We start from the raw sequence: 72089 nt of genomic DNA on the forward strand, positions 1-72089 counted from the left end.
CTGTTCACCTTCACACTTCTGGGCCAGACTACACTCAATCATAGGACCTACTGAAGAGATGAGTCTTCAGTAAAGACTCAAAGGTTGAGACCGAGTCTCACGTGGATAGGCAGACCATTCCATAAAAATGGAGCTCTATAGGAGAAAGCCCCTTACAAATTCTAGGCACAATAAGGACTCCTGCGTCTTGTGACCGTAGTGTAGGTATGTACGGCAGGACCAAATCGGAGAGATGGGTAGGAGCAAGTCCATGTAATGCTTTGTAGGTTAGCAGTTAAACTAGCCTTAACAGGAAGCCAGTGTAGAGGCTAGCACTGGAGTAATATGATAAAAATGTTGGGTTCTAGTCAAAATTCTAGCAGCTGTATTTAGCACTGGCTGAAGTTTTATTTAGTGCTATCTTCGGGTAGCCGGAGAGTAGAGCATTGCAGTAGTCTAATCTAGAAGTGACAAAAGCATAGGTTAGCGTTTCTGCATAATTTTTGAACAAAAGGTTTCTGTTTTTTGCAATCTAATGAAGATGGAAAAAAGCTGCCCTTGAAATATTATTGATATGTTCGTCAAAAGAGAGATCAGGGTCCAGAGTAACGCCGAGGTCCTTCACAGTTTTATTTGAGGAGACTGTACAACCATCAAGATTAATTGTCATATCAAACATCAGATCTCTTTGTTTCTTGGGATCTAGAACTAGCATCTCTGTGTTGTCCGAGTTTAAAAGTAAAATATTTGCCGCCATCCACTTCCTTATGTCTGAAACACAGGCTTCCAGGGTAGGACATTTTGGGGCTTCACCATGTTTCATCGAAATGTACAACTGTGTGTCGTCCGCATAGAAGTGAAAGTTGACATTGTGTTTCCGAATGACATCACCAAGAGGTAGAATATATAGTGAAAACAATAGTGGTCCTAAAACGGAACCTTGAGGAACACCGAAACTTACTATTGATTTATCAGAGGACAAACCATCCACAGAGACGAACTGATATCTTACCCACAGATAACATCTAAACCAGGCAAGAACATGTCTGTGTAGACCAATTAGGGTTTCCAATCTCTCCAAAAGAATGTGGTGATCGATGGTGTCAAAAGTGGCAATAAGGTCTATGAGCACAAGGACAGATGCAAAACCTTGGTCTGACGCCATTAAATGGTCATTTACCACCTTCACAAGTGCAGTCTCAGTGCTATGATGGGGTCTAAAACCAGACTGAAGCGTTTCGTATACATTTATTTGTCTTCAGGAAGGCAGTGAGATGCTGCGCAACAGCTTTTTCAAAACATTTTTGAGAGGAATGTGAGATTCGATATAAGGTCAAGGTTTGGCTTTTTCAGGAAAGGCTTTATTACTGACACTTTTATTGAGGTTGGTACAGATCCGGAGGATTGGGAGCTGTTCATTATGTTCAACATAGGAGGGACAAGCACAGGAAGTAGCTCTTTCAGTAGTTTAGTTAGAATAGGAGAATGCTCCTTTTTACTTCACTTTGCAACAGTATCAAAAATAGATTTTGGATTGTTTTTATTCTCCTCGATTAGGTTGGAAAAGTAGGCTGATCGAGCAGCAGTGAGGGCTCTTCGATATTGCACGGTACTTTCCAAGCTAGCCATTTCCGTTCCAATTTTCTGGAAGCTTGCCTCAGGTCTCTGGTATTTTCTGTATACCAGTGAGCTAATTTCTTGTGACCAATGTTTTTCTTTTTAGAGGTGTGACTGCATCTAGGGTATTACACAAGGTTACATTTAGATCCTCAGTTAGGTGGTTAACTGATTTTTGTACTCCAATGTCCTTGGTAAGGGGGATGGAGTCTGGTAAGGCATCTACGAATCTTTGCGTTGTCCAATCATTTATAGCGCGGCTTTTGATAATCCTTGGTTGGGATCTGAGCAGATTATTTGTTGTGATTGCAAACGTAATAAAATGGTGGTCCCATAGTCCAGGATTATCAGGAAAAACATTTGTATCTACAATATTTATTCCACGGGACACAACTAGATCAAGGGTAAAACTGTGGCAATGCGTAGGTCCGGAGACATGTTGGACAAAACCCACTGAGTCAATGATGGCTCCGAAAGCCTTTTGGAGTGGGTCTGTGGACTTTTCCATGTGAAATATTGAAGTCACCAAAAATGTGAATATTATCTGCCATGACTACATGATACGATTTAGGAATTCAGCGAACTCAGTGAGGAACTCTGTACACTGCCCAGGAAGCCTGTAAACAATAGCTATAAAAAGTGATTGAGTAGGCTGCATAGATTTCATGACTAGAATCTCAATAGATTAAAGAACTTTTTTTTGTCATAAATTGAGAAAAAAGAAGAAACCCGCACACTGCTCTTTATTAAGCATCACGTATCCACCTCAAGGCCTTCCTCAGAGCATTTGTGAGTGTTTTTCATTTTCACCCTTCACCCACATCTGTTCAATGCATCGACTAGGGTTGGAGTCGACAGAAAATAAACATGTTACCAAATATAACAATGTGCATTTCATAAATATTCTAATAAAGTGTGTACATAAAACTTATTAAACACGTCTGTAAAACCACAATGAGGACATGACCTATCAAGTAAGTTTTCATAAATCGTTGGGTACAGTGCAAGAAAAAACGGCAGAGTAGTTTGAAGTGATGGCATGAGTTCAGGTTCACGTTTACAACATAACATGCATAGGCATTTCATCATTAAGACCTTTTGAGAATAATGTCTGGAGGGTGAAAATCCCAAAACATTTTACTCAGAGTATTATTAGTATCACCTCCCCTGTCTGATATATTGACTTTCTCTATGCCACACAATCTAAAGGTGGAAATGTCATGTTTTTGGTCATTAAAATGTACTGCGACTGGATAATCCTTGTCGTTTCTCCTGATTGGACTTTTATGTTCACTAATTCTCTGTTTGAGAGAACGAGAGGTTTTACCGACATAACACAGCCCACGTGGGCATTTAATCATGTAGATAATATGGGTGGAGGTGCACGTAATGTAATTTATTTTGGAACCGTTTTCCTGTATGTGGGTGGCAGAAATATTCACACTTTATCATATTGTTGCACTGTGCGCAGACTGCATTTACAGCTACCATTCAGAAGAGGCCGTTAACGAGCCTGGCTCATTTCCTTTTGTGTCTGACAGTTGAGATGGACCAATTTGTCACGTAAATTGCGATATCTCCTACCTGGTGGGTTCATAAATTCAGCTGGCCAAACTGGGTCGGATGATTTTTTTTTTAAATGCCAGTGTTTCTTGACATCATCTCCCACTTTGCGCGGGTTCAAAGTATTTTTTTGGGTGGTGAACATGTTGTGTGTTCTTTAACTGTCGTGTTTTTCCCTAGTGCCGAATGAATAGCTTCATCCACATATTGCGGAGAGGAGCCTCTTGGAAATCTATTGCGCATCTCTGCTGCTTTTTCTAGTCCTATGTGGAGTGGTATATACGGCGCAGTCTGGAAAAACTGGCTTCTTGGAAGTCCTCTTTTTAATGTCTCAGAGTATTTCTGTCCCTTTATTTTGTATACAGAGTTGTAAACAGGGTTTGCATTTGATTTCTCGGTTTACATATCGAGATAATGAAAACGTTTCGTGTCACATTCCCCATAGTGAATTTGAGATTAAGGGTTAATGTCATTGAGTAATGTTATAAAATCGTCAATATATCAGTTCAGGATTTTATTCAAGAATGGATTTTCATTGTTAACAAAAACGTTCTTCAAATTGACCCATATTAAGGTCAGCATAGCTTGGAGCGATGGGGAACCCATCGATGTTCCAATACGTTAAAACATATTCAGCCAGATCTAGAGTAGAGTTCGTTGGTGGGTATTTGTTACTACTTGAGAGACCGAGATACTATCTCCATCCATGGAACATTTAGGAAAGGGCCAATTTTAGCTAGTTAGACAACAACATGCAACAATTCATTCATCAATTTTGGTTTCCCCACTTGTCTTTGGTGCGCCAAGACAATTCACAGTTGAGCTCTTGTCAATTACCTTGTACCACTGCACGCACATCGGCTCGATACTGCATGTGTGTATATATATATATATACACATTTATTTAAAAAAAAACATTAGCATAATGAATATATTCACAATGATAGCTTGGATATATATATATAGCCAAGCTATCATTGCTCATTGTGAATATATTCATTATGCTAATGTTTTTTTTATTTGTATTATTTTTTCATTGTATTCTGCATTGTTGGGAAAGGCCCGTAAATAAGCGTTTCACTGTTAATCTACACCTGTTGTTAATGAAGCGTGTGACAATTAAAATGTGATTTGATTGGTCATTATGTGTTTTATTCAGTTCAGTGTTGATATTGGTATCTTACAAATTAATATCCAAAGGTACCACAAGACTTTCCCACAAGACGGTCTTTGCGGGACAGGGTGTATCAATAGTCCTAAAGTGCTCTCTTTCCTTGTCTTCTGCACTAAGGTGAACGGAAAAACTACATAGGATATATCAACTCCCAAGCAGCAAATACTCCCAACGCGTTGTTATTTTCACCTATCCTGTGTTTTCACATCAGTACAGATGAAGGTGAGGAGACGAGGACAAGAAACTAGTGTAGAGTTGAGACTATTGAGACGTACTCCGCCACAGTCACAAGTTCAGGGAGCTGGCGGCAGGTTCTGCGTTTGATTCAGTTCGGTTTTTCTACGGTTAGGTGTTTTTAAGTTATTTCGCCATGGACGAGGAAATAGCGATTATTTTGATATCCGTTGTGATGTTTTTGGGATGTTTTCTATTAGGTTTAATTCCACTTTTGATCAAACTTTCTGAGGTAAGTCATTTAATTCTCAACATTATATCCCCTCCGTTTCTCACCCTTCTGTAACTTTCACTGTACTTCCTCCTACGGTCTCTTCCCTATGCCAATCCATCCCCCATTCAACATTAATATATATATGTATGTATGTATGTATGTATGTATGTATGTATGTATGTATGTATGTATGTATATGTATGTATATATATATATATGTGTGTGTGTGTGTGTGTGTGTGTGTGTATATATATATATATATGTGTGTGTGTATATATATATATATGTGTGTGTGTATATATATATATATATATGTGTGTGTATATATATGTGTGTGTGTATATATATATATATGTGTGTGTGTATATATGTATGTGTATATATATATATGTGTATGTATATATGTATCAGTATCTTCAAAAGAATGTGATTGCTACATTTTGTTATCTTAACTATTAAATAAGTCATAAATAGGCTGCCGACTGGATTCTCTAACCAGTTTGAATGTATGACTTTCTAAAGTTATATTGACGCGTAATGTAACAGTCTGTTATTATATTGACACATTCATTCTCACTCTCCCTCCTAGAACAAACAACAGTTGGTCAGTGTGTTTGTAAAATAATGCCTGTGTGTGTGTGTGTGTGTGTGTGTGTGTGTGTCCTTCTCTCCCAACAGAAAAGGCTGCAGTTTGTCAGTATATTCGGGGCAGGCCTGCTCTGTGGTACTGCTCTAGCCATCATCCTCCCAGAGGGGGTGGAACTACTGGAAGAGTCATGGAGAGGTGAGGGGTACCACACATAATGGGCTTTGGGGAGTAACAGCCCAGGGTCCTAACTATCAAGACATCAGCGACAGCTGGAGCAACAACTCACTGTAGGCTAGATTCCTGTTGTTGAGTTTGTGTGGGCACATAGTCCTTCGATTGCAGCTATATTGCTGCTAAGGGTTATCTTGCCAACGGTTCATTATGTATGCAACTGTATGCATTATGGACCTTTTGGGGCGGCAGGTAGCCTAGTGGTTAGAGCATTGGACTAGTAACCGAAAGGTTGCTAGATCGAATCCCCGAGCTGACAAGGTAAAAATCTGTCGTTCTGCCCCTGAACAAGGCAGTTAACCCACTGTTCCTAGGCTGTCATTGAAAATAAGAATTTGTTCTTAACTGACTTGCCTAGTTAAATAAAGATTAAATAAAAATAAAATAAAATAAATGTAAAGGAAGCATTCAGTAGTCCATCAGCCGACCCTGCTCTATAATTTATGTCTGTTTACAAGCAACCTCACTGTCAAACGAAGCCCTACAAAGCAACGGCAGGGCTTGACGCGTGAGTCAGAGGCTGTATCTGTGGTGTTAGGTTGGCTGTGGTGTGAAACCAGATACTTTTTATTTCTTTATAAAATAATTCCCTCCAGGGCTCGAAATTAAGGGCGTCCCGTCATCCCTCGGATGATATAAAATATGGCTACGGTTCAAAACAGACTGTGGGGAAAGTTCTGGTATGACAGTCAAAATTCATACAACCATTTATTTATTTTTGAAATGTAAAAAAGCTATGAGGCTGATGCAACATATTTAGCTTAAAATGTTGATGGTTATATTTCTTCATATTATAAACTCAACAATACGCACATGGCTGAAGGCTATTTACAGGCGTACATGCGAATGTTCCAAAATGCAGTTAGCGGGAAACCACTGTTCTCAAATTTCACCACACACACGACAGCGGTTTCGTGTGCCAGATACACTGCATAGAAACAACTAGGATGGTCCTTACAGAAAAAAACATGAATTTCACATGTGAAGTGTTCCTAAAGCACATGTTTTTATGTGATCTTATGCGAAGTTTATGTGATAACATGTAAAGCAACATGTGAAGTGTTCCAAAAACAAATCATATGGCTTTTCTGTTTGGGGGGGGGGGGCTGCTAATCTTAATATTATGAGTAGGATGAGGCCTTTGGCTGCTGGACAATAAAATAGTTGATTTGAAAACCAATAGAACATATTTAAAATGCTGGTTTCAACGTCATTAAGTGGTTAAAAGATAATTCCCTCAACATTTCTATGGTTATATTTTCGCTAGGCTAGGCTTCACTTGGCTAGGTTTCGCTAGGCTAGGCTAGGTTAGGCTTCACTTGGCTAGGTTAGGCTTGACTAGGCTTCACTTGGCTAGGTTAGGCTTCACTTGGCTAGGCTAGGCTTCACTTGGCTAGGTTAGGCTTCACTTGGCTAGGTTAGGCTTCGCTAGGCTAGGCTTCACTTGGCTAGGTTAGGCTTCGCTAGGCTAGGCTTCACTTGGCTAGGTTTTGCTAGGCTAGGCTTCACTTGGTTAGGCTTCGCTAGGGTTCGCTAGGCTAGGCTTCACTTGGCTATGCTAGGCTTCGCTTGGCTAGGCTTCGCTTGACTAGGCTTGGCTAGGCTACTTTGAAACAAGGTAAGACATGCTTCATAAAATGACAAAATGGTTTTAAACAATAAAGTTGATGGTTAAATAGTTTCAAAATGCTGACCGCCTCCACTCAGATTCAAGGTGGGTGATGTGCGGTGCGCAACAGGCACTGTCCTTCACTCTCTGGTCTTGTGACCATTTGATCTGAATGAACCGTGCCTCCAGTATGTCGACAGAATCACGCCTTTAGACGTTAATGTCGATCATCCTTCATTATATTTGTAAAAACATAACTGGTATTTAGTCTATATTTATGTAATTAAAAGTCTCGTTAAAGTTTGGCAATATTTTTCTGGAGCCCTCCTTATGTTGGTTTGGACATGAGGCTGTATCCGATATGCATATCACCTACCCTTTCACAACTGAAATCTACACTGAGCGTATAAAACATTAGCAACACCTTCCTAATATTGAGTTGCCCCTTCCTTCTTTAACCTGTCTCCAACCCTTCATCTACACTGATTTGAAGTCGATTTAATAAGTGACATCAATAAGGGATCATAGCTTTTGTCTGGATTTACCTGGTCAATATGTCATGGAAAGAGCAGGTGTTCCTAATGTTTTGTATTTGTTCCTAATGTTGTTTTTTTTTTACTTGTCCTGCACAAGAGAACAAGCGTTAATGTCGAGCCCTGAAAGGGCCTCGAATGAAGGCCATTTCAGGGTAAATCGGGCATTGAAATGAAAATCACCTTGGTGACCTAATTTATGCCTCTATTTAGCCAAGCATGTGTAGCAGATGTGAAATCCCTACATAGAGTCCTTGGTTATAGCTCAGCTTGGGCAGTCAGGGAAAGAAGCTATACTGTAGCAACAACAACATTTCCAAGCTTTCACACAATTCATCTATGGATTGGTACTGTAGAATCTAGATACACAGCGTAAAAGCTTTTGGTTTGAGGATGAGTGCACCTGTTGATAAAAGTCAGTGTTTTAAGAAAACATTCCTCTCCGTATTCTCTCTCTAGTCTCCTCCTGCTCTGTGGCCCCAGTAGCAGCCAATAAGAATGCCAGTGACGGTGGGGTTGGAGGTCAGTTCCAGGAGATGGGCCCCTCCTCTAAAGGTCTCCCAGCAAGGTTCTTCATCGGGGTCTCCCTGGTTCTAGGGTTCATCCTCATGTTCCTGGTGGACCAGATCAGTAGCTACTGCTCCATACATGGTCAGTTATGCTCCAGGGTGAAGACCTAGGCCCTCCCTCTATTAGCATTAGCCTGTCCTATTGAAAACACACTGTGAAGATGCTAACTTCCCTAGCGTTAATTGGGCTAGTGTCATTAGACTCATTGAAAACCTGCTCAGGGGGTGACGTTTCCCATATGTACAGATCTAGGTACAGCTTCTTCTCCCCAATAATATCTTAACCATTAGTGGGAAAATGCTAAACTGATCCAAAATCAGTGTCTGGGGGGGCAACTTCACCTTACTCCAATGAGTTACTACTTCATATACTGTAGCATCATATCTCCAGCTTGTTCCATACATGGTCAGTTAGATCATATGAAAAGGAAAACCCTGCGACCATGAAATTATAGACATTCTTAGGTTTGTGGTGCGTTATGGTGACCTAAAGTAATCCTTTATATAGAAAATAAGGAAGGTCTGCACTCAGGAATTGTTTTAAAAAATAGGAAAATGTACTCCATTTTTTCAGGACAAGTTACTTCATATAACATAATTCTCTAGCCTGGTCCCAGATCTGTTTGTGCTGTGTTGCATGGTAATTGTTTCGCATGATAATGACCATACATGTTGGCAAGACTGATTTGGAAGCACCAGGTCATATGTTCTCCACATTTCTCCTTGTTTCACTCATCTCCAAACCTCCTACGACTCCAAACATCTTCAAACCTCTCCATCAAAACCTCTCTAAACCTCTTCAGACCTCACCAAACCTTATCAAATCTCTCCAAACTTCCTCTCCAAACCATCTCTTCAAACCACCTCTTCAAACCATCTCTCCAAATTCTCCTCTCCAAACTTCCTCTTCAAACCTCTCCACCAAACTTCTCCAAAGCTCTTCAGACCTCACCAAACCTCCTTATCAAACCTCTCCAAACTTCCTCTTCAAACCATCTCTCCAAATTCTCCTCTCCAAACCTCTTCAGAGCTCCTATCCTAACCTCCCATTCAAACCTCCCCTTCAAACCTCCTCTCCAAACTTCCTATCCTAACCATCTCTCCAAATCCCCTCTCAAACCTCCTCTCCACAAACCTTTTTCATTGTGCTAGCATTCGGCATGTCCACAAAACTGTTGCTAACAGTTGGTTGATTGTGTTGTCATTCTAGATCCACGTACTGGAACGTCCAACAGGAACAGCATCACAGCTACACTAGGACTGGTCATCCATGCTGCTGGTAGGGAACACACACACACACACACACACACACACACACACACACACACACACACACACACACACACACACACACACACACACACACACACACGCTGAGTTTTCATACGCGACTGATGTTTCTTAAATCAGTTTTGAGGTTGTTGTTGGGTCCAAAAGAGATGAATTGCTTCATTGTCTCTGGGTTGTGCTGTTGACTAATCTGTATCATTTTACAAGCCAGGGAAATCCACAACCCAGAAGTCTTTGAGCCGATCTTAACTTCCTCTTGTGAAGCATACTGTGATCTTGTAACGGTCGTCGTGAATACAGGACCAAAACGCAGCGGGAATATGAATGCTCATCTTTTTAATATTAAGAAAAGTGAACACTTACAAAATAAACAAAACAACGACTACACAGTTCCATAAGGCAAAGTAGCTATACAGAAAACATCTACCCACAAAACCCAAAGGAAAAACAGGCTGCCTAAGTATGACTCCCAATCAGCAACAACGATATACAGCTGTTCCTGATTGAGAGCCATACCCGGCCGAAACAAAGAAATCCCAAACATAGAAACACGGACATAGAATGCCCCCCCCCCAAAGGTGCGGACTCCGGCCGCAAAACCTGAACCTATAGGGGAGGGTCTGGGTGGGCATTTCTCCGCGGTGGAGGCTCTGGAGCGGGATGCAGACCCCGCTCCACCACTGGCTCACCCCACTTCAATGGCTCGCAGCGGGCCCCGGACTGGAGGGCGACCCTGGCAGCGCCGGAGGACTGGCGGGCAACTCTGGCTTCGCCCGGCTGGCGGGCAACTCTGGCTGCACCCGGCTGGCGGGCGACTCTGGCGGCTCCGGACAGGCGGGCGACTCTGGCGGCTCCGGACAGGCGGGCGGCTCTGGCGGCTCCGGACAGGCGGGCGGCTCTGGCGGCTCCGGACTGGCTCTGGGCGCAGGCACAGGATTCACCAGGCTGGGGAGACATGCAGGAGGCCTGGCTCTGGGCGCAGGCACAGGACTCACCAGGCTAGGGAGACATGCAGGAAGCAGGAAGCCTGATGCGTGGGGCTGGTAATGGAGGTACCAGACTGGATACACGCACCTCAGGTCTAGTGCGAGGAGCAGGAACAGGGCGTACTGGACTGTGACTTTCGCACTGGAGATCTGGTGCGTAGGCTTGTTACCCATCTTCCAGGCTGAATAACCAACCTATCCCGGCGCGGATGGAGCGCAGGCACAGGACGAACTGATTCCTCCCAGCGCTCCGGAGACATAGTACGCAGCGCCGGCGCAGGATAACCTGGACCGAGACAGCGCACCGGAGACCAGATGCGCTGAGCTGGAACACTCCGCCCCGGCTCAATGCCCACTCTCGCCCGGCAGATGTTAGGAGCTGGGATGTAGCGCACCGGGCGCTCAACGCGTACTGGGGACATCGTGCGCTCTGCCGCATAACACGGTGCCTGACCAATACTACGCTGCCTCCTGTAAGCACGGGAAGTTGGCTCAGAATTCCTTCCTGCCTCAGGCCAACTTCTCGTGTGCCCCCCCCCCCAGTTCCTCTTTCGGGCGGCGATATTCCCCAGCTTGTCTCCATGGTCCCTTTCCGTCCAGATTTTCCTCCCAAGTCCACGAATCCTGAACCCTCTGCTCCTTGTTCCCACGCTGCTTGGTCCTCTTATGGTGGGTAGATCTGTAACGGTCGTCGTGAACACAGGACCAAAACGCAGCGGGAATATGAATGCTCATCTTTTTGATATTAAGAAAAGTGAACACTTACAAAATAAACAAAACAACGACTACACAGTTCCATAAGGCAAAGTAGCTATACAGAAAATATGACTCCCAATCAGCAACAACGATATACAGCTGTTCCTGATTGAGAGCCATACCCGGCCGAAACAAAGAAATCCCAAACATAGAAAAACGGACATAGAATGCCCACCCAAATCACACCCTTACCAAACCTAAATAGAGACATAAAAAGGCTCTCTCAGGTCAGGGCGTGACAGATCTCTTAATGCTCAGAGACTTTGACATCTTCAAAATGGCTTACATAGTGTCTTTCTAATGGACTGTAGGTCTACTCATAGTGTCTAATGGACTGTAAGTCTACTCATAGTGTCTAATAGACTGTAGGTCTACTCATAGTGTCTAATAGACTGTAGGTCTACTCATAGTGTCTGTCTAATAGACTGTAGGTCTACTCATAGTGTCTGTCTAATAGACTGTAGGTCTACTCATAGTGTCTAATGGACTGTAGGTCTACTCATAGTGTCTAATGGACTGTAGGTCTACTCATAGTGTCTAATAGACTGTAGGTCTACTCATAGTGTCTAATAGACTGTAGGTCTACTCATAGTGTCTAATGGACTGTAGGTCTACTCATAGTGTCTAATGGACTGTAGGTCTACTCATAGTGTCTAATGGACTGTAGGTCTGTGGAATAGAGATTGACTTCATCACTACTTGTTTTTGTAAGAAGTGTTGACAAGCTGAATGTACCGAGCTGTCTGTTTAAACTACTAGCACACATCTCAGACACCCATGCATACCCTACAAGACATGCCACCAGAGGTCTCTTCACAGTCTCCAAGTCCACAACAGACTATGGGAGGCGCACAGTACTACATAGAGCCATGACTACATGGAACTCTATTCCACATCAGGTAACTGATGCAAACAGTAGAATCAGATTTTAAAAAACTGGAACAACGGGGACTGTGAAGGGAAACACACAAAGGTACAGACACATACATTGTAATATTGTTGTATGTTGGTATTATACATTTTGTATTGTAGATATGTAGTGGTGTAATAATGTTATATGATGTAGTGTTTTATCTTTTGTTTGATATGTAATGTAAGTGCCTTAATGTGTTTGGACTCCAGGAAGAGTAGGCAGCAGCTAATGGGGATCCCTAATCAATACAAATATCAATCACAAAGGAAGTCATTAGTATCTCATAGTGTTGTGTGTGTGTGTGTGTACAGTGTGTAGTGTTTGTGTGTGTTTTATAGTGATCATATTGACTGCTTATAACTGACGGTGTACCTTCAGGTGTGGTGTAGTGTGTGTGTGTGTTGTAGTAATATTGTTCTTCTCCTCTCTCCCCAGCTGACGGTGTAGTTTTAGGTGTTGCCGTGGTTTCCTCCAAGGTCACAGTTCAACTGGTGGTCTTTCTAGCTGTCATTCTGCACAAGGTGAGACTCCACTGGATTAACCAGCCTCTAACAGGAAGTTACATCACAATATTGGACAACAGGACAGCTTCTACAAGGAAGTGACATAACAATATTGTACAGCTTCTAACAGGAAGTTACATCACAATAAGACATCTTGATTGTTTTGACTCCTCAAGCCCTCTCTCAGTTCAATGTACTCTCTCCTTCCCACCTCCTTCCTCTCCATATTTGATCTAACATTCACTCTCCCTCCCTCCCTCCCTCCCTCCCTCCTCCCTCCTCCCTCCCTCCCTCCCTCCCTCCCTCCCTCCCTCCCTCCCTCCCTCCCTCCCTCCATCTATCCATCCATCCATCCATCCATCTCACCCACCCTCCCTCCATCTCTCCTTCCCACCCTCGCACACTCCCTCAGGCTCCTGCAGCGTTTGGCCTGGTCACCTTTCTGTTGCACGCAGGTTTAGAGAAGAGGCAAATTCAGAAGCATCTATTGGTCTTCTCTGCTGCAGCACCTGTTCTCTCCATCATTACATACTTTATCCTGAACGCGGTGAGAAGAAGCAACAAACTACTTTTTAGTGACTTAGAACAATGTGCTATCATAATGGGAAGAAATGGGCTTTATCTAATGGAAACCCTTTATAGTCATTGAAGTAGGAAATTATTGAAGATTGTTGGAGTGGTGAACTTAGCCTGGTTCTGAGAATCGATTTGTGCAGTCTTGCCAATAGCTGATAATAGGAGTTGACAAGACAGAAAAAAAATATCTATGGGATCAGGCTATGGGGGAACTGGTTCATCACTGAAAGTTATTTGATAACCAACAGTAAAAGTTATCTGAAGGTTATTTTGTAATGTTGATATTATGTCTCAGTGTGTTGTGTTTTTCTTCCTCCTACTGCAGAGTGGAGGTTCAGCTCAGCACCGTCTGAGCGCTACAGGTGTTGGGATGCTCTTCTCAGCCGGAACATTCCTCTATGTTGCTACGGTCCATGTACTACCAGAGGTCAGCTCCAGGGGCCAGCAGCAGAGCTTTGTAAATGTAATCTCTGGGACCGGGTACCTCCACGGGACTGGGACTGGGCAGCAGCAGCAGAGCTCTCCCCACCTCCACGGGACTGGGCAGCAGCAGCAGAGCTCTCACCACCTCCACGGGACTGGGACTGGGCAGCAGGGGGACCTGGGGGTCCTGGAGAGCCTCACACTGATACTGGGAACAGGACTACCTGTGTTACTGGCCCTGGGACTACATGATGACTAGTCTTGTGAATCGATGCTATCCTACCAAGTCTCCTTCGTCACTCAAAGGAACATTGGGAATGAATGTGAAGGAAGTCTGAAAATCGAGACTACACTACGACTGACAAGTTAACACAAAGAAAGACACCACATGATACCAAGCACACATTCTTACATAGAGATCATTATAGGGTGTTTCTGTGCCAGATGCAATGTGTATCAGTGTCTTTCTCTGAGAGGTCAAGGAGTTACTGTTACTGACATGGGTTTGAACATACAAAAAGTAGGAACACAGAGTGTGTGTGTGTGTGTGTGTGTGTGTGTGTGTGTGTCATGCAAAATAGTGTGGGATCAGAGCGAGAGACAGAGTGATGTGTGTGTCAGAGACTTGTGTATTTGTGTAGAGCTTTTGTAATTGTTTCTCTTGCCTAGTTCAATCTCAATGGGGACATTCTGTTGAGATTGTCGAAAGAACATTTCCTGTAAGTGGATAACTGTTTCCTCATATTTTGCTTTTGTGCCTCCACTGAACATTTTTTTTTTTTAAATGTTAGACGAAATCCAAACTAGATCAGATTTTAATCAAATTGATAATATTTCATCTTTTGTCATTTCTAAGAAAGGTTTTTGGCTGGGGTATGTTATGTACTAAAATATTCAGGCCAGGTTGTGAAAAGCCATCTTTATAAGCATTGGATGGTTGCCATAACACTGACGGTGCCTAAATGAACCACAGTGATGATAATTGATTTCTTATTTTGTATTGGATGTGATACTTTTTAGATTTGCTAATAATGGTTTACATGAAATATTCAGTAAAACACTCCGCTGACAAACCACAGCTCAGTGGACCTTCCAAACGGACCAATGACCATACCGAAAAGAGACTAATACATTTCTACATTGTTTACTATAGCCAGGACAATGTTGTCTGGGTACCAGTCTGTTTAGATAACATTCCTCTAGCCTGGGTACCAGTCTGTTTAGGTAACATTCCTCTAGCATGGGTACCAGTCTGTTTAGATAATGTTACCTAAACAGACTGGTAGCCAGACTAGAGGAATGTTATCTAAACAGACTGGTAGCCAGACTAGAGGGATGTTATCTAAACAGACTGGTACCCAGACTAGAGGAATGTTACCTAAACAGACTGGTAGCCAGACTAGAGGAATGTTAGCTAAACAGACTGGTACCCGGACTAGAGGAATGTTACCTAAACAGACTGGTACCCGGACTAGAGGAATGTTACCTAAACAGACTGGTAGCCAGAATAGAGGAATGTTATCTAAACAGCTTTATTAAAGATGTAACAAAAAAATACATTTTCATGATCTAGATGTTACAACAAAACAAATCACTAGAGAAATACTGGAATAAAGTGTATACAAACTTCCTGAGCAACTATACAATAGCAAAACAATGTGTCTGTTTTGTCACTTTAATAAATACAAAAGCTATATAATCTGAAAAAATGATCTTGAAAAACATCTCATTTAAACTACAGTATAACTACAGTATAAATGTCAAACTGCAGTATAACTGCAGTATAACTACAGTATATATTTACTCTACCATAACTATTTCCAGAGACAGTATATTTTATGTGTGTAGTTAAATCTAGTTCCAGCCTACATTCAAGACCAGGATTGTCTTCAAGTCAAATTGATATTAATAGTTACTCAAACTTGTCTAAGCTAAATATTCCCTTACACAGCAAATCCAAAAACACTTTGTTTGATGAAGAATACCTCAATAGATCTATTGTTTCAGAAGTATCACCTCGTATTTACTTGCCACTGGAAGAATGAGAAGAATTACAGGTATTAACATAACAAATATGAATGCAGCAAAACAGCCCAGGCCATTTACAAGCTTTGTTGTAGCTCATGTCAGGACTGGGCCCTATTACTTTGTACTCGTCTCTTAGTATTTGTGTGTAGTGGTTTGTACTATGTCTCTTTAGTATTTGTGTATAGTGGTTTGTACTACGTCTCTTTAGTATTTGTGTGTAGTGGTTTATACTACGTCTCTTTAGTATTTGTGTGTAGTGGTTTGTAATACTGTATGACTCTTAGTATTTGGGTGTAGTGGTTTGTACTACGTCTCTTTAGTATTTGTGTGTAGTGGTTTGTAATACTGTACGACTCTTAGTATTTGTGTGTAGTGGTTTGTAATACTGTATGACTCTTAGTATTTGTGTGTAGTGGTTTGTAATACTGTATGACTCTTAGTATTTGTGTGTAGTGGTTTGTACGACGTTTCTCAGTATTTGTGTGTAGTAGTGGTTTGTAATACTGTACGACTCTTAGTATGTGTGTGTAGTGGTTTGTAATACTGTACGAGTTAGTATTTGTGTGTAGTGGTTTGTAATACTGTACGACTAAGTATTTGTGTGTAGTGGTTTGTAATACTGTACGACTTAGTATTTGTGTGTAGTGCTGAATGTATAAGGGCAGATGTTCATATTTTTCCACGGTCCAGCAGGGAGGCAGCTAGCTGAGCCTGCAGAGCCATCTGGTGGAAAGTCCTGCCGTCCGTCGCCTCCCTCACCTTCTCCCTCATATGGCAGGAGGCGCGAGCCACTCTACGAGCCTCCTCCTGCACCACCTTTCTCTGCCTCTGCAGACGCTCCCTCCGACGCTCCTTCAAATCAAAATCAAACTTTTTTAATGTACATTTAAAAATCACTGAGACACACTTTACAGTAAAATAATAGAATGTCTGTCCCAAATTAACCCTTTTCCCTCCAAATGGAACCCTATTCCCTCCTAAATGGCACCCTATTCCCTCCTAAATGGCACCCTATTCCCTCCTAAATGGAACCCTATTCCCTCCTAAATGGAACCCTATTCCCTCCTAAATGGAACCCTATTCCCTCCTAAATGGAACACTATTCCCTCCAAATGTAACCCTATTCCCTCCAAAATGGACCCTATTCCCTCCAAAATGGACCCTATTCCCTCCAAAATGGACCCTATTCCCTCCAAATGAAATAAAAACACCCCCTCCCCAACACCACACACACACACACACACCTTCTCCTCCAACACCACACACACACACCTTCTCCTCCAACACCACACACATACCCTACCACATGCACACAGGTCCTAACCCCCCCCCCCCTTAACACCACACCTTCAGGGAGAGGCAGCATTCTCTCAGCTGCCTCTCTGTCTCCTCCTCTCTCTGTATCCTGTCTAGGAGGCGCTGGTGGCAGAGGAGTCTCTCCATGTTTTCCTGCTGTGCCCGCTGTGCCCTGCTCCTCCTCTGGGTGTGAGCGTTCTGGCTTGCCTGCTCCATACGACGCTGACTCACTTGGGCCAGTACCTGGACCAATACAATAGAACGTTATTGTCCAATGTGAGTTGGTTAGGGTTTAAGTGCATTGCTCAAGAGCACAACGGCATCAGGTGGCACCTGAGATTTTAATGCCAGCAACCATCCAGTTGCAGGCTCATTCCTGTCAGATTTTCTCCGTATCACTGTGATTCTAACCCTATATAACCCCCCCAGGCCTAATATTTAAGTTGAGGAAATGTGATCATAATTATTATTTTTGCGATCCATGCTGGACAGGCTAGTAAAGGTTAGATGTCCCTCCTAATGAAAAGGCCCCATCCTGCTGAGGTGAGCTGCTGGTCAGGCTAGTAAAGGTGAGCCGCTGGACAGGCTAGTAAAGGTTAGCTGCTGGACAGGCTAGTAAAGGTGAGCTGTTGGACAGGCTAGTAAAGGTGAGCTGCTGGACAGGCTAATAAAGGTGAGCTGTTGGACAGGCTAGTAAAGGTTAGCTGCTGGACAGGCTAGTAAAGGTGAGCTGTTGGACAGGCTAGTAAAGGTTAGCTGCTGGACAGGCTAGTAAAGGTGAGCTGCTGGACAGGCTAGTAAAGGTGAGCTGCTGGACAGGCTAGTAAAGGTGAGCTGTTGGACAGGCTAGTAAAGGTTAGCTGCTGGACAGGCTAGTAAAAGTTAGCTGCTGGACAGGCTAGTAAAGGTTAGCTGCTGGACAGGCTAGTAAAGGTTAGCTGCTGGACAGACTAGTAAAGGTTAGCTGCTGGACAGGCTAGTAAAGGTTAGCTGCTGGACAGGCTAGTAAAGGTTAGATGCTGGACAGGCTAGTAAAGGTTAGATGCTGGACAGGCTAGTAAAGGTTAGCTGCTGGTCAGGCTAGTAAAGGTTAGCTGCTGGTCAGGGTAATAAAGGTGAGCTGCTGGTCAGGGTAATAAATGTCAGCTGCTGGACAGGCTAGTAAAGGTTAGACGCTGGACAGGCTAGTAAAGGTTAGATGCTGGACAGGCTAGTAAAGGTTAGATGCTGGACAGCGCACTTACACTTGATAGGCATTTATGGATGAGAAAGTGAACTTGCTATTTCCAAAACAGAGCTGAAGGAGGAATCAGAGATTCCCCGTTTTGCTATCTGTTGCATCGTCAACAGCCAGGGTTTCATTCAATATTCCTAGGCACTATATATTTATTATTGCACATTTAATTAAAACAAATGTATTGTGCGATGTTCAACTTCAATTAATTGGCACAAAACATGCGTCAGACAAAAACTTTTGGCACAGGTGGTCACCTAAATTCATTATAGTAGACTGGGCCTAATATAGGCTAGCATACCAATGGTGGATTATTAGCCCAGCCTATGAATTAACTTTTTTACACATCTGTCTTAACGGTTCCATGTAGCCTGAACCCAATGTGTGTCCCAGAAGAAGCTATATAGTTGTCCCTTTATTTTTTACCCAAATTTTGTGATATCCAAATTGGTAGTTAGTCTTGTCCCATCGCTGCGACTCCCGTATGGACTCGGGAGAGGCGAAGGTCAAGAGCCATTTGTCCTCCGAAACACAACCCAACCAAGCCGCACTGCTTCTTGACACAATGCCCGCTTAACCCGGAAGCCAGCCGCACCAATGTGTCGGAGGAAACACCTGGCGACCGTGTCAGCGTGCATTGCGCCCGGGGCCCACCTCAGGAGTCACTAGAGCGAGATGGGACAAGGACATCTCGGCCCGGCCAAACCCTCTCCTAACCTGTATGATGCTGGGCTAATTGTGCGTCACCTCGTGGGTCTCCCGGTCACGGCCGGATGCGACACAGCCCGGGATCGAACCCAGATCTGTGGTGACACCTCAAGCACTGCAGTGCCTTAGACCACTGCGCCACTCAGGAGGCCCCTGGTCACTTATTTGGAGCAACTCCTATAGAAAGAAGCACCTTGCTTGCTGGATATAAAACAGGCTACAGCGTTCACAAAGCACTGTCAGGGAAGTCTTAAACGGTCGAGAGCTTCTCTGGTGTGATGTTCTCCCCGTTCCCGTTGTTTATGTTAGAATGTTAACATTCTAGCGTTGGGCAATCAAATTTACGAATTAAGTTAGAACGTTTTCCTATTAGTCAAATTTGCATAAACATTGTGATTGGAAGATGGCTGTGTAGGTTAAATCAGGATCAAATCCTCTGGTCTCCTTGAGCTCCTTAATGATACAATGTTCATAATTGAAGACTGCTGAAAGGCCAGTCTTTTTGGCAATGACAAGGAGTGGAATGTTAGCTGAAGAGAACAGTACTCTGACTATTACAGTGTGCCAGGGACTGTGGAAATGTGTGTGCTCACTTTCCAGTATTGTTTATTGCATGTATTATAGTGTAGTTGTGTGTATGGTTTCTGTATATCTGTGTGCTGTCCTTGCCTCTTTCTCTCTGAGCTGCTGTTGGCTGTGCCAGGAGGCTCGGAGCTGGGCCCTCTGGATCTGCTCCTCCTCCCTGGCCGATCTCTCCTGCAGCTCCCTGAGCCGCAACGCCACTGCCTGGGCCCTCTTCTCCCAGGAGCGCTGCAGTTTCTCCTCCAGGGCACTCCTCATCAGCGCCTCCTCCTCCTCCATCTGCTGCTGCACCTCCCTCTTCAGGAGGAGGCATCTGAGATGCTCCCTCTGGTTCTCCTGTTGGAGCCTCTTCCTCTCCCTCCTCTCTCGGATCACCCTGCTCCTCCTGGCCCTCTGCTCCTTCTCCTGCGACAGCTGCACCTCCTTCTCTCTCCCTGCCTGCTCCAGATGCTCCATGTCTTTGAGCAGCTGCTCCTGGAGGCATTTGCGCTCCTCCGCTTCTCTCCTTGCCATCTCTTTCTTGTCTTTTTTCCGCACCTCTTGCTCCTCTGTGAGCCTCCTCCAGCGATCCTCCTGCAGTAGCACCTCCTGCTCGCGCTGACCGGCCAACTCCTTCTCCTGGCGCTCCTTCTGCCTCCTCCGCGCCTCCTGCCCATCCTGCCACCGCTGCATGCTCTTCTCCACCTCCTTCTTCCTCCTGCGCTCCGCCTGGACCCGTCGCACCTCCTCCTGCCTCCGGGCCTCCTCTCTCTCCTGCTCCTCCTGCTGGCTCAGCCTCAGCCTGGTCTGCTCCTCTTGGTGCTTCACCAACATCAGAGCTGCTATCTTACGGTCTTTCTCTGGGACTGTCACATTCATCTTCTTCCTGACGTCTCGAGTGAGCCTCTCCAACTGTCTTTCTGTGGCTGGGGAGTGTCGGAGGTCACCAAGACTTAGGCTGGACACCATCATGTTCTTGTCAGTTGGTCTCAAGCGGTTTCTGTTTTGTTCTCTGGTGATAGCAGCAGAATAAGAGGATCTGCCATTGCTCACAGATTTCCTTCTGGGGCTGTGGTCCACAGATTGAGTAGTTCCCGTTCTCAAACCATCACAGGCGTCCTCTGTTGATTTGGGATCTTCGAGAGAGTTCCGACTTTCTACCTCGACGACAGTTTCGAGGGCTGACAGTTTAACGGACGGTCGTCTTTCTTTCGTCTCTAAAATAATCTTCTCTCTCTCTTCACGGCACAGCCGCAAAATCCCCCTGCCTTCCCTTTCGTACGCCTCGTACAAAACCGTCAGTGCCTTAAACGGGATATCTGGGTTTACGTTGTCATCAACGAAATCGTTTAGAGATTTTATTAAAAGTTGAACGGGTTTGACGCCGAGTATTGCACATGATTCCAACGACCGCGGACTGGTTAAAACATACGTGCTGTCCTCGGCGTCCGTTGTGTCAAAGTTGTCGAGATCCAAGTGCAGCGTTGGAGACGGTGGACTGCTATCTCCCATGACAGCTAGCTAGTGCTTATAGCTACTTATCTAGCTAGCGTGTTTATAGCTACTTAGCTAGCTAGTGTGTTTATAGCTACTTAGCTAGCTAGCTAACATTAGTCTTTACTCTGGACACCATAGCATTGCAGACAGGCAAACCAACAGGTACCACACTAGCTAGCGTGCTTATAGATACTTATCTAGCTAGCGTGTTTATAGCTACTTAGCTAGCTAGCTAGCGTGTTTATACCTACTTAGCTAGCTAGCTAACATTAGTCTTTACTCTGGACACCATAGCATTGCAGACAGGCAAACCAACAGGTACCACAAAAAAAAAAAGCAAGTAAAGTTGATATTTCTTATGAAATGCGTTCAGCATTTTGATAGCTGTCAAATACGAAGAAGGAGAGAGTCCTTTCAACGGTGGAAATCAAGCGACGCTATTTTGTTGTAACCATGGCTGCAAAACCCAAAGAATTCTCTGGAAAATAGGGATTATTTCTTCTCGGTAGATTATTTGAGCACCCTCTGTCGGTTGATCATCTTTAGATGGGGTGAAAACGCAACAGTTCATCATCTTGACATCTCCCATTTCTATTAGAAAATCAACGCCATTTGTTATTTCTACAATATTTGTTTTCACAGTGGACAGTCACAAGAAAACGGTTTACATTTGTGGTTTTATATATATATATATTTAAATGAATGGTATTTTTGTCGCCATCGGGTGGTAATTTGTAGACATAAACGCAAAGGTGCATTCACGCGTACAACGTTGTTGTTTGGTTTGAAAAATATCCGAGACGTTTGGATAATATGACTTTAATTGGGGAGGTCTGTTCTGTACATTCTATTTCACATGACTGTTGTCAATGTTTACAGTTCTGAACTAACCTGATAACCTACATACGGTTTAGCAGTGTTTGATTTTGGCCAGAGCAGCCCTATCTGTTTGGGGGAACTGAGTCTCCTTTATAAAACAAAGTAGCCTATCACCGGGCCGGATTCACACATGGCGGCAACAAAAAAAAATAACGTTGATCAAAGCGGAATTTAAGGCGGGATGTGGCATTGAATAGAAATTGAGGCGGTGCATTCATATCTTGATTCCGCGTTGTTCACGTTTATTTGACAGTAGCCTGTGAATTCCGGTGTATATGTGCCAGTAGATTGTTCCGAGTTTGAGAATGCGTTAGCCTAAATGCGCTTTTACAAGTTGTCAAATGAGGGCTCTTATGGTCATGAAAATCAGGTCCGTATTTAGACTTTTTGTGGGACCTAAGCGAGACCTAAGCGGGGAATTGACGACCCAGAGAAAATATAGCAGTTTTATTTTTTGTATTTTTTTTTACAAATCCCAAGTCAAGCATTGATTAATTGACTTTCCTTATGCCCAATATGTTATGTTAGGATATAACTTCCATTCGCGCTGTTTACCCAACGTTTCTGAAACGTTTCGATATTGAACGTTGCTCTGCACGTCCTCTCTGACCAAAACTTCCGTCTTCAAGCGTTCAATTCGTGCCAAACACAGACATGACCGCAACATAACCTCTCAACAAAGCCTCTCCTGTGAGTGTATCTATATATATATTATAAAGTTGATTTTCGGAAATCGAACATATAAATTATTATGTAGCCAGCAAGTTGTATACCATCTAGTCAACAACAACAACAACAACAAAAAAAACCAGCAAGTGGGTGATTTGAAATCGCCATAACTTCTTTATCTGACGGCGGATGCTAGCTACGTTAACGTTAGCGGGTAACGTTGAAGTCAAGTTAGGTCAAATCTGTAGCAACAACAACAACAAATAAATAAAAACGAAAAGAAAACAACAAAACGGGAAAACAACAGCAAAAATGTAAGGTCAGTATTTTGTATTTGAATAATATTTGAATAATAACAAACATTTGAAACCATAACTGATGTTTAGCTATCAACTGATGTTTAGCTAGCTATTTCGGAAACATCTGGATAACAGTGTTGGGCTCAATCATATTTTATAATTCAGTCAATTCAAGTTTGCTAATTGAATTCCCAATTCCACTTTCAAATGTCCTTTTTGAAAATCATCGAGGAAAACATTTCATTGCATTTAGAATCTCAGTTTACATCTGAATTCAAATTCACCTCAACCCTGCCGGATAACATGTGGTGCTACTAAGCTAACCATATCATCAACACTTTGTCCCCTCACCTTAGCTTGAAAGAGGGGCGAAAGCCCAAACCCAAAAAGATAGAGGGCGGACTACCAACCAACCAATCAACCGACCGCACAAAATACCAAAACACCAGTATCCAAAATGAGGCGAGCCAGCCGAGGAGGGGATGAATCTGGTACCGGTACTCCCCGTCAGAACGGTGTGTCTGGGGGGAGAGGCGGCGCCAGGGGAGCTGTTGCAGAGAGGGGGGATGCAGCAGTCGGTGGTGGTGATGATGATGAAGCCGGCTGCAGCCCAGCAGACATGCAGGATGAGGACAATGATCCAGCACGGAGGAGAGAGATCAGGAGCAAGTACAGGGACCTCATCAACTCTGTTCAACGTGAGTAGTGGATACGAGGGTCTGCTAAATGACTCAAATGTAATGTAAAGGTAATGTAAGGTAGTGGGGACTGTCTGGAAATGGTATCCATGGGCCATTAGTTCCCAATTCTCCACACATTTCAAAAAGTGTATTCTCCCTGTCATTGATTTAAAAGTATTGGATTGGTATAAGCATTGGCTGGAGGGAATTACCACCATTTTTAAAATCTGTGATGGGGCGTGTACAAGGGTCCACTTCGGGAGAAGTGTGGAGAATCTGGAGGCAGTTGCCGGCCTGTGACAGGTTTGTGTTAAACCTCCCAGGTGCCTGGACACCTGGCAAGTTAAAGGTTCAGTAGGTAACTTTGTGGCAACCTGACCAAATTCACATAGAAATGTGAGTTCTAGATCTGTTATTCTCATTGAACGTAAGTCTAATACAGCAGCTTCAAACAGCTGAAAACACTAGCTGTATTTTGGTTCTATTTCACAGAGGTTTAGATTGTACAATGATTCTTTACATGACTTGTTTTGCCATATTATATAATTTTTATTAGGTGAATGTGATAGAATTTTATCAACCAGGAAATGGGGGAGTGATTTCTACCTATTGTACCTTTTAACCAATCTATTTCTTCTCTCTTCTTCCCAGAGAACAGAGAGGACATGTTGAGTCCCACCAACAACAAACTGACAGACGTGTTGGAGGAGGCCAACAAACTGTTTGCAGAAGGTATGATAGGATCTGTCATCAGCCTTCCTTCCTCGAAGTAACCACTGATCTAATATAGTCAAATTGGTGAGCGCTAACCCCTGCTTTGACCTGCTTTGACCTGCTTTAACCTATCTAGTAATGTCTGAATCAGTGGTTATTCAGAGGAAGGATGTTCTAGTACCTTAATCAAATATCCTCCCTGTCTTCTTCTTCCTCCTCCCTGTCTTCTTCTTCCTCCTCCCTGTCGTCTTCTTCCTCCTCCCTGTCTTCTTCTTCCTCCTCCCTGTCTTCTTCTTCCTCCTCCCTGTCTTCTTCTTCTTCCTCCTCCCTGTCTTCTTCTTCTTCCTCCTCCCTGTCTTCTTCTTCTTCCTCCTCCCTGTCTTCTTCTTCTTCCTCCTCCCTGTCTTCTTCTTCTTCCTCCTCCCTGTCTTCTTCTTCTTCCTCCTCCCTGTCTTCTTCTTCTTCCTCCTCCCTGTCTTCTTCTTCTTCCTCCTCCCTGTCTTCTTCTTCTTCCTCCTCCCTGTCTTCTTCTTCTTCCTCCTCCCTGTCTTCTTCTTCTTCCTCCTCCCTGTCTTCTTCTTCTTCCTCCTCCCTGTCTTCTTCTTCTTCCTCCTCCCTGTCTTCTTCTTCTTCCTCCTCCCTGTCTTCTTCTTCTTCCTCCTCCCTGTCTTCTTCTTCTTCCTCCTCCCTGTCTTCTTCTTCTTCCTCCTCCCTGTCTTCTTCTTCTTCCTCCTCCCTGTCTTCTTCTTCTTCCTCCTCCCTGTCTTCTTCTTCTTCCTCCTCCCTGTCTTCTTCTTCTTCTTCCTCCCTGTCTTCTTCTTCACCGTTCTGTTTTGTCTCCTCTCTTCCAGTCCGTCAGGCCCGTGAAGCGGCTTTAGACGCCCAGCTCCTGGTGCTGGCTACAGACCTGGGGAAGGAGAAGGCCAGCCAGCTACACGCAGAGGGATCAGCCTTCGACCCCGCAGCCTTCGCTGAACACCTGGTGAGGAGGAAGGAGGATGGGGGGGAGGTGGAGGAGGATGGTGGGGAGGTAGATGAGGAGGATTGGGGGAGGTGGTGGTGGAGGAGGAGGAGGATTGGGGGAGGTAGAGGAGGAGGATTGGGGGAGGTAGAGGAGGAGGAGGATTGGGGGAGGTAGAGGAGGATGGGGGAGAAAGGGAGGTGACGAAGGTGAAGTCTACTGGTTGCCAGATTGCTGACCCTTTATCCTTTGTGTTTCTGTTGGTCCACAAGCTGTCATTCATGGGTCTGAATCGCCTGGAGGAGGAAGATGAAGATGTGGAGGGTGGAGCGAGCGGTGGCTACCTCCCGCAGGACGCCTGGCAGAGGGTAGCTAACAGAGCTCAGTGCTGCTTCAGGACTGCCCCCTCTTTCCACTATATGTAAGTGTGTGTGTTTAGAGAGCAGAGGGTAGCTAACAGAGCTCAGTGCTGCTTCAGGAATGCCCTTTCTTTCCACTACAAGTGAATCATTGTGATCATCAACTCAGCGAGGCCCAGAAGTGCTACTATTGATCACATAACAAGTAGTTTGATTTGTAGATCAGTGATTCTGATTCTGCATGTAGACGAACGCAAGCATCATCCTCCACCTCTTTGGGATGCTTAAGTGACCGCTCACTTAAATATATACTGAGAAAATGTTTAAAACTCTCTTTCTAACTCTGTTTGTCTCTCTACCAGGATGGGATCGTTCCTGGCTGAGCTACCTCCACCTCGCCAAAGGGTAGAGAGACAGAGGAAAGCTCCCGGCAAGGAAGCCAAGAGGATCATGCCCACTCAGGTTTCCGCTTTAACACTGTTGTGCTGACCCAAACCTGACTGTCATGGAGGAGTCACCAGGCCATCCCAGTACACCTTGATTTGGTCTGGCTTGGCTGTGTACGGTCCAGTAGTGTGATAAGGCCTTTTGGTGTTTTATATAGTGACTATATAATAGGGATTTGAAATGAGGAGATCAGTTTGATCAGCCAGGATGTATGTGTTTAATATTTCTCTCCAGCTGTTGACGATGAGTGAAGTTCCCCTCGTTTTAACTGTATGTTTCTGCTTTGGAAAATAGATTTTTATGTCAAGGAGACTAACCTGGTTAAATACATAAATCAATATTTGATGTCATTGTCTGTTCCAGTTGAAGAGGATGGAGGAGTCTCACCAGGAAGCTACAGAGAAGGAGGTAGAGAGAATTCTGGGATACCTGCGGAGCTACTTCTTTGACGACCGTAAGTCATTACTCTTATTATTATTATTATTATTATTGTTATTATAATAACATATTTAGATAGAGCTTAACAAGTACCCAAAGTCGCTTTACAATTGAAACAAAACAAGACAGACTAGGGGGAGGGACCTTACATCCTCTGCTCCAGTGGGCTTCGAGAGGAATCAAGGATTTGTTGACTAGTAACATTTCTGAAAATATGTTAGTTCAATAGAGAATTACATCAGATAAACAAAAGTCCAAACTGTATGTCTCTAGCATGTATGGTTTGACAGTTACAGCCGATTTACTCTGAGAATTTAGAATGATTTAGAGGGGATATCATTTCATTATGGTCAAAAGTGGTTGCTGGTATAGAACAAGAAGGCCCACACACTGTTAAATCTCCCGATTCACCACTTTATTGACAACCGCTTCCATCCAAAACGAATCCTCGTCTTGGTCACTGCTCAATAGATCTCACTGCTCCGTGGGCAGAACGGGCGCTAACTTCCAACGACAACTGACAAGCTAGCTAGTGTGGCTGCAGGTTCGTGTGTGATAACAACATGAGCTTTTTCTAAATCAAATCCAAGAAATACAAAACTAAATGTAGCCTATACTGTAGCCAAACCAGAAGAAAACCTGTTCCCTCCCCCCGCTGCTGCTGGTTTTTACGCAGATTCTGCCATTTAGCTCCTAAAGTCGCTAATAGGCTACAACAGAGGTCGGCAACCTTGGAGTGCCAAGTTATCGTACCATTTTCGACTGATCTCCCTGCCAGTTAGGATTTTTATATGCACATTTTCGTGGAACCGTTTCATTTGATTTATAATAAAGTCTTCATATCTCAAAATGTATATTTTGTGGTTAGTAAAAACTCTCATCTACATGATAAAGACCTAAAAAAGTAACTTCTATTACCATTTGTTAACTATGTAGAAATAACCTACAGGTTCCTAATCCAGGCACTTGTAATGTCCCGTCTGGACTGGTGCAACTCTCTGTTGGCTGGGCTCCCCGCTTGTGCCATCAAACCCCTGCAACTGATCCAGAACGCAGCAGCCCGCCTGGTGTTGAACCTTTCCGAGTTCTTAAACAATCCTCCTCACCCCCCCCCCCCCCCAAATTTAAAGGCTGGCCACAATGGGGATTGTGCATGGTGGTGAAATTTGCGGTGTGCCTTCAAAATTAAGGTGTCTATTGGACAGTGATGCAAATGAATAACAATAGTAGATCAATGGCCCCCAAATTTAAATAAATAAATAACACTTAACCAGCACTTGCACTTTCATCTGTCCACTCCTACAATGACAACGGTAAGACTGTAATAATAATATATTGAATGCATTAACAGAAATTACCGTAACCAAACAAACATCGATTTATAAATTATGGTAAATGTACTACTGGTGCTACTGTTGTGTCATCCCCGTGGCCTCCGCAATGGATCAGTCCACTGAGACAGGCCTCCGCAATGGATCAGTCCACTGAGACAGGCCTCCGCAATGGATCAGTCCACTGAGACAGGCCTCCGCAATGGATCAGTCCACTGAGACAGGCCTCCGCAATGGATCAGTCCACTGAGACAGGCCTCCGCAATGGATCAGTCCACTGAGACAGGCCTCCGCAATGGATCAGTCCACTGAGACAGGCGTGAATCAGACTGGTGCCTCGTGTGCCATATATTTGAAATATATTTACCATTGCTCGACTAAATGAATCTTGGTCGACCAACAGCCTATCGACCAAACAATCGATCAGTCGTCTAAATGGGATCAGCCCTACGTTCTTATTTCATCAGCACTGTTAAGTACAAGCATATTAATATCGTAGCGAACAATCTAATGATTAATTGTATGTCATTCATAATGGCATAGGCTAAAGAAAGCAACGTTTAGACATTAATTTACTAGCACCCTCTTAAAATGACCTGTATTTCACTACATTCTAGAGCAGTGAGTGAACGCCCTATAAGGTGTAACAAAATGTTTTATAAAACTCTGTTGTAGACATTTTAATTATTGTAGAAATGATTTGATTTAAGTTGGGTTAAAGAGCTATTTGTGATGTACCTTTCTCCCCCTGTATCTCCAGCCACATCTCCCATCTCCTACTATGAGTTTGTCATAGACCCCACCTCCTTCTCCCGCTCTGTGGAAAACATCTTCCACACCTCCTTCCTGGTCAGGGTGAGTGGTTTATCCTGCAGGCATTACATTCAGGTCTGGTCAGGGCGAGGAGTGGGGTTATTCTGGTCAGGGCGAGGAGTGGGGTTATTCTGGTCAGGGCGAGGAGTGGGGTTATTCTGGTCAGGGCGAGGAGTGGGGTTATTCTGGTCAGGGCGAGGAGTGGGGTTATTCTGGTCAGGGCGAGGAGTGGGGTTATTCTGGTCAGGGCGAGGAGTGGGGTTATTCTGGTCAGGGCGAGGAGTGGGGTTATTCTGGTCAGGGCGAGGAGTGGGGCTATTCTGGTCAGGGCGAGGAGTGGGGTTATTCTGGTCAGGGCGAGGAGTGGGGTTATTCTGGTCAGGGCGAGGAGTGGGGTTATTCTGGTCAGGGCGAGGAGTGGGGTTATTCTGGTCAGGGCGAGGAGTGGGGTTATTCTGGTCAGGGCGAGGAGTGGGGTTATTCTGGTCAGGGCGAGGAGTGGGGTTATTCTGGTCAGGGCGAGGAGTGGGGTTATTCTGGTCAGGGCGAGGAGTGGGGTTATTCTGGTCAGGGCGAGGAGTGGGGTTATTCTGGTCAGGGCGAGGAGTGGGGTTATTCTGGTCAGGGCGAGGAGTGGGGCTATTCTGGTCAGGGCGAGGAGTGGGGTTATTCTGGTCAGGGCGAGGAGTGGGGTTATTCTGGTCAGGGCGAGGAGTGGGGTTATTCTGGTCAGGGCGAGGAGTGGGGTTATTCTGGTCAGGGCGAGGAGTGGGGCTATTCTGGTCAGGGCGAGGAGTGGGGTTATTCTGGTCAGGGCGAGGAGTGGGGTTATTCTGGTCAGGGCGAGGAGTGGGGTTATTCTGGTCAGGGCGAGGAGTGGGGTTATTCTGGTCAGGGCGAGGAGTGGGGCTATTCTGGTCAGGGCGAGGAGTGGGGCTATTCTGGTCAGGGCGAGGAGTGGGGCTATTCTGGTCAGGGCGAGGAGTGGGGTTATTCTGGTCAGGGATCACATTATCATACTGAAATGTAGATCTTCACTGTTTGGACTAGTCCCCTGGTAGGAAGTGTGCTTGGACTAGTCCCCGGGTAGGAAGTGTGCTTGGACTAGTCCCCGGGTAGGAAGTGTGCTTGGACTAGTCCCCGGGTAGGAAGTGTGCTTGGACTAGTCCCCGGGTAGGAAGTGTGCTTGGACTAGTCCCCGGGTAGGAAGTGTGCTTGGACTAGTCCCCGGGTAGGAAGTGTGCTTGGACTAGTCCCCGGGTAGGAAGTGTGCTTGGACTAGTCCCCGGGTAGGAAGTGTGCTTGGACTAGTCCCCGGGTAGGAAGTGTGCTTGGACTAGTCCCCGGGTAGGAAGTGTCTGCTAGATATTATTATTATTAGATAGCAGGAAGCCGCTTCAAGGCACTGCTGTCTCCAACACTTCTCCTATTGATATGTCATGTGGATGGTTGGTGATGGCGGTGTTTGTGTTTCTCAGGATGGTTTGGCGAAAATGTACCTGGATAATCACAAACTTCCTTGTATAGGTAAGAGAGAACCTCATATTGTGACAAAATGACTTTTCTTGTTGAGCTGTTTGGGGTAATCATTTTTCACGATAGTGTTCATTGTCATAAGCCATCATTAATGTGTCTTTATCTCTGACAGCCCCTGTGGAGGAAGGAGAGGTGGAGGCTGGAGGAGCGTCTAACAGGCAGCAGTGTGTCATCTCTATCAGCCCCAAGAGCTGGAAGGTAACACACACACCCATACACACTGGGACAGGGATACATACATACATACATACATACATACATACATACATACATACATACATACATACATACATACACTGGGACAGGGATACATGCATACATACATACATACATACATACATACATACATACATACATGCATACACTGGGACAGAACACATGCGCGCACACGCACACACACACTGGGACAGAACACACACACACTGGGACAGAACACATGCGCACGCACGCACACACTGGGACAGAACACACACACACACTGGGACAGAACACACACACTGGGACAGAACACACACACTGGGACAGAACACACACACACACACACTGGGACAGAACACACACACTGGGACAGAACACACACACACACACACTGGGACAGAACACACACACACACTGGGACAGAACACACACACACACTGGGACAGAACACACACACACACACACACTGGGACAGAACACACACACACACACACACTGGGACAGAACACACACACACACACACACTGGGACAGAACACACACACACACACACACTGGGACAGAACACACACACACACACACTGGGACAGAACACACACACACACACACACTGGGACAGAACACACACACACACACACACTGGGACAGAACACACACACACACACACACTGGGACAGAACACACACACACACTGGGACAGAACACACACACACACACACACTGGGACAGAACACACACACACACACACTGGGACAGAACACACACACACACACACTGGGACAGAACACACACACACACACACTGGGACAGAACACACACACACACACACTGGGACAGAACACACACACACACACACTGGGACAGAACACACACACACACACACTGGGACAGAACACACACACACACACACTGGGACAGAACACACACACACACACACTGGGACAGAACACACACACACACACACTGGGACAGAACACACACACACACACACTGGGACAGAACACACACACACACACACTGGGACAGAACACACACACACACACACTGGGACAGAACACACACACACACACACACTGGGACAGAACACACACACACACACACACTGGGACAGAACACACACACACACACACTGGGACAGAACACACACACACACACACTGGGACAGAACACACACACACACACACTGGGACAGAACACACACACACACACACTGGGACAGAACACACACACACACACACACTGGGACAGAACACACACACACACACACTGGGACAGAACACACACACACACACACTGGGACAGAACACACACACACACACACACACACTGGGACAGAACACACACACACACACACACACTGGGACAGAACACACACACACACACACTGGGACAGAACACACACACACACACTGGGACAGAACACACACACACACACTGGGACAGAACACACACACACACACTGGGACAGAACACACACACACACACTGGGACAGAACACACACACACACACTGGGACAGAACACACACACACACACTGGGACAGAACACACACACACACACACTGGGACAGAACACACACACACACACACTGGGACAGAACACACACACACACACACTGGGACAGAACACACACACACACACACACACTGGGACAGAACACACACACACACACACACACTGGGACAGAACACACACACACACACACACTGGGACAGAACACACACACACACACACTGGGACAGAACACACACACACACACACACTGGGACAGAACACACACACACACACACACTGGGACAGAACACACACACACACACACACTGGGACAGAACACACACACACACACACACTGGGACAGAACACACACACACACACACACTGGGACAGAACACACACACACACACACACTGGGACAGAACACACACACACACTGGGACAGAACACACACACACACTGGGACAGAACACACACACACACTGGGACAGAACACACACACACACTGGGACAGAACACACACACACACACACACTGGGACAGAACACACACACACTGGGACAGAACACACACACACACACACACGCTGGGACAGAACACACACACACACTGGGACAGAACACATACACACACACACACACACTGGGACAGAACACACACACACACTGGGACAGAACACAAACACATTGATTTTAGCATAGTTTCTTGGAACTCTTTCTCTGTACATAATTTAGTAGATAACAGTAGAGTAGCACCTCGTATTATCAGCGTATTCAACAGCGGTTAAGAAATATATTACCTTCAACAGTGTTATCTTGTGATCAAGACGTCAATGTTTTGTGATTATTGGTGTCGTAAAAACAATTAGCATGTTTGACATTTCAGTGGACTTACTACTACGATCAGCTTTTTGATAAGCGGTTTAGCCCCCAAAAAATTGCATCCCGTATTATTGGCATACGGTCCATAGTTATTGGCCTCCTTACTATTTTGTTAATTAAATGAATATATCTTGACATTTTTGTTCAAAAAAAGACACCAACCTCGTATCCGAAGTGTTTACTAACTAGTTGTCTAGCCTTCCTGTAAAGACAAAAGGACTTGCCTGTCAACTTTTCATTGCGTAGCCCGGTGTGCCATCCTGTAGTACCCTGAAAAATGGTTCTTCACCAAAATATTCTTCAGTGTTGTAACCAAATAATGTCTCCCATTTATTTGTTTTACAGATTAATCTTATGTTTTGAGAAAGTAGATAAGTTTAATACTAACATACAAATTGAGTATGAATAATTTAGGTAAAAAGTTGGATATTAAATGATGTGGGATCTGTCGCGTAATCTAATTTTACGATATACATCGTGTCCCACAAAATGTGTATATATATATATATATATATATATATATATATATATATATCACACGCACACATTTTGTAGGACACGGTGTGTATATATATATATGTGTATATGTATATATATATATATATATGTATATATATGTATGTATATATATGTATACATATGTATGTATGTATATATATATATATATATATATATATATATATCATATATATACATACATATATATATACATACATATATATATATATATACATATACACATATACATATACACATATATATATATATATATATATATTTTTTTTTGAAAACTCTCAAAACCTAATTTAACTTACATGAACTGCAATGATCGGTGGTCAGCTAGCTTGAAGGGTATCTTTAGTTGCAAAATGTACCGCTATCTTCCAACCTATTTAAATGTTGAGCTCGGTAATTTAATCCTCCAACCGCTAGAGGGTGTCCGAAGTTAGGGGGTGTCCGAAGTTAGGGGGAAAATTAGCTAGAGTTTGTAAAGGAGTTGTTTGTTGTTGTTGATGATGCTGTATCACAAGATGATCAACTGTTTTCTTCTGAAGGAGTTGGATGATGTTGTTTTCTTCTGTTCTGTCTCCCTCTCTCCCTCTCTCCCTCTCTCCCTCTCTCCCTCTCTCCCTCTCTCTCTATAGGAGTTAATCGAGGCCTTTGATATCACCGAGCCACTGATCCAGGCGCCCAGCACACAGCACACAGAATGATGCTGATATATAACAGCTATTTCCTTTTAAAACATTAGAGCATTTTATCGACTTTAACTAGCTATAAATATTAGTTTTCTATTCAAAGGTCTTGTTTGCGGTTTTTGTATTTGATTAAAGAGAGTGAACCCAAGACAGTGATGTGTGTTTGACTTCAAGGAAGAAAATGAGGGTGATCTGCACATCCTAAACATACATTTTGCTGAGCTAACACATCACAATCAGATAAAGGAATGGGAGAATATTGCTGCTCGCCGGGGCTTTTTTTCCCTGGTACCCAGATATACAAGGTTTTTGCTTTGCAGAAGTCTTCAAGCCTATAGTTCCACACAGTCCTTTTGGCCAAAGGGTTTAGATGTTCCTGCTAGCCTGCTCTGCTTTTCAGCTCCAGCTGCATTTGCTAGTGATTTTAATGCATTCCTATGTTGTGTGTGTTTAGGTGGAAATCATTCATCATGTAACTGCAGGTAAATAATGGGTGTATAGGGGACGTTTCAGTTTCATCATGTAAATAATGGGATGTTTCACTTTCATCATTTAACTAATGGGTTTCTAGGGGATGTTTCACTTTCATCATTTAACTAATGGGTTTCTACGGGACGTTTCACTTTCATCATTTAACTAATGGGTTTCTAGGGGACGTTTCACTTTCATCATTTAACTAATGGGTTTCTACGGGACGTTTCACTTTCATCATTTAACTAATGGGTTTCTACGGGACGTTTCACTTTCATCATTTAACTAATGGGTTTCTAGGGGACGTTTCACTTTCATCATTTAACTAATGGGTTTCTACGGGACGTTTCACTTTCATCATTTAACTAATGGGTTTCTAGGGGACGTTTCACTTTCATCATTTAACTAATGGGTTTCTAGGGGACGTTTCACTTTCATCATTTAACTAATGGGTGTAGAGGGGACGTTTCACTTTCATCATTTAACTAATGGGTGTAGAGAGGGACGTTTCACTTTCATCATTTAACTAATGGGTGTAGAGGGGACGTTTCACTTTCATCATTTAACTAATGGGTGTAGAGGGGACGTTTCACTTTCATCATTTAACTAATGGGTGTAGAGGGGACGTTTCAGTTTCATCATTTAACTAATGGGTGTAGAGGGGACGTTTCAGTTTAATGTGTTGCTACTTTGTCACAGCATCAGAACATTTTCATTTTAAAAGTCACACATTTCTACAGTGTGTCATGTTTTCCTCTGCCCTATTTCAGATGAGTGCACTCTAATTTCTAATGCTGTTTTCATAGTTGCATGAATGCAGACATGCGTCATGAACCAAGACTTTCATTGCCTCTGGGTCTGTGTTTTAGAGAGGCATGGTCCTTCTACGCTCCTCGCTGCCTCCTCCTTTGCCATGTGACCGGGTGTTTTTTCCCTCCAGTTGCTGTGTTCCTCAGCCTAATATATATACACTGCTCAAAAAAATAAAGGGAACACTTAAACAACACAATGTAACTCCAAGTCAATCACACTTCTGTGAAATCAAACTGTCCACTTAGGAAGCAACACTGATTGACAATAAATTTCACATGCTGTTGTGCAAATGGAATAGACAACAGGTGGAAATTATAGGCAATTAGCAAGACACCCCCAATAAAGGATTGGTTCTGCAGGTGGGGACCACAGACCACTTCTCAGTTCCTATGCTTCCTGGCTGATGTTTTGGTCACTTTTGAATGCTGGCGGTGCTTTCACTCTAGTGGTAGCATGAGACGGAGTCTACAACCCACACAAGTGGCTCAGGTAGTGCAGCTCATCCAGGATGGCACATCAATGCGAGCTGTGGCAAGAAGGTTTGCTGTGTCTGTCAGCGTAGTGTCCAGAGCATGGAGGCGCTACCAGGAGACAGGCCAGTACATCAGGAGATGTGGAGGAGGGCAACAACCCAGCAGAAGGACCGCTACCTCCGCCTTTGTGCAAGGAGGAGCAGGAGAAGCACTGCCAGAGCCCTGCAAAATGACCTCCAGCAGGCCACAAATGTGCATGTGTCTGCTCAAACGGTCAGAAACAGACTCCATGAGGGTGGTATGAGGGCCCGACGTCCACAGGTGGGGGTTGTGCTTACAGCCCAACACCGTGCAGGACGTTTGGCATTTGCCAGAGAACACTAAGATTGGCAAATTCGCCACTGGAGCCCTGTGCTCTTCACAGATGAAAGCAGGTTCACACTGAGCACGTGACAGACGTGACAGAGTCTGGAGACGCCGTGGAGAACGTTCTGCTGCCTGCAACATCCTCCAGCATGACCGGTTTGGCGGTGGGTCAGTCATGGTGTGGGGTGTCATTTCTTTGGGGGGCCGCACAGCCCTCCATGTGCTCGCCAGTGGTAGCCTGACTGCGATTAGGTACCGAGATGAGATCCTCAGGGACATCATGTCTCGCTCCATCCACCAGCGCCACGTTGCACCACAGACTGTCCAGGAGTTGGCGGATGCTTTAGTCCAGGTCTGGGAGGAGATCCCTCAGGAGACCATCTGCCACCTCATCAGGAGCATGCCCAGGTGTTGTAGGGAGGTCATACAGGCACGTGGAGGCCACACACACTACTGAGCCTCATTTTGACTTGTTTTAAGGACATTACATCAAAGTTGGATCAGCCTGTAGTGTGGTTTTCCACTTTAATTTTGAGTGTGACTCCAATTCCAGACCTCCATGGGTTGATAAATTGGATTTCCATTGATTATTTTTGTGTGATTTTGTTGTCAGCACATTCAACTATGTAAAGAAAAAAGTTTTTAATAAGATTATTTCTTTCATTCAGATCTAGGATGTGTTGTTTAAGTGTTCCCTTTATTTTTTTGAGCAGTATATTATACCATGAGATGGGAGCTTATTGATAAGGGGACAGAATACATTAATAAATCGCTTTCGTTTCACTTTTAATTGAATTTGCATATAACGTAGCTAGCTAGAGTTGGACCACAGTGAAGGAAAAGCTGCCAACAAGTGCTCAGCATATGTGGGGACTCCTTCAAGACTGTTGGAAAAGCATTCCAGGTGAAGTTGGTTGAGAGAATGACAAGAATGTGCAATGCTGTCATCAAGGCAAACGGTGGCTACATTGAAGAATCTCACTTTTTCTCGTTACTACATGATTCCATATGTGTTATTTCATAGTTTCGATGTCTTCACTATTATTCTACAATGTAGAAAATAGTCAAAAATTAAGAAAAACCCTGGAATGAGAAGGTGTCCAAACTTTTGACTGGTACTGTAGGTCAAATGTTAACCCTGGGCGGTGCAGGCAAAGCACGTATTAGTCCCTGACTCACACACTCACTCACGTGCATACACACAACGGGACTCTCACTCATGTGCATACACACAACGGGAGTCACACACTCTCACTCACGTGCATACACACAACAGCACACACACACAGAGAGAGACAGATACACACATGCATGTGCAGCGGCGGGTAGCCTAGTGGTTAGCGCGTTGGGCCAGTAAACCGAAAGGTTGCTGGATCGAATCCTCGAGCTGACCAACTGTTCTAGGTATCCCGCTTTTCCACGGGTGTCGAAGACGTGGATGTCGATTAAGGCAGCCCCCACACCTCTCTGATCAGAGGGGTTGGGTTAAATGCGGAAGACAAATTTCAGTTGTACAACTGACTAGGTATCCCACTTTTCCTCACACACACACACACACACACACACAAATACACACACACACACAGTTGACACACACTTCCTCTGTGGCGTCTCCCTCCTGCAGCACATCCTCCTCCTAGCCTGCTCCAGCTCTCCTCTGTGATGCTTCCGTAGCCATGTCTCTGCTGTGGCGTTAACTGCCTGAGATGCAGTTCTGCAGAGAGGTGTTCTGTCAGCCCTGTAGCACCACTACAGCCACATCGCCTGTACTAGATGATATGGAATGGAGGATGGGGAGCTGTATAGGAATCGCACCACGCAGCAGTAGCCAGGTAGGAACAACAATCTCTTAATATCCTTCTCTCCGTGTGAGAGAGAGGTAGGCTGAAACATTTCTCAGAAAATCAGCTGTGTTGGTGGCTAAATGCTTGTCGTGGATGGAGAGGAAGAACGGAGAGAGGGAGAAGATGAGAGATGCAAATGGATGTATTTCAGTGTTTGCATGCAGTGGCTGTGGAAAGGCAGAGTGTGGGTGTACTGCTGTGTGTTGGAGGGCTGATGTCAGGAGCTGGAGAGACCGAGAGAAGGGGGAATGAGGAAGATGAGAAAGGGGGAGGGAGAAGCCAGCGGATGTGGACTAAAGCGTGAGATGGGGAAAGGCAGAAGAGTAGAAAGGATAGAGAGATGAGAATGAAACAGAGTGCAGGGACACTGGGTGGCAGAGAGAGAGAGAGAGAGAAAGGGGTATATTGGAGAGAGAGAGAGAAAGAAAGGGATATTGGAGGGAGAGAGAGAGATCATAGAGCGAGAGAAAGATTTTAAAGAGAAGGGATCTGGTTGTAAAAATTGAATAACAGACTATCTAGACTATCTAGAGAAGGAAACATGGATTTGTCTAAAGGGAAGAGAAACATTTCTAAACCATTGTTTCTTGGGTATACGGTATATGCAAAGCGGTATAGGCAAAGCGCTCAATATACAGCTCTCTATATCCCTCAGTACTAGAACACCTTTGGATTGGATACATGCAGAGATCTCACACTGTGTAGTCAGTGGCTAGGATTAGGGTTAGATTGGATACATGCAGAGATCTCACACTGTGTAGGCAGTGGCTAGGTTTAGGGTTAGAATGGATACATGCAGAGATCTCACACTGTGTAGTCAGTGGCTAGGATTAGGGTTAGAGTGGATACATGCAGAGATCTCACACTGTGTCGTCAGTGGCTATAAGATGATCGAAACAAAACTGAGGAGACTGATTACATCATCAGGCATGGGATATTTATTTATAGCCATGATAGACTGGTTCAGAAAGCCTGTTCTGTTCTGTCCAGCTTGTGATTGAAGCCGATAGAGGAGGAATGGACTCTAGAGAATGAACACTATTATCCAAAGTATTATTAATGCTTATCCTGACAATTAGTTTTCCCTTTACACACGTCACAATAATCTTTATTGACATACAGTGGCAAGAAAGATTATGTGAACCCTTTGGAATTATCTGGATTTCTGCATAAATTGGTAATCAAATTTGATCTGGTCTTCATCTAAGTTACAACAATAGACAAACACAGTCTGCTTAAACTAATAAAACACAAATTATTGTATTTTTCTTGTCTATATTGAATACATTATTTAAACATTCACAGTGTAGGTTGGAAAAAGTATGTGAACCCATAGGCTAATGACTTCTCCAAATGCTAATTGGAGTCAGGAGTCAACTAACCTGGAGTCCAATCAATGAGATGAGATTGGAGATGTTGGTTAGAGCTGCCCTGCCCTATAAAAAACACTCACAAAATCTGAGTTTGCTTTTCACATGAAGCATTGCCTGATGAGAACCATGCCTCGAACAAAAGAGATCTCAGAAGACCTAAGATTAAGAATTGTTGACTTGCATAAAGCTGTAAAGGGTTACAAAAGTATCTCTAAAAGCCTTAATGCTCATCATTCCATGGTAAGACAAATTATCTATAAATGGAGAAAGTTCAGCACTGTTGCTACTCTCCTAGGAGTGGCCGTCCTGCAAAGATGACTGCAAGAGCACAGCGCAGAACGCTCAATGAGGTTAAGAAGAATCCTAGAGTATCAGCTAAAATCTTACAGACATCTCTGGAACATGTTAACATCTCTGTTGATGAGTCTACGATACGTTAAACACTAAACAAGAATGGTGTTCACGGGAGGACACCATGGAAGAAGCCACTGCTGTCCAAAAAAACATTGCTGCACATCTGAAGTTCGCAAAAGAGCATCTGGATGTTCCACAGAGCTTCTGGCAAAATATTCTGTGGACAGATGAAGCTAAAGTTGAGTTGTTTGGAACGAACACACAACACTGTGTGGAGAAAATAAAAGGCACAGCACACCAACATCAAAACCTCATCCCAACTGTAAAGTATGGTGGAGGGAGCATCATGGTTTGGGGCTGCTTTGCTGCCTCAGGGCCTGGACAGCTTGCTATCATCGACGGAAAATTAATTCCCAAGTTTATCAAGACATTTTGCAGGAGAATGTAAGGTTATCTGTCCGCCAATTGAAGCTCAACATAATTTGGGTGATGCAACAGGACAACTACCCAAAACACAGAAGTAAATCAACAACAAGAAAATACGCCTTCTGGAGTGGACTGACCTTAACCTGATTGAGATGCTGTGGCAAGACCTCGAGAGCGGTTCACACCAGACATCCCAAGAATATTGCTGAACTGAAACAGTTTTGTAAAGAGGAATGGTCCAAAATTCCTCCTGACCGTTGTGCAGGTCTGATCCGCAACTACAGAAAACGTTTGGTTGAGGTTATTGCTGCCAAAGGAGGGTCAACCAGTTATTAAATCCAAGGGTTCACATACTTTTTCCACCCTACACTGTGAATGTTTACACGGTGGGTTCAATAAAGACATGAAAACATATAATTGTTAGTGTGTTATTAATTTAAGCAGACTGTGTTTGTCTATTGTTGTGACCAAGATGAAGATCAGATCAAATTTTATGACCAATTTATTCAGAAATCCAGGTAATTCCAAAGGATTTACATACTTTTTCTTGCCACTGTACAGTAATTACTTGTGATTTTACTGCTTTACTGTTTCCGTGTATGATTGATTGATTGGTCAATCAATCATCTCCTCTCCCGTCTCTTCACCACTCCCACCCTCAAGGAGAGTCGGCGAGGAGAGTGAACGAGGATGAAAATGCACTTGATTGAATTGAGATGTTCCTCCTCCACTCACACATCATTAGACAAGTTAGACAAGTTTATAGGGCTGGATCCTCAAATAAATGATGTTAACAGGGGTGGATGTCCAAATAAATGATGTTTACAGGGGTGGATGTCCAAATAAATGATGTTAACAGGGGTGGATGTCCAAATAAATGATGTTTACAGGGGTGGATCCCATAATAAATGATGTTTACAGGGGTGGATCCCATAATAAATAACTGTTTCACTTGTATTGGTCTTCGTTTTCTGTCAGCTGTTTGTCAGTGTTGTTTTTGTTTTGTATTGTATGTTGTTTACTAATGTTGGGTGGCTTCACTTCATGTTTTAAACAAGTCCAACCTTCAGCACACAACGTCCAGGGGGTGAGCAAGCTCTACCACTATGGGGACAGTTTAGTTGCTGCAACGTAAGACAGTCTCGTTTTTTCAATTGTCTGTTTTAGTAGCGTGAAACATTCCTGTTCACACCAAGGTGAAGAGAGGAATAATAGAAGGAATGAATCTGAGCCTCACGATTATTACCTGTGGAAGGCGGTGCTTCCAGCTAGGTGCGGATTTCATCAGCCGCGATTGTAGATCTTTCAAACGAAGTCACGAGAGTGCGACTCCCGAGTAGTATGTTGAACCGAAGTTGAATGACTGAAAGGGAACACCAGGTTCCTCTGCTACAGATACTCAGTCTATTAGCAGAGAGAGGCAGAACAGCCCCAGTCAATTTCGTTGACATTTTTTGTCATTTAGCAGACGCTCTTATCCAGAGCAACTTACAGTAGTGAATGCATAAATTTCATTTAATGCGTTCTTCTTTTTTTTTTTTTCCCCCCCCATGGGAATTGAACCCACAACCCTGGCATTGCACACACCATGCTCTACCAACTGAGCCACAGGGAAGACAATGGGAACACCAGGTTCCTCTACTACAGATACCCAGTCTACTAGCAGAGAGAGGCAGAACAAGCGTCACTAACAGGTTAAAGAACATATCTAAGAGTCTCTCTAACAGGTTAAAAGTCGTATCTAAGAGTCTCTCTAACAGGTTAAAGGTTGTATCTAAGTGTCTCTAACAGGTTAAAGGTCGTATCTAAGAGTCTCTTTAACAGGTTAAAGGTCATATCTAAGAGTCTCACTAACAGGTTAAAGGTCATATCTAAGAGTCTCACTAACAGGTTAAAGGTCGTATCTAAGTGTCTCTAACAGGTTAAAGGTCATACACTACATGACCAAAAGTATGTGGACACCTGCTTGTCGAACATCTCATTCTAAAATCATCTACATTAATATGGAAAAGCAGCTTTTCCAAAAGTTGTTCGATCATATCCAACCCAGACAGGTCATGATGTACATTGAGTAACAACAACCCTGGGTCTTTGTAAATTATTGAATTGAACATTGTGCTCAATTAAATAGAGATTGTTTTGGAGTAAAACTCAATCTTCGGGCAAGACCAGAAACATTGAAAGTAAGACCCAATGCCTGTTTGGTATTTAGACCAAATGGGGGAGATCTGTGGGCCGAACTTGCTCGGAGTCGGAGGGGTTAAATAGGGCCTATTTAAAACGGGTTTCTCTGAGCCTATTGCAGAAGAAAGTAGTATTTATGCAATTCATAGCTTTATTCCATTCTTCCTCCTTGCGTACAGTCCCCAGATCCCTTTCCCAGTGCCCCTGTTCTTTCTATGCAGTCTGGGTTTAACATAATTCCATAAAAACAAGAGAGGAACTTTGTATTATTTCTAAACTTAAGCAGACGGTCCTCTACAGAGCTTCTAAAGTCAATATTTTGAGTATACAACTTTAAAGAGGAAATACAATTATGAATTTGTAGGAATCCCCAAAAAAGTGGTTACCTGGGATACCATTTAGTTTGAATCTGTTGGAAAGACATTAACACTTTATCCTAGAATAGATCATCCTCTATCCTCACGCCTCTGGTGTGCCATGAGTCAAAGATACCACTTTCAATACCTGGAGGAAAGGCCTTGTTTTTTTGTCATTGGTACGAGGGACGGACAGAGTCTCCTTTCTCGCTGTATATTTTGATATATCATGCCAATTTCCTATTGTCCTGCCAACAATGGGGTTCTGCCCGATCTTTGGAGGGAGTTTAGGAAGATCACTGGTAAGCAAACGCAGCATGGTTAATGGAGCAAAACACCACAAATCTACATTGTTTGTACCCCAGTCCAGGTAGTCATGGAGCCATTGAGAAATAGTTATAGCATGGCAGGCCCAATTGTAGAACATAATATTTGCTACAGCCAGGGCCACCTCTCTTCAGTGTTAGTTTTAACATTATATACATTTTAGAGGATTATGTCCAGTTCAGCTCTAGTTTCTTAGTTATCATTAAAGGAAACATTTACAGAGGGTTCGAGGAGTCGAAGTAGTGTATTCATTTTGATTAGGTTGATTCTACCAAGCCATGAAATAGGGAGACCAGTCCATCATCGTTCTAGATCTATATTTACTGTTCTTATAAGAGGAAGGAAGTTTATTTTGAGCAAATCTTTGATATTGAGTGTGACTGATAAACCAATATAGAGAAAGCCAGAGGTAGAAGACTTAAATGGGAAATTTGAAAGAGCTGTGACATCATCAAAGTCTCCCAGCGGCATTGTCTCAGACTTATCACTAAAGTTTATTTTGGAGCCGGATAGTCTGCTAAATGCATTAATAATATCAAGGATGACAGGGATATATATTTCCGGATTAGATACAAATACCAATATGTCATTGGTCTATAATGCAATATGTTGGGTTGATGCTCCCAACTTAATGCTCTCAATAGCAGCATGGTTCCAGGTGGATTCAGCAAGTGGTTCTATGGCCAGCACAAACAAGAGTGGGGACAATGGACATCCCTGTCAGCTTCCCCTCTCCAAACAGAACTCTGTGGAGCTAGAACCCTGGCCCTCTGAGAGGGATATAGCAGTTGTGTCCATCTGATAAATTCCACCCCAATCCAAACCTTTTTAGACCATCAAATGGAAAACCACTCAATCCTATCAAAAGCCTTTTGGGAATCCAGTGAACTGACAAGGCCTCTGACTTTAGTAGTACTAGCATGATGAATAACATTAATACGTCATCTAACATTAGCACAACCAATGCTTAATGTATCCTGTTTGATCAGAATTCATCAAATAAGGTAAGTATGCCTATTGCCTCCTCGGGAGAAGCTTGAAAAGTATCTTACAATCGTTGTTGATAAGGATTATTAGTCTATAGGAATTGCATAATTCGGGAGGCTTGCTCTTTTTGAGGATCAGAGAGATATTTGCCAAATATCCAGTTTGTGGAAGGTGTCTCTTCTCTAGAGAGTCAACATTCGTACGAGTAAGCGGACAAGCAACTACTTTATCCAGTTTCTTTTATAGAAATCAGACCATCACCATCTGACCCTTTTGCTTTCCCACTTTGCAGCGAGCTGATTGCCTCTAAGACTTCAGCCTCAGAGGCATAAAGATTCTCTATGTTCCTGAGAGAGTGAGGGGAAGAGTAATCTTATCAAAGAAAAGGTTTCTGCCGAGTCCACCAGAGCCCTATGGCACCATATTCCCTATATAGTAGTTATCAGTAGAATATCGTTTCTTATAGTACCTTTTCTTTATTCTCAAAGGCTTTTACCCAGATCATCTTTTAGTTGAGATATCAAATTAAAGCTAGTCTTGTTCTTTACCTAACATGCAAGATACCTTCCAGGATTTTTCCCAGATTCATAAAGTCTATATCTGGCGTAAAATAATGATGACTCTGCGTTTTGGGTCAGGAGGTAGTTTAATGCAGAGCGGGTGGTCTCAACCTTTTTTGATTAGAGATGTTGAGGGTCTTTCAAAGTTTTCTCAAGATCTTTTAATTCCCTTTTCCAATTGGAGTTGGGCCTCGAGAGCCTTCTTTCTCCTTGCAGTGTTATGTGATACGATCGAACCTCAGAGCTAGGCAGCCTCCCACACTATAGAAGGGCTTAACATCACTTGTATCATCAACCTGCATATAGAGTTTAAACTGATCTATTTGCAGAATCTACATTATTCAAGAGAGAAAGATTCAGTCACCAATGTCTAGTAGTGGGATCTCGATAAGGTGGAGAGATTGAAACATGGATAGGCGAGTGATCTGTCAGAGAACAGACACTAATTTGTGCGTCCGTGGATTCTGTCTCTAGTTGTTAAGGAGAAGTCAACCATGGAGAATGACTGATGAGCATTAGAACTTCTTCTGTAATCATGTTCTCTGTTCTCTTGGGTGCATCAAAGCGATTTAGTTCACTGTAGGGCGGCAGGTAGCCTAGTGGTTAGAGTGTTGAGCCAGTAACCAAAAGGTTGCTGGATTGAATCCCTGAGCTGACAAGGTACAAATATGTAATTCTGCCCCTGAGCAAAGCAGTTAACCCACTGGGTGACGAAGATGTGGATGTTGATTATGGCAGCACCCCCCCCCCTGATTCAAAGTGGTTGGGTTAAATGCGGAAGACACATTTCAGTTGAAGGCCTTCAGTTGTATGGTCCCATGTGGCTCAGTTGGTAGAGTGTGGTGTTTGCGATGCCAGGGTTGTGGGTTCGATTCCCATGGGGGACCAGTGCGGAGAAAATGTTTTATGAAATGTATGCATTCACTACTGTAAGTCGCTCTGGATAAGAGCGTCTGCTAAATGACTAAAATGTAAATGTTCTACAACTGACTAGGTATACGCCTTTCCAGTTCAACAGTGGATTCTGTTTTCTTAGATGGGGATGCTAGTTTAGTGTATTTGTGATCAATCTTAGGATCAATAACATAGTTGTCCCCTCCAAGTACAACAAAAGGTGTGAAGAAGCAACCTCCTGAGCACTTGGTTGGGGTAACCCCGGAGCGAGGGGCCTCGGCATGGGTCTGTGTGATAAAACATTACTGTGACAACAGTGCCCTCACATTTGGTAAATGGGGTACTATGTCAGCCATTACCGGAGCCCCCTGTGGCCGTAAAGGGGCCGGGCTTCATGCAGGCTATACAGTCTCCCTAAAGTACAACGTATGTTGGAAGCTTGTCCATGTTTAATGCTGCCCGCGCTTCACGGTGTTCACAGTGTTCAAGAGGTATATCAATCTCCCCAGGGTGAGTGACAAGTTAGGTCACTGTCCATAAGGTGGCGCCCCTCCCCCATAGGTGGTTAATTACTGGGATTTATTGCTGATTCCTGCCTGTAGCTCACTAGTCTCTATGAGGTGTCTATTGATACAGGATATGGGCTCTAAAGGAGATTAATTGTTGGTAGCGGAGTTGAGGGTTGTACACAACCATGCTATTATCATACAAACAGTCTCTGTGGTTCATATGAGCCCCAAAATGAGCTGTCTGTCTCCAGCTCAATGCTTTCCATTCCTGGGAATTAAATCAAATCAAATCAAAGTTTATTTGTCACCTGCGCCGAATACAACAGGTGTAGATCTTACAGTGAAATGCTGACTTACAGGCTCTAACCAATAGTGTAAAAAAGGTATTAGGCGAACAATAGGTAGGTAAAGAAATAAAAATAACAGTAAAAAGACAGGCTATATACAGTAGCGAGGCTATTAAAGTAGCGAGGCTACATCCAGACACTGGTTAGTCAGGCTGATTGAGGTAGTATGTACATGTAGATATGGTTAAAGTGACTATGCATATATGATGAACAGAGAGTAGCAGTAGCGTAAAAGAGGGGTTGGCGGGTGGTGGGTGGTGGGACACAATGCAGATAGCTCGGTTAGCCAATGTGCGGGAGCACTGTTTGGTCGGCCCAATTGAGGTAGTATGTACACGAATGTATAGTTAAAAGTGACTATGCACATATGATAAACAGAGAATAGCAGCAGCGCAAAAAAAAAGGTTTGGGGGGGCACACAATGCAAATAGTTCGGGTAGCCATTTGATTACCTGTTCAGGAGTCTTATGGCTTGGGGGTAAAAACTGTTGAGAAGCCTTTTTTGTCCTAGACTTGGCACTCTGGTACCACTTACCATGCAATAGTAGAGAGAACAGTCTATGACTGGGGTGGCTGGGGTCTTTGACAATTTTTAGGGCCTTCCTCTGACACCGACCGGTGAAGAGGTCCTGGATGGCAGGCAGCTTAGCCCCAATGATGTACTGGGCTATAGGCACTACCCTCTGTAGTGCCTTGCGGTCAGAGGCCGAGCAATTGCCGTACCAGGCAGTGATGCAACCAGTCAGGATGCTCTCGATGTTGCAGCTGTAGAAACATTTGAGGATCTCAGGACCCATGCCAAATCTTTTCAGTCTCCTGAGAGGGAATAGGCTTTGTCGTGACATCTTCACGACTGTCTTGGTGTGTTTGGACCATTCTAGTTTCTTGTTGATGTGGACACCAAGGAACTTGAAGCTCTCAACCTGCTCCACTACAGCCCTGTCGATGTGAATGGGGGCGTGCTCGGTCCTCCTTTTCCTGTACTCCACAATCATCTCCTTAGTCTTGGTTATGTTGAGGGATAGGTTGTTATTCTGGCACCATCCGGCCAGGTCTCTCTGACCTCCTCCCTATAGGCTGTCTTGTCGTTGTCGGTGATCAGGCCTACCACTGTTGTGTCATCTGCAAACTTAATGATGGTGTTGGAGTCTTGCCTGGCCATGCAGTGGTGGGTGAAAAGGGAGTACAGGAGGAGGGTTGAGGATCAGCGTGACAGATGTGTTGCTACCTACCCTCACCACCTGAGTGCGGCCCGTCAGGAAGTCCAGGATCCAGTTGCAGAGGAAGGTGTTTAGTTCCAGGATCCTTAGCTTAGTGATGAGCTTTGAGGGTGCTATGTTGTTGAACGGAAATCAAATCAAATGTATTTATAAAGCCCTCCTTACATCAGCTGATATCTCAAAGTGCTGTACAGAAACCCAGCCTAAAACCCCAAACAGCAAGCAATGCAGGTGTAGAAGCACGGTGGCTAGGAAAAACTCCCTAGAAAGGCCAGAACCTAGGAAGAAACCTAGAGAGGATCCAGGCTATGAGGGGTGGCCAGTCCTCTTCTGGCTGTAGATTATAACAGAACATGGCCAAGATGTTCAAATGTTCATAGATGACCAGCAGGGTCAAATAATAATAATCACAGTGGTTGTAGAGGGTGCAACAGGTCAGCACCTCAGAAGTAAATGTCAGTTGGCTTTTCATAGCTGATCATTCAGAGTATCTCTACCGTTTTTGCTGTCTCTAGAGAGTTGAAAACAGCAGGTCTGGGACAGGTAGCACGTCTGTTGAACAGGTCAGGGTTCCATAGCTGCAGGCAGAACAATTAAAAACTGGAGCAGCAGCACGCCCAGGTGGACTGGGGACAGCAAGGTGTCATCAGGCCAGGTAGTCCTGAGGCATGGTCCTAGGGCTCAGGTCCTCTGAGAGAGAGAAAGAAAGAATTAGAGAGAGCATATTTAAATTAAGGATACTGGATAAGACAGGAGAAATACTCCAGATATAACAGACTGACCCTAGTCCCCTTACACATAAACTACTGCAGCATAAATACTGGAGGCTGAGACAGGAGGGGTCAGGAGACACTGTGGCCCCATTGATGATACCACCGGACAGGGCCAAACAGGCAGGATATAACCCCACCCACTTTGCCAAAGCACAGCCCCCACACCACTAGAGGGATATCTTCAACCACAAACTTACCATCCTGAGACAAGGCCGAGTATAGCCCACAAAAATTCTCCCCCACAGCACAACCCAAGGGGGGGCGCCAACCTGGACAGGAAGATCACGTCAGTGACTCAACCCACTCAAGTGACGCACCCCTCCTAGTGATGGCATGGAAGAGCACCAGTAAGCCAGTGACTAAGCCCCTGTAATAGAGTTAGAGGCAGAGAATCCCAGTGGAGAGAGGGGAACCGGCCAGGCAGAGACAGCAAGGGCGGTTCGTTGCTCCAGTGACTTTCTGTTCACCTTCACACTCCTGGGCCAGACTACACTCAATCATAGGACCTACTGAAGAGATGAGTCTTCGATAAAGACTTAAAAGTTGAGACCGAGTCTGCATCTCTCACATGGGTAGGCAAACCATTCCATAAAAATTGAGCTCTATAGCAGAAAGCCCTGGCTCCAGCTGTTTGCTTAGAAATTCTAGGGACAGTTAGGAGGCCTGCGTCTTGTGACCGTAGCATACATGTAGGTATGTACGGCAGGACCAAATCGGAAAGATAGGTAGGAGCAAGCCCATGTAATGCTTTGTAGGTTAGCAGTAAAACCTTGAAATCAGCCCTTGCCTTAACAGGAAGCCAGAGGCTAGCACTGGAGTAATACACTGCTCAAAAAAATAAAGGGAACACTAAAATAACACATCCTAGATCTGAATTAATGAAGTAATCTTATTAAATACTTTTTTCTTTACATAGTTGAATGTGCTGACAACAAAATCACACAAAAAAAATTATGGAAATCCAATTTAACAAACCAATGGAGGTCTGGATTTGGAGTCACACTCAAAATTAAAGTGGAAAACCACACTACAGGCTGATCCAACTTTGATGTAATGTCCTTAAAACAAGTCAAAATGAGGCTCAGTAGTGTGTGTGGCCTCCACGTGCCTGTATGACCTGCCTACAACGCCTGGGCATGCTCCTGATGAGGTGGCAGATGGTCTCCTGAGGGATCTCCTCCCAGACCTGGACTAAAGCATCCGCCAACTCCTGGACAGTCTGTGGTGCAACGTGGCGTTGGTGGATGGAGCGAGACATGATGTCCCAGATGTGCTCAATTGGATTCAGGTCTGGGGAACGGGCGGGCCAGTCCATAGCATCAATGCCTTCCTCTTGCAGGAACTGCTGACACACTCCAGCCACATGAGGTCTAGCATTGCCTTGCATTAGGAGGAACCCAGGGCCAACCGCACCAGCATATGGTCTCACAAGGGGTCTGAGGATCTCATCTCGGTACCTAATGGCAGTCAGGCTACCTCTGGCGAGCACATGGAGGGCTGTGCGGCCCCCCAAAGAAATGCCACCCCACACCATGAATGACCCACCGCCAAACCGGTCATGCTGGAGGATGTTGCAGGCAGCAGAACGTTCTCCACGCCGTCTCCAGACTATCACGTCTGTCACGTGCTCAGTGTGAACCTGCTTTCATCTGTGAAGAGCACAGGGTGCCAGTGGCAAATTTGTCAATCTTAGTGTTCTCTGGCAAATGCCAAACATCCTGCATGGTGTTGGGCTGTAAGCACAACCCCCACCTGTGGACGTCGGGCCCTCATACCACCCTCATGGAGTCTGTTTCTGACCGTTTGAGCAGACACATGTACATTTGTGGCCTGCTGGAGGTCATTTTGCAGGGCTCTGGCAGTGCTCCTCCTGCTCCTCCTAGCACAAAGGCGGCGGTAGCGGTCCTGCTGCTGGGTTGTTGCCCTCCTACGGCCTCCTCCACGTCTCCTGATGTACTGGCCTGTCTCCTGGTAGCGCCTCCATGCTTTGGACACTATGCTGACAGACACAGCAAACCTTCTTGCCACAGCTCGCATTGATGTGCCAGCCTGGATGAGCTGCACTACCTGAGCCACTTGTGTGGGTTGTAGACTCCGTCTCATGCTACCATTAGAGTGAAAGCACCGCCAGCATTCAAAAGTGACCAAAACATCAGCCAGGAAGCATAGGAACTGAGAAGTGGTCTGTGGTTACCACCTGCAGAACCACTCCTTTATTGGGGGTGTCTTGCTAATTGCCTATAATTTCCACCTGCTGTCTATTCCATTTGCACAAGAGCATGTGAAATTTATTGTCAATCAGTGTTGCTTCCTAAGTGGACAGTTTGATTTCACAGATGTGTGATTGACTTGGAGTTACATTGTGTTGTTTAAGTGTTCCCTTTATTTTTTGGAGCAGTGTATGATCAAATTTGTTGGTTCCAGTCAAGATTCTAGCAGCCGTGTTTAGCACTAACTGAAGTTTAGAGGGAAAACTTGTCTGTGTAGACCAATTTGGGTTTCCAATCTCTCCAAAAGAATGTGGTGATCGATGATATCAAAAGGAGCACAAGGACAGATGCAGGGCCTCGGTCTGATGCCATTAAAAGGTCATTTACCACCTTTTTACCACCAAGTGCAGTCTCAGTGCTATGATGTGGTCTAAAACCAGACTGAAGCGTTTTGTATATATTGTTTGTCTTCAGGAAGGCAGTGAATTGCTGCACAACAGCTTTTTCAAAATTTTGGAGAGGAATGGGAGATTCGATATAAGCAGACAGTTTTTTATATTTTCTGGGTCATGGTTTGGCTTTTTCAAGAGAGGCTTTATTACTGCCACTTTTAGTGAGTTTGGTACACATCCGGTGGATAGAGAGCCGTTTATTATGTTCAACAGAGGATGGCCAAGCACAGGAAGCAGCTCTTTCAGTTGCTTAGTTGGAATAGGGTCCAGTATGCAGCTTGTAGGTTTAGAGACCATGATTAGTTTCATCATTGGGTCTAGAGATATAGTACTAAAACACTTGAGTGTCTCCCTTGATCCTAGGTCCTGGCAGAGTTGTGCAGACTCAGGACAACTAAGATTTGGAGAAAAACACAGATTTAAAGAGGAGTCCGTAATTGGCTTTCTAATGATCATGATCTTTTCCTCAAAGAAGTTCATGAATTTATCACTGCTGAAGTGAAAGCCATCCTCTCTTGGGGAATGCTGCTTTTTAGTTAGCTTTGCGACAGTATCAAACATACATTTTGGACTGTTCTTATTTTCCTCAATTAAGTTGGAAAAATAGGATGATCGAGCAGCAGTGAGGGCTCTTTGATACTGCGCGGTACTGTCTTTCGAAGCTAGTCGGAAGACTTCCAGTTTGGTGTGGCGCCATTTCCGTTCCAATTTTCTGGAAGCTTGCTTCAGAGCTTGGTTATTTTCTGTATACCAGGGAGCTAGTTTCTTATGACAAATGTTTTTTTTTTTAGGGGTGCGACTGCATCTAGGGTATTGCGCAAGGTTAAATTGAGTTCCTCACTTAGGTGGTTAACTGATTTTTGTACTCTGACGTCCTTGGGTAGGCGGAGGGAGTCTGGAAGGGCATCTAGGAATCTTTGGGTTGTCTGAGAATTTATAGCATGACTTTTGATGATCCTTGGTTGGGGTCTGAGCAGATTATTTGTTGCGATTGCGAACATAATAAAATGGTGGTCCGATAGTCCAGGATTATGAGGAAAAACATTAAGATCCACAACATTTATTCCATGGGACAAAACTAGGTCCAGAGTATGACTGTGGCAGTGAGTAGGTCCAGAGACATGTTGGACAAAACCCACTGAGTCGATGATGGCTCCGAAAGCCTTTTGGAGTGGGTCTGTGGACTTTTCCATGTGAATATTAAAGTCACCAAAAATTTGAATATTTTCTGCCATGACTACAGGTCCGATAGGAATTCAGGGAACTCAGTGAGGAACGCTGTATATAGCCCATGAGGCCTGTAAACAGTAGCTATAAAAAGTGATTGAGTAGGCTGCATAGATTTCATGACTAGAAGCTCAAAAGACAAAAACATTTTTTTGTAAATTGAAATATGCTGTCATAAATGATAGCAACACCTCCGCCTTTGCGGGATGCGCGGGGGATATGGTCACTAGTGTAACCAGGAGGTGAGGCCTTATTTAACACAGTAAATTCATCAGGCTTAAGCCATGTTTCAGTCAGGCCAATCACATCAAGATTATGATCAGTGATTACTTCATTGACTATAACTGTCTTGGAAGTGATGGATCTAACATTAAGAAGCCTTGTTTTGAGATGTCAGGTATCACAATCTCTTTCAATAATGGCAGGAATGGAGGTCTTTATTCCAGTGAGATTGCTAAGGTGAACACTGCCATGTTTAGTTTTGCCCAACCTAGGTCGAGGCACAGACACGGTCTCAATGGGGATAGCTGAGCTGACTACACTGAGCCCGTGTACTCAGAGTTGGCCCGGGCTTTAGGTAAACCTTGGCACATAAACACAGTTTTTTCAACCGAGGTCCACGGTGTTCACAGGTGTTGAAAGTGCTGTCTCCAGTATGTGACTTCCTTCTCCATGTTCAGACACACAGTTCTCAAGAGTGGTGAAAATGGAAGAGGAATCAATCCCTCCCAGTACACCCATTCATATGGCACTTCACGGGAGGCTCGCTGTCTGCTCCGACCAATGGAGTCCATGTGCAGTGACGCCGTGGATAATGCCAACAGTGACTTCAGGGTAGAGCCTATAATTTGTTGTATGTCCCCCATGCTTCTGCAGCGTCATCACGTCGACTGTTCCTGAGGCCTCAGTGCCCGTTTTGAGGGAGGAAATATCCTCCCGTTTCCAGAAGCAGGCAATCCGTGTGGTTCCGATGTCAAAGATCCAGGACTGCTGGTACAACTGGTTACAAAAAGGGATGTGAATTTTTATCCCATTCTAGATCTACGTGCTCTCAGTAAGCACCTCAGAGTCTACAAACTCAGAATCCTCACGAGTCGCCGGCTATTAAAGCGATAGACTGGTGACGGCAGAGTCGAGGGGGCAAGCAGTGTCCCGTATTCAGTCTCTAGGCTTAATAAGACACCAGAAAAAGAGCTGTCTGACTCCGTCTCAGTGCATTCTGTTTCTGGGTGTCGAGCTAGACTCAATCATCTATCCCCATGGAGGGTCTCCGGGTTCCGGCTCTGCTTAGACAAATGTGGGCTGGGTCACACAGTGTGTTTTCACCAGTGCCTACTGGGGACGATGTCTACTGTGATGGAAGTCATTCCCATGGGGCTATTGTTGATACAGCCCTTCTAGCGCTGAGTGCTAGCCACTCACCTGGATGCATCTCATTACCTAAGCAGGTACGGTGCCTTTTGGCTACAAACAAATTTCTGCAGCATTGTAGGTTCCCAAGAACACAGTGGACTCCATCATTCTTAAAAATGGAAGAAGTTTGGAACCACCATGACTCTTCCTTGAGCTGTTCACCCGGCCAAACTGAGCAATCCGGGGAGAAGCGCCTTGGTCAGGGAGGTGACCAATAACCCGATGGTCACTCTGACAGAGCTCTAGAGTTCCTCTTTGGAAATGGGAGAACCTTCCAGAAGGACAACCATCTCTGCAGCACTCCACCAATCAGGCCTTTATGGTAGAGTGGCCAGACGAAAGCCATTCCTCAGTAAAAGGCACATGACAGCCCGCTTGGAGTTTGCCAAAAGGCACCTGAAGGACTCTCAGACCATGAGAAACAAGATTCTCTGGTGTGATGAAACCAAGATTGAACTCTTTGGTCTGAATGCCAAGTGTCACACCTGGAGGAAACCTGGCACCATCCCTACGGTGACACATGGTGGTGGCACCATCATGCTGTGTGGCAGGGACTGGGAGACTGGTCAGGATCAAGACAAAGATGAACGGAGCAAAGTAAAGAGAGATCTTTGATGAAAACCTGCTCCAGAGCATTCAGGACCTCAGACTAGGGCGAAGGTTCACCTTCCAACAGGACAACGACCCTAAGTACATAGCCAAGACAATGCAGGAGTGGCTTCGGGAAAATCGGAACCCGATCTAACATATCTGGAGAGACCTGAAAATATCTGTGCAGCGACGCTCCCCATCCAACCTGACAGAGCTTGAGTGGATCTACAGTACATAGAAGAATGGGAGAAACTCCCCAAATACATGTATGCCAAGCTTGTAGCGTCATACCCAAGAATACTGTAATCGCTGCCAAAAGTACTTCAACAAAGTAACGTAACAAAATGTGGAAAAAGTCAAGGGGTCTGAATTTATTCCGAAGGCAGTGCTATCTTGACAGTGCTATCTAGTTAGGCCCTGTTATGTATGATATAATGTGATACCATTATATAACATTTATCCTAGGCACTACTTTATGTTGTTACTGTGGAACCTAGAGCATTGATACTAATTGAGTACTGCGCCTGCCATGAATGTTCTATGCTTGAAACTTTAGTTTGAATGATAAAGTCATGTAAACATTCTCTGTTTCAAGTATTATTATTACTGTTTGTGTAGTAGTAAGAACACAACAGCCCCCTGTCCCCCGTCCCCCCCCACCCATTCTGCCCCCTCCTGTTCCCATCTGCCCCCTCCTGTCCCCATTCTGCCCCCTCCTGTCCCCATTCTGCCCCCTCCTATCCCCATTCTGCCCCCTCCTGGCCCCCTTCTTCCCCCTCCTCGCCCCCTTCTGCCCCCTCTGGCCCCTGTCCACCTCAGCTGACTCACCGGCATCCTCATGCCGTCAGAGCAACCCCTTCACCCCTCTCTCCCCCCACCACCTCTCCCCCTCCCTCTCCCACCCCCGCTGACATTAGCAGACATGTCCTCTCCAGGTCCAGTTCTGCTCCCCCCTCCCTTGCCTCTCCCCCTCTCCCCTGCCTCTATCCCTCTCCCCTGCCTCTCTCCCTCCTCCCACTCCTGCGTTCAGTTCACCTCTCCACCTATCACCTGCCTCCCTGCATGCCTCCTTCCCTCCCTCCCTCCCTATCCCCCTCGCGACGTCCTTCCCTCCGTCCTTTTCAGAGCTGCTGAGAACAGAACAGATATAGCAACACAGCAATGCAGTGCTTCTCAGTGCGAGTAGGTGTGAGAGAGATAGACAGCGGCCTCAAGTAACACTTGTAACTATATCATTGACTGAACGAGGTCGCATCGGAACCTGTGAATGGAATAATATTGTAGTACATCTTGTTAGTGTTGGTGAGTTGAAGATCTTTGTGACTTTCCGTTGTCCTTTCTCAGTGTTGTTGTCATGTTTTCAGTTGTGTTTCTCATGTGTTTCTCGTGTGTTTCTCATGTGTTTCTCGTGTGTTTCTCATGTGCTTCTTGTGTGTTTCTCATGTGTTTCTCATGTGTTTCTCGTGTGTTTCTCATGTGCTTCTCATGTGTTTCTCATGTGCTTCTTGTGTGTTTCTCATGTGTTTCTCATGTGTTTCTCGTGTGTTTCTCATGTGCTTCTCGTGTGTTTCTCATGTGCTTCTCGTGTGTTTTTCGTGTGTTTCTCGTGTGTTTCTCGTGTGTTTCTCATGTGCTTCTCGTGTGTTTCTCGTGTGTTTCTCGTGTGCTTCTCGTGTTCTTCTCGTGTGATTCTCGTGTTCTTCTCGTGTGTTTCTCATGTGCTTCTCATGTGTTTCTCATGTGCTTAGTGAAAAGTAAGTTTGAGTGGTTTCCTGGTACTCTGAACTACTTTGCAGATGCTGTGTTTCAGATTGACATAACACATTAGATTCCCTGCGGACAGTTTGGAATATTTATTCTTTAGAGGCACCTTGATCTCAGATCGTCATTATTAAGACAGCATTTTAACACAGGGCTGTGTTGTTGCATGCTTTAAATCTGTGACTAAAATGGAGAGTGTTTGCAAATCTAGCATTACAGTGGCTTTAAACCACATCAGGACATAAGCCCATGTGGTACCAGATATGAGCAAAACTCTACTTTGTCAGTCACTGAGTTGCAGGAGCGGTCATGTTTGAGTCAGGAACACTTTAGTGCACCAGTGGGATGGTATAAGCTGTGTGTTGTCATCTTTGAGTCCAAGACGACCCAAATTCTCCACCGTTCTGCCAAAGTGTGCACTTGTACACTCCCCGTAAGTATTGGCCTGGCAATGGCCAACAAGCATTAGAATTGGCCAACAAACATTAGAATGGCAGCAGGTAGCCTAGTGGTTAAAGCGTTGGGCCAGTAACCGAAAGGCTGCTAGATCAAGTCCCTGAGCTGACAAGGTCCAAATCTGTCCTGCTCCTGAACAAGGCAGTTAACCCACTGTTCCTAGGCTGTCATCGTAAATAAGAATTTGTTCTTAACTGACTGGCCTAGTTAAATAAAGGTTAAATAAAATAAAAATGGGCCACCAAGCATTAGAATTGGCCTAAAAGTGCACACTTGGGAGAATCATTATGCACACTAAGTAGCGAGGGATACAGTGCTTGGTTGTCACCAGAAACCTGGGGCTTAAGAGATGGGCTGTAGTGAATGATGGACAGGCCCTTGATGAGGTGATGGAAAGTCTTGGCAGCACACAGAGTTTTATCATATGATTTGTACTAGAGATCATTCCGCGCTGTCCAAACAAACATTAACACTTTTAACACGTCACACATGGACACAGACACACATAACTACACACACACAGTTATAACTACATGCACACACACACCCAAATATGAACACAAGAGAGAGAGGGTGAAATTACCCTGCAATCACACACATAGTGTTGCAGAGTCAGAGAGGCTGGCCCAACAGGAGAGGCTGGCCCAACAGGAGGGTGGCCTGCAGAGTCAGAGAGGCTGGCCCAACAGGAGCGTGGCCTGCAGAGTCACAGAGGCTGGCCCAAAAGGAGAAGCTGGCCCAACAGGAGCGTGGCCTGCAGAGTCAGAGAGGCTGGCCCAACAGGAGAGGCTGACTCAACAGGAGGGTGGCCTGCAGAGTCAGAGAGGCTGGCCCAACAGGAGATTCTGGCCCAACAGGAGGGTGGCCTGCAGAGTCAGAGAGGCTGGCTCAACAGGAGGGTGGCCTGCAGAGTCAGAGAGGCTGGCCCAACAGGAGAGTCTGGCCCAACAGGAGGGTGGCCTGCAGAGTCAGAGAGGCTGGCTCAACAGGAGAGGCTGGCTCAACAGGAGGGTGGCCTGCAGAGTCAGAGAGGCTGGCCCAACAGGAGAGTCTGGCCCAACAGGAGCGTGGCCTGCAGAGTCAGAGAGGCTGGCTCAACAGGAGGGTGGCCTGCAGAGTCAGAGAGGCTGGCCCAACAGGAGAGTCTGGCCCAACAGGAGCGTGGCCTGCAGAGTCAGAGAGGCTGGCCCAACAGGAGAGGCTGACTCAACAGGAGGGTGGCCTGCAGAGTCAAAGAGGCTGGCCCAACAGGAGAGGCTGGCCCAACAGGAGCGTGGCCTGCAGAGTCAGAGAGTCTGGCCCAACAGGAGCGTGGCCTGCAGAGTCAGAGAGTCTGGCCCAACAGGAGCGTGGCCTGCCAGACCACATAACATGATTTAAAGATAGTAAACATATCAGAGTACTATAATGAATGGGACAATCTTCCTCCTTCAAATGAGTGTCACTTTATAATGCTCTCCTGGGTCAATGATACTGCATCAGTCAAGCATAGGACAGATCTCACAACACAAGCAATGCATTAGGAAGTGGAATAAGGGTTTATTAGAAAATAGGATGCAAACACATGACAGATCAGGGTCTGCAGGAGGGTATAAACAGTGATATTGTGACAGAGAGCAGCCTGATTGGAGATGACAGATCAGGGTCTGCAGGAGGGAATAAACAGTGATATTGTGACAGAGAGCAGCCTGGTTGGAGATGACAGATCAGGGTCTGCAGGAGGGTATAAACAGTGATATTGTGACAGAGAGCAGCCTGATTGGAGATGACAGATCAGGGTCTGCAGGAGGGAATAAACAGTGATATTGTTACAGAGAGCAGCCTGGTTGGAGATGACAGATCAGGGTCTGCAGGAGGGTATAAACAGTGATATTGTGACAGAGAGCAGCCTGGTTGGAGATGACAGATCAGGGTCTGCAGGAGGGTATAAACAGTGATATTGTGACAGAGAGCAGCCTGATTGGAGATGACAGATCAGGGTCTGCAGGAGGGAATAAACAGTGATATTGTTACAGAGAGCAGCCTGGTTGGAGATGACAGATCAGGGTCTGCAGGAGGGTATAAACAGTGATATTGTGACAGAGAGCAGCCTGGTTGGAGATGACAGATCAGGGTCTGCAGGAGGGTATAAACAGTGATATTGTGACAGAGAGCAGCCTGATTGGAGATGACAGATCAGGGTCTGCAGGAGGGAATAAACAGTGATATTGTGACAGAGAGCAGCCTGGTTGGAGATGACAGATCAGGGTCTGCAGGAGGGTATAAACAGTGATATTGTTACAGAGAGCAGCCTGGTTGGAGATGACAGATCAGGGTCTGCAGGAGGGTATAAACAGTGATATTGTGACAGAGAGCAGCCTGGTTGGAGATGACAGATCAGGGTCTGCAGGAGGGTATAAACAGTGATATTGTGACAGAGAGCAGCCTGATTGGAGATGACAGATCAGGGTCTGCAGGAGGGTATAAACAGTGATATTGTGACAGAGAGCAGCCTGATTGGAGATGACAGATCAGGGTCTGCAGGAGGGAATAAACAGTGATATTGTTACAGAGAGCAGCCTGGTTGGAGATGACAGATCAGGGTCTGCAGGAGGGTATAAACAGTGATATTGTGACAGAGAGCAGCCTGGTTGGAGATGACAGATCAGGGTCTGCAGGAGGGTATAAACAGTGATATTGTGACAGAGAGCAGCCTGGTTGGAGATGACAGATCAGGGTCTACAGGAGGGTATAAACAGTGATATTGTGACAGAGAGCAGCCTGGTTGCAGGGTAGAGTTGGATATAACAGATCAGGATACATATCTATTTATAAACAGTTTCATATTCAGGTCAGTTCCTTCTGACTAACCTTTACACCACACCAGCCATAGGCCATACACGCAGTCCTCTTCAGACCTGGGTTAAAATGCTAATCAAATTATTTCACATACTTTGAGCGTTTGCTTTAGTCTGGCTAATGTGCCATGTGATCAGAGTTGGCATTTCTATTGGTTTCATTGCACCAAGCAAGCTAAATTAATCACAGAGACATACAGTACTTGAAATGATTTTGAAATTAGTATTTGAACCCAGATCTGGTCTCCTTCTCTACGGTCACATGAGAACACGGAATCCCACACTGCTAGGAAGTGTTTACTGGTAGAAAGGACTGGCATGTCATGTCCTGGCAGAAGGAAGTGTTTACCGGTAGAAAGGACTGGCATGTCATGTCCTGGCAGAAGGAAGTGTTTAATGGTAGAAAGGACTGGCATGTCATATCCTGGCAGAAGGAAGTGTTTACCGGTAGAAAGGACTGGCATGTCATGTCCTGGCAGAAGGAAGTGTTTAATGGTAGAAAGGACTGGCATGTCATGTCCTGGTAGAAGGAAGTGTTTACCGGTAGAAAGGACTGGCATGTCATGTCCTGGCAGAAGGAAGTGTTTAATGGTAGAAAGGACTGGCATGTCATATCCTGGCAGAAGGAAGTGTTTACCGGTAGAAAGGACTGGCATGTCATGTCCTGGCAGAAGGAAGTGTTTAATGGTAGAAAGGACTGGCATGTCATGTCCTGGTAGAAGGAAGTGTTTACTGGTAGAAAGGACTGGCATGTCATATCCTGGCAGAAGGAAGTGTTTACTGGTAGAAAGGACTGGCATGTCATGTCCTGGCAGAAAGAAATGTTTACCGGTAGAAAGGACTGGCATGTCATATCCTGGCAGAAGGAAGTGTTTACTGGTAGAAAGGACTGGCATGTCATGTCCTGGCAGAAAGAAATGTTTACCGGTAGAAAGGACTAGCATGTCATGTCCTGGCAGAAGGAAGTGTTTACTGGTAGAAAGGACTGGCATGTCATGTCCTGGCAGAAGGAAGTGTTTACTGGTAGAAAGGACTGGCATGTCATTTCCTGGCAGAAGGAAGTGTTTACTGGTAGAAAGGACTGGTATGTCATTTCCTGGCAGAAGGAAGTGTTTACCGGTAGAAAGGACTTTAGGTAGCCTTTGGTGAGAGATGTTTCTTTCTAATGGTCTTTTGACTTTGTTATCTATTGACATGGTGTGTTTACATGATTGTGAATATCCTCAAAATGTTGTGTCAGTTATGAGTAGGTGGCAGGGGAGGTGTTATCATGTGTATCTATTAGGATTTTTTTGTAGGTGGATGATTGGAGCTGGTTGTTGATGCTGGTATTAATCTGATGATAGGAGCTGGTTGTTGATACTGGTATTAATCTGATGATAGGAGCTGGTTGTTGATACTGGTATTAATATGATGATAGGAGCTGGTTGTTGGAGCTGGTTGTTGATACTGGTATTAATCTGATGATAGGAGCTGGTTTTTGATACTGGTATTAATCTGATGATAGGAGCTGGTTGTTGATACTGGTATTAATCTGATGATAGGAGCTGGTTGTTGATGCTGGTATTAATCTGATGATAGGAGCTGGTTGTTGATACTGGTATTAATCTGATGATTGGAGCTGGTTGTTGATACTGGTATTAATCTGATGATAGGAGCTGGTTGTTGGAGCTGGTTGTTGATACTGGTATTAATCTGATGATAGGAACTGGTTGTTGATACTGGTATTAATCTAATGATAGGAGCTGGTTGTTGATACTGGTATTAATCTGATGATTGGAGCTGGTTGTTGATACTGGTATTAATCTGATGATAGGAGCTGGTTGTTGGAGCTGGTTGTTGATACTGGTATTAATCTGATGATAGGAGCTGGTTGTTGGAGCCGGTATTAATCTGATGATAGGAGCTGGTTGTTGGAGCTGGTTGTTGATACTGGTATTAATCTGATGATTGGAGCTGGTTGTTAATACTGGTATTAATCTGATGATAGGAGCTGGTTGTTGGAGCTGGTATTAATCTGATGATAGGAGCTGGTTGTTGATGCTGGTATTAATCTGATGATAGGAGCTGGTTGTTGATGCTGGTATTAATCTGATGATAGGAGCTGGTTGTTGATACTGGTATTAATCTGATGATAGGAGCTGGTTGTTGATACTGGTATTAATCTGATGATAGGAGCTGGTTGTTGATGCTGGTATTAATCTGTTGATTGGAGCTGGTTGTTGGAGCTGGTTGTTGATACTGGTATTAATCTGATGATAGATGGTTGTTGATGCTGGTATTAATCTGATGATTGGAGCTGGTTGTTGGAGCTGGTATTAATCTGATGATTGGAGCTGGTTGTTGATGCTGGTATTAATCTGATGATTGGAGCTGGTTGTTGGAGCTGGTATTAATCTGATGATCGGAGCTGGTTGGTGGAGCTGGTTGATGATGCTGGTATTAATCTGATGATAGGAGCTGGTTGTTGATACTGGTATTGATCTGATGATAGGAGCTGGTTGTTGGAGCTGGTTGTTGATGCTGGTATTAATCTGATGACAGGAGCTGGTTGTTGGAGCTGGTTGTTGATGCTGGTATTAATCTGATGATAGGAGCTGGTTGTTGGAGCTGGTTGTTGATGCTGGTATTAATCTGATGATAGGAGCTGGTTGTTGATGCTGGTATAAATCTGATGATAGGAGCTGGTTGTTGATACTGGTATTAATCTGATGATAGGAGCTGGTTGTTGGTGCTGGTTGTTGATGCTGGTATTAATCTGATGATAGGAGCTGGTTGTTGATGCTGGTATTAATCTGATGATAGGAGCTGGTTGTTGATACTGGTATTAATCTGATGATAGGAGCTGGTTGTTGGAGCTGGTTGTTGATACTGGTATTAATCTGATGATAGGAGCTGGTTGTTGATACTGGTATTAATCTGATGATAGGAGCTGGTTGTTGAAGCTGGTTGTTGGAGCTGGTTGTTGATGCTGGTTGTTGGAGCTGGTTGTTGGAGCTGGTTGTTGATACTGGTATTAATCTGATGATAGGAGCTGGTTGTTGGAGCTGGTTGTTGATACTGGTGTTAATCTGATGATAGGAGCTGGTTGTTGATGCTGGTATTAATCTGATGATAGGAACTGGTTATTGGAGCTGGTTGTTGATGCTGGTTGTTGATGCTGGTATTTATCTGATGATAGGAGCTGGTTGTTGGAGCTGGTATTCATCTGATGATAGGAGCTGGTTGTTGGTACTGGTATTAATCTGATGATAGGAGCTGGTTGTTGATACTGGTATTAATCTTATGATTGGAGCTGGTTGTTGGAGCTGGTTGTTGATACTGGTATTAAACTGATGATAGGAGCTGTTTGTTGATACTGGTATTAATCTGATGATAGGAGCTGGTTGTTGGAGCTGGTTGTTGATGCTGGTATTAGCTGATGATAGGAGCTGGTTGTTGGAGCTGGTTGTTGATGCTGGTATTAATCTGATGATAGGAGCTGGTTGTTGGAGCTAGTTGTTGATGCTGGTATTAATCTGATGATAGGAGCTGGTTGTTGATGCTGGTATTAATCTGATGATAGGAGCTGGTTGTTGATGCTGGTATTAATCTGATGATAGGAGCTGGTTGTTGATACTGGTATTAATCTGATGATAGGAGCTGGTTGTTGGAGCTGGTTGTTGATGCTGGTATTAATCTGATGATAGGAGCTGGTTGTTGATACTGGTATTAATCTGATGATAGGAGCTGGTTGTTTGAGCTGGTTGTTGATGCTGGTATTAATCTGATGATAGGAGCTGGTTGTTGATGCTGGTATTAATCTGATGATAGGAGCTGGTTGTTGATGCTGGTTGTTGGAGCTGGTTGTTGATACTGGTATTAGTCTGATGATAGGAGCTGGTTGTTGGAGCTGGTTGTTGATACTGGTATTAATCTAATGATTGGAGCTGGTTGTTGATGCTGGTATTAGTCTGATGATAGGAGCTGGTTGTTGGAGCTGGTTGTTGATACTGGTGTTAATCTGATGATAGGATCTGGTTGTTGGAGCTGGTTGTTGATACTGGTATTAATCTGATGATTGGAGCTGGTTGTTGATACTGGTATTAATCTGATGATAGGAGCTGGTTGTTGGAGCTGGTTGTTGATGCTGGTATTAATCTGATGATAGGAGCTGGTTGTTGGATCTGGTTGTTGATGCTGGTTGTTGATGCTGGTATGTTTCTGATGATAGGAGCTGGTTGTTGGAGCTGGTATTAATCTGATGATAGGAGCTGGTTGTTGATACTGGTATTAATCTGATGACAGGAGCTGGTTGTTGGAGCTGGTTGTTGATACTGGTATTAATCTGATGATTGGAGCTGGTTGTTGATACTGGTATTAATCTGATGATAGGAGCTGGTTGTTGATACTGGTATTAATCTGATGATAGGAGCTGGTTGTTGATGCTGGTATTAATCTGTTGATTGGAGCTGGTTGTTGGAGCTGGTTGTTGATACTGGTATTAATCTGATGATAGGAGATGGTTGTTGATGCTGGTATTAATCTGATGATTGGAGCTGGTTGTTGGAGCTGGTATTAATCTGATGATTGGAGCTGGTTGTTGATGCTGGTATTAATCTGATGATTGGAGCTGGTTGTTGGAGCTGGTATTAATCTGATGATCGGAGCTGGTTGGTTGAGCTGGTTGATGATGCTGGTATTAATCTGATGATAGGAGCTGGTTGTTGATACTGGTATTGATCTGATGATAGGAGCTGGTTGTTGGAGCTGGTTGTTGATGCTGGTATTAATCTGATGACAGGAGCTGGTTGTTGGAGCTGGTTGTTGATGCTGGTATTAATCTGATGATAGGAGCTGGTTGTTGGAGCTGGTTGTTGATGCTGGTATTAATCTGATGATAGGAGCTGGTTGTTGATGCTGGTATTAATCTGATGATAGGAGCTGGTTGTTGATACTGGTATTAATCTGATGATAGGAGCTGGTTGTTGGTGCTGGTTGTTGATGCTGGTATTAATCTGATGATAGGAGCTGGTTGTTGATGCTGGTATTAATCTGATGATAGGAGCTGGTTGTTGATACTGGTATTAATCTGATGATAGGAGCTGGTTGTTGGAGCTGGTTGTTGATACTGGTATTAATCTGATGATAGGAGCTGGTTGTTGATACTGGTATTAATCTGATGATAGGAGCTGGTTGTTGAAGCTGGTTGTTGGAGCTGGTTGTTGATGCTGGTTGTTGGAGCTGGTTGTTGGAGCTGGTTGTTGATACTGGTATTAATCTGATGATTGGAGCTGGTTGTTGATACTGGTATTAATCTGATGATAGGAGCTGGTTGTTGGAGCTGGTTGTTGATACTGGTGTTAATCTGATGATAGGAGCTGGTTGTTGATGCTGGTATTAATCTGATGATAGGAGCTGGTTATTGGAGCTGGTTGTTGATGCTGGTTGTTGATGCTGGTATTTATCTGATGATAGGAGCTGGTTGTTGGAGCTGGTATTCATCTGATGATAGGAGCTGGTTGTTGGAGCTGGTATTAATCTGATGATAGGAGCTGGTTGTTGATACTGGTATTAATCTTATGATTGGAGCTGGTTGTTGGAGCTGGTTGTTGATACTGGTATTAAACTGATGATAGGAGCTGTTTGTTGATACTGGTATTAATCTGATGATAGGAGCTGGTTGTTGGAGCTGGTTGTTGATGCTGGTATTAGCTGATGATAGGAGCTGGTTGTTGGAGCTGGTTGTTGATGCTGGTATTAATCTGATGATAGGAGCTGGTTGTTGGAGCTAGTTGTTGATGCTGGTATTAATCTGATGATAGGAGCTGGTTGTTGATGCTGTTATTAATCTGATGATAGGAGCTGGTTGTTGATGCTGGTATTAATCTGATGATAGGAGCTGGTTGTTGATACTGGTATTAATCTGATGATAGGAGCTGGTTGTTGGAGCTGGTTGTTGATGCTGGTATTAATCTGATGATAGGAGCTGGTTGTTGATGCTGGTTTTAATCTGATGATAGGAGCTAGTTGTTGATACTGGTATTAATCTGATGATTGGAGCTGGTTGTTTATGCTGGTATTTAATCTGATGATAGGAGCTGGTTTTTGATGCTGGTATAAATCAAATTATATCAAATTTTATTGGTCACATACACATGGTTAGCATTTGACCGCCTCACTGCTGCTCTCTATTTGTCCCCAAGGCAGACATACAGATGGATATCCACAGACAGGCCAATCTGTCACCTACCCTGAGAGGTTTACCCCATAGGATTACAAAACTTCAGATTTAGGGGCTGTGTCAGTCTGCCACAGTCACATACAGTGAGGGAAAAAAGTATTTGATCCCCTGCTGATTTTGTATGTTGGCCCACTGACAAAGAAATGATCAGTCTATTATTTTAATGGTAGGTTTATTTGAACAGTGAGAGACAAAATAACAACAAAGAAATCCAGAAAAACGAATGTCAAAAATGTTAGAAAATGATTTGCATTTTAATGAGGGAAATAAGTATTTGACCCCTCTGCAAAACATGACTTAGTACTTGGTGGCAAAACCCTTGTTGGCAATCACAGAGGTCAGACGTTTCTTGTAGTTGGCCACCAGGTTTGCACAAATCTCAGGAGGGATTTTATCCCACTCCTCTTTGCAGATCTTCTCCAAGTCATTAAGGTTTCGAGGCTGAAGTTTGGCAACTTGAACCTTCAGCTCCCTCCACAGATTTTCTATGGGATTAATGACTGGAGACTGGCTAGGCCACTCCAGGACCTTAATGTGCTTCTTCTTGATCCACTCCTTTGTTGCCTTGGCCGTGTGTTTTGGGTCATTGTCATGCTGGAATACCCATCCACGACCCATTTTCAATGCCCTGGCTGAGGGAAGGAGGTTCTCACCCAAGATTTGATGGTACATTGTCCCTTTGATGCGGTGAAGTCCCTTAGCAGAAAAAGAGTGTGCTCCTAATCTCAGCTCGTTACCTGTATAAAAGACACCTGGGAGCCATAAATCTTTCTGATTGAGAGGGGGTCAAATACTTATTTCCCTCATTAAAATGCAAATCAATTTATATTTTTTTTGTTGTTGTTATTCTGTCTCTCACTGTTCAAATAAACCTACCATTAAAATTATAGACTGATCATTTCTTTGTCAGTGGGCAAACGTACAAAATCAGCAGGGGATCAAATACTTTTTTCCCCTCACTGTACTTACCAGTGGAGGTTGGTGTCGTTTAAGATGAGAGGAGGACAGTTTTCTTTTTTCATGAGCATGGCCTTATATTACAGCAAATTGGATGACTGTCATTCATATTCCATTCACTCAGCTCAATGTAACATCAATAGGTTAGGCTACTACATGATGCTCAAATTTTCCTTTTATCCATTTTGAGGTTGCTACAACCTAGCCTATGAATGACAGTTTACAATGTAGGTGCACACAGCAAAAATTTGAGGTGACAGACAGCGACAGATGGACAGACAGTGGCACATCCAATACCGCCTTGCACACTCTTGCCTGCATCTAGCTGACCTAGGGTGTAATCATTAGTCCAACAGTTGTAAACAAGAGTTTATATCCCTCTGTTTGAGCCGGGTGTTTGAGTAAGCTAAATTAGCTAGCTGCATTTGCTAGCTCAGTAAGTGAAACTGAAACACAATGACGAAATCTCTCTCTCTATGTACAGTGCCTTCGGAAAGTATTAGAGCCCTTGACTTTTCTACATTTTGTTACGTTACAGCCTTATTTCTAAAATTGATTAAATAGTTTTTTCCCCCTCGTCAATCTACACACAATACCCCATAATGACAAAGCAAAAACTAGTTTTTTGAAATTTTTGCTAATTAAAACATTAGTGGTTCTAAACTTGTTCCATTTAAGAATGATGGAGTCCACTGTGTTCTTGGTGACCTTCAATACTGTAGAAATTGTTTGGTACCCTTCCCCAGATCTGCGCTTTGACACAATCCTGTCTCGGAGCTCTACGGACAATTCCTTCAACCTCATGGCTTGGTTTTTGCTCTGACATGCACTGTCAACTGTGGGACCTTATATAGACAGGTGTGTGCCTTTTCAAATCATGTCCAATCAATTGAATTACCACAGGTGGACTCCAATCAAGTTGTAGAAACATCTCAGGGATGATGAATGGAAACAAGATGCACCTGAGCTCAATTTAGAGTCTCATAGCAAAGGGTCTGAACACTTATGTAAATAAGGTATTTCTGTTTTTATTTGTAATAAATTTGCAAACATTAAAAACTTGTTTTTGCTTGTCATTATGGGGTATCGTGTATAGATTGCTGAGGATTCTTTTTTGTTATATCCATTTTAGAATAGGCTGTAACATAAAAAAAATGTAGAAAAAGTAAAGGGGTCTGAATACTTTCCGAAGGCGCTGTATCTCTCTATCTCTCTCTTTCTTGCTTCTCTTTCATTTTTTTAAGAAATTAATTTGTTCAAAACTGTTCAACTGTTGTCTTTCTCTCTTTGAGTCAGCTACTCATGTTATGCACTGCAGTGCTAGCTAGCTGTGGCTTATGCTTTCAGTACTAGATTCATCCTCTGATTCTTTGATTGGGTGGACAACATGTCAGTTCATGCTGCAAGAGCTCTGATAGGTTATTTTTTATTTTTATGAAATTCATTGATGATGGTCCTCCCCTTCCTCTTCTGAGGAGCCTCCACTGATACGCACACGCACGCTAACCACTCCGAGAGAGACTTGAGCAAATTAGAGTTCATGTTTTTCTAGACACACACCAGAAGATGGACTTTCCCCTAGTTGTACCACCTGTTTCAGTCAGATACAGTACTGTGTCTGCGCCTCTCATCCTCCCCCTTAAGTTACTTGAGTCATGGTACGACAAAGGGGTGATATGACCTCACTAAAATAGTGAAGTCACTGAGGGAGGATGAGGTCAGGTGACTGCTGGCCAGGGTTAGCTGATTGGTGCAGAATGTGACCGACCGGTGATGAATTTATTCAACGTGACGTAATGCATCTCAGTGACGATAGCCTGGTTAACCAGACTGAACAGAAAGTGAAACAATAGTAGAGTGTTACTTTATTGATCCCTGCTTGGGAAATTGTTTTATCACTCAGCATCATCAATAACTTACAAGGACAGAACACATACAAATGACAAACACATGTTATTAAACACATTAAGACAAATTAAGGCACCTGCACCTTAGTAGCCATACAAGAAAGATTCAGATATTAAGGAGGTAAGAAATGTTGTCTGAGCAATAGCATTCATTCTGGTTAAACCAGGCCACAGCATTCATTCTGGTTAAACCAGGCCGCAGCATTCATTCTGGTAAACCAGGCCACAGCATTCATTCTGGTTAAACCAGGCCACAGCATTGATTCTGGTTAAACCAGTCCGCAGAGACGCAGTATAAACCAGGCCACAGCATTCATTCTGGTTAAACCAGGCCGCAGAGACGCAGTATAAACCAGGTCACAGCATTCGTTCTGCTTAAAACAGGCCACAGTTTAAACCAGGCAACATTAAACCAGACTACAGCACAAACCAGACTACAGTACAAACGAGATCACAGTATAAACCAGACTACAGTATAAACCAGGCTACAGTATAAACCAGGCTACAGTATAAACCAGACTACAGTATAAACCAGACTACAGTATAAACCATGCCACAGTAGAAACCAGACTACAGTATAAACCAGACTACAGTATAAACCAGACTACAGTATAAACCATGCCACAGTATAAACCATGCCACAGTATAAACCAGACTACAGTAGAAACCAGACTACAGTATAAACCAGACTACAGTATAAACCAGACTACAGTATAAACCATGCCACAGTATAAACCATGCTACAGTATAAACCAGATTACAGTATAAACCATGCTACAGTATAAACCAGACTACAGTATAAACCAGGCTACAGTAGAAACCAGACTACAGTATAAACCAGACTGCAGTATGAACCAGATTACAGTATAAACCATGCTACAGTATAAACCAGACTACAGTATAAACCAGACTACAGTAGAAACCAGGCTACAGTAGAAACCAGACTATAGTATAAACCAGGCTACAGTATAAACCAGGCTACAGTATAAACCAGACTACAGTATAAACCAGGCTACAGTATAAACCAGACTACTGTATAAACCATGCCACAGTATAAACCAGATTACAGTATAAACCAGACTACAGTATAAACCATGCTACAGTATAAACCAGACTACAGTATAAACCATGCCACAGTATAAACCAGACTACAGTATAAACCAGACTACAGTATAAACCAGACTACAGTATAAATCAGACTACAGTATAAACCAGACTACAGTATAAACCAGGCTACAGTATAAACCAGACTACAGTATAAACCAGGCTACAGTATAAACCAGGCTACAGTATAAACCAGGCTACAGTATAAACCAGACTACTGTATAAATCATGCCACAGTATAAACCAGACTACAGTATAAACCAGACTACAGTATAAACCAGACTACAGTATAAACCAGACTACAGTATAAACCATGTCACAGTATAAACCAGACTACAGTATAAACCAGACTACAGTATAAACCAGACTACAGTATAAACCATGTCACAGTATAAACCAGACTACAGTATAAACCAGACTACAGTATAAACCAGACTACAGTATAAACCAGGCCACAGTATAAACAAGACTACAGTATAAACCAGACTACAGTATAAACCAGACTACAGTATAAACCATGCCACAGTATAAACCAGACTACAGTATAAACCAGACTACAGTATAAACCAGACTACAGTATAAACCAGACTACTGTATAAACCAGACTACAGTATAAACCAGACTACAGTATAAACCAGGCCACAGTATAAACAAGACTACAGTATAAACCAGACTACAGTATAAACCAGACTACAGTATAAACCATGCCACAGTATAAACCAGACTACAGTATAAACCAGACTACAGTATAAACCAGACTACATTGATGATTCAGTGTCTAGGAAGTATAGCCACCACTGTGAAGTCAGAATGCGTCGAGGAATGGTTTTCCTCATTCCCGATATGTTACTTTTATATTTGAGTCATTTAGCAGACTTTTATCTAGAATGACTTACAGGAGGCAATTAGGGTTAGGTGCTTTGCTCAAGGACACGTTGACAGATTTTTAACCTTGTCTGTTTGGGGATTCGAACCAGCGACCGTTCAGTTACTGGCCCAACACTCTTAACTGCTAGACTAGCTGACGCCCTGTGTTTGTGCTGTCTTAGCTGTCAAGTCCATGGTTATTTTCAGATCTGGTATCCGGCTAGAGGATGATACCATCCGCTGGTGTTGTAATACTCAAAGTTGAGTAAAGACCACAGACCACAGACTACAGACCACAGACCACAGACTACAGACCACAGACTACAGACTACAGACTACAGACCACAGACTACAGACCACAGTCTACAGACCACAGACCACAGACCACCGACTACCGACTACAGACCACCGACCACAGACCTCAGACCACCGACCACAGACCACCGACCACAGACCTCAGGCCACAGGCCACAGACCACAGACCTCAGGCCACAGACCACAGGCCACAGATTACAGACTGCAGACCAAAGACCACAGACTACAGACCACAGCGTCCCTTCAATCTCTCTCTCCATCTATCTTCTGCTACTGCCATTGACCTATTCATTCTGCTGCTGTGCTGGTGACAGTGTGAGGGTTTAGCCAATAGCCTTTATTACAGATTACTGCTACCCTTCAGCCAATAGACTTTATTACAGATTACTGCTACCCTTCAGCCAATAGACTTTATTACAGATTACTGCTACCCTTCTGCCAATAGACTTTATTACAGATTACTGCTACCCTTCAGCCAATAGACTTTATTACAGATTACTGCTACCCTTCAGCCAATAGACTTTATTACAGATTACTGCTACCCTTCAGCCAATAGACTTTATTACAGATTACTGCTACCCTTCAGCCAATATACTTTATTTCAGATTACTGTTACCCTTCAGCCAAAAGATTTAATTACAGATTACGGTTCCCTTCAGCCAATAGACTTTATTACAGATTACTGCTACCCTTCAGTTCCACTCTCTCTGTGTATGTTCTGAAGGTAGTGATCTGTTAGTGATCTGTGGTCATAATGAAGGTAGTGATCTGTTAGTGATCTGTTAGTGATCTTTGGTCATAATGAAGGTAGTGATCTGTTAGTGATCTGTGGTCATAATAAAGGTAGTGATCTGTTAGTGATCTGTGGTCATAATGAAGGTAGTGATCTGTTAGTGATCTGCTAGTGATCTTTGGTCATAATGAAGGTAGTGATCTGTTAGTGATCTGTGGTCATAATGAAGGTAGTGTTCTGTTAGTGATCTTTTAATGATCTGTTAGTGATCTGTTAGTGATCTGTGGTCATAATGAAGGTAGTGATCTGTTAGTGATCTTTGGTCATAATGAAGGTAGTGTTCTGTTAGTGATCTGTGGTCATAATGAAGGTAGTGATCTGTTAGTGATCTGTTAGTGATCTGTGGTCATAATGAAGGTAGTGATCTGTTAGTGATCTGCTAGTGATCTTTGGTCATAATGAAGGTAGTGATCTGTTAGTGATCTGTGGTCATAATGAAGGTAGTGTTCTGTTAGTGATCTTTTAGTGATCTGTTAGTGATCTGTTAGTTATCTTTGGTCATAATGAAGGTAGTGATCTGTTAGTGATCTGTGATCATAATGAAGGTAGTGATCTGTTAGTGATCTGTGGTCATAATGAAGGTAGTGATCTGTTAGTGATCTGTGATCATAATGAAGGTAGTGATCTGTTAGTGATCTGTGGTCATAATGAAGGTAGTGATCTGTTAGTGATCTGTGGTCATAATGAAGGTAGTGATCTGTTAGTGATCTGATGTCATA

General features: G+C 44.1%; 3 protein-coding genes across 6 annotated transcripts; 2 read left to right on the forward strand and 1 right to left on the reverse strand.

Annotated features, from left to right (window-relative positions):
• Positions 1-4543: 4543 nt before the first annotated feature.
• Positions 4544-15011, forward strand: LOC106578764 (zinc transporter ZIP9). Of its 2 annotated transcripts, XM_045702301.1 has the most exons (7): positions 4544-4799; positions 5460-5565; positions 8203-8394; positions 9523-9591; positions 12693-12778; positions 13173-13307; positions 13662-15011. In XM_045702301.1, exons 1-7 carry the CDS (start codon positions 4704-4706, stop codon positions 14016-14018), a joined length of 1041 nt encoding a protein of 346 aa, XP_045558257.1. In that variant the 5' UTR covers positions 4544-4703; the 3' UTR covers positions 14019-15011. The 2 variants fall into 2 exon arrangements, with proteins under 2 accessions (XP_045558257.1, XP_045558258.1); XM_045702302.1 differs by lacking the exon at positions 8203-8394.
• Positions 15012-15275: 264 nt separating this feature from the next.
• On the reverse strand, positions 15276-21752 carry LOC106578821 (coiled-coil domain-containing protein 177). The gene is made up of 3 exons (XM_014158009.2): positions 19695-21752; positions 17135-17326; positions 15276-16639 (listed from the first exon to the last, which is right to left on the reverse strand). Exons 1-3 carry the CDS (start codon positions 21096-21098, stop codon positions 16457-16459), a joined length of 1779 nt encoding a protein of 592 aa, XP_014013484.1. The 5' UTR covers positions 21099-21752; the 3' UTR covers positions 15276-16456.
• A 303-nt stretch (positions 21753-22055) lies between these two features.
• nsmce4a (NSE4 homolog A, SMC5-SMC6 complex component) lies at positions 22056-34128 on the forward strand. 3 transcript variants are annotated; one of them, XM_014157944.2, is made up of 11 exons: positions 22056-22652; positions 23287-23628; positions 24262-24342; positions 25176-25306; positions 25558-25706; positions 26007-26106; positions 26455-26545; positions 28621-28715; positions 30152-30200; positions 30322-30407; positions 33927-34128. In XM_014157944.2, the coding sequence occupies exons 2-11, from the start codon at positions 23388-23390 to the stop codon at positions 33993-33995; spliced, it is 1092 nt and encodes a 363-aa protein (XP_014013419.2). In that variant the 5' UTR covers positions 22056-22652; positions 23287-23387; the 3' UTR covers positions 33996-34128. The 3 variants fall into 3 exon arrangements, with proteins under 3 accessions (XP_014013419.2, XP_014013418.2, XP_014013417.2); XM_014157943.2 differs by having other exon boundaries at positions 22064-22945; XM_014157942.2 differs by having other exon boundaries at positions 22066-22950.
• Positions 34129-72089: the final 37961 nt, after the last annotated feature.

This window comes from Salmo salar, chromosome ssa19 (assembly GCF_905237065.1).
Source record: "Salmo salar chromosome ssa19, Ssal_v3.1, whole genome shotgun sequence".
Classification (NCBI taxonomy): domain Eukaryota; kingdom Metazoa; phylum Chordata; class Actinopteri; order Salmoniformes; family Salmonidae; genus Salmo; species Salmo salar.

Coding starts and splice junctions, on each gene's coding strand:
- LOC106578764 (XM_045702301.1), top strand. CDS start 4,704: ATGGACGAGGAAATAGCGATTATTTTGATATCCGTTGTGATGTTTTTG. Junction 8,395..9,522: donor TAGCTACTGCTCCATACATG/GTCAGTTATGCT, acceptor TTGTCATTCTAG/ATCCACGTACTGGAACGTCC. Junction 12,779..13,172: donor TAGCTGTCATTCTGCACAAG/GTGAGACTCCAC, acceptor ACACTCCCTCAG/GCTCCTGCAGCGTTTGGCCT.
- LOC106578821 (XM_014158009.2), bottom strand. CDS start 21,098: ATGGGAGATAGCAGTCCACCGTCTCCAACGCTGCACTTGGATCTCGAC. Junction 17,327..19,694: donor AGCAGCTCAGAGAGAAAGAG/GCAAGGACAGCA, acceptor GTATTGGTCCAG/GTACTGGCCCAAGTGAGTCA. Junction 16,640..17,134: donor AATGCTGCCTCTCCCTGAAG/GTGTGGTGTTAA, acceptor TTTGATTTGAAG/GAGCGTCGGAGGGAGCGTCT.
- nsmce4a (XM_014157944.2), top strand. CDS start 23,388: ATGAGGCGAGCCAGCCGAGGAGGGGATGAATCTGGTACCGGTACTCCC. Junction 23,629..24,261: donor CCTCATCAACTCTGTTCAAC/GTGAGTAGTGGA, acceptor TCTTCTTCCCAG/AGAACAGAGAGGACATGTTG. Junction 30,201..30,321: donor TCACAAACTTCCTTGTATAG/GTAAGAGAGAAC, acceptor TATCTCTGACAG/CCCCTGTGGAGGAAGGAGAG.